Source organism: Desmodus rotundus, chromosome 3 (assembly GCF_022682495.2).
Source record: "Desmodus rotundus isolate HL8 chromosome 3, HLdesRot8A.1, whole genome shotgun sequence".
Lineage (NCBI taxonomy): Eukaryota > Metazoa > Chordata > Mammalia > Chiroptera > Phyllostomidae > Desmodus > Desmodus rotundus.
In genome coordinates this window covers 194,116,622-194,176,020 of record NC_071389.1, presented here as the reverse complement: position 1 = coordinate 194,176,020, position 59,399 = coordinate 194,116,622, and the positions used below count along the sequence as shown (strand labels likewise).

The 59,399-nt window shown below is 57.5% G+C and overlaps 1 protein-coding gene across 3 annotated transcripts; it reads right to left on the bottom strand.

The window, feature by feature from the left end:
• Nucleotides 1–26,504: 26,504 nt before the first annotated feature.
• CYTH4 (cytohesin 4) lies at nucleotides 26,505–58,393 on the bottom strand. 3 transcript variants are annotated; one of them, XM_024579421.4, is made up of 13 exons: nucleotides 58,205–58,393; nucleotides 49,511–49,593; nucleotides 47,515–47,579; nucleotides 46,306–46,372; nucleotides 44,699–44,817; nucleotides 43,116–43,196; nucleotides 41,710–41,822; nucleotides 39,741–39,889; nucleotides 33,951–34,062; nucleotides 32,223–32,299; nucleotides 31,820–31,891; nucleotides 31,338–31,492; nucleotides 26,505–30,184 (listed from the first exon to the last, which is right to left on the bottom strand). In XM_024579421.4, the coding sequence occupies exons 1-13, from the start codon at nucleotides 58,221–58,223 to the stop codon at nucleotides 30,112–30,114; spliced, it is 1,185 nt and encodes a 394-aa protein (XP_024435189.1). In that variant the 5' UTR covers nucleotides 58,224–58,393; the 3' UTR covers nucleotides 26,505–30,111. The 3 variants fall into 3 exon arrangements, with proteins under 3 accessions (XP_024435189.1, XP_053775504.1, XP_045043067.1); XM_053919529.2 differs by lacking the exon at nucleotides 58,205–58,393 and adding an exon at nucleotides 51,129–51,948; XM_045187132.3 differs by lacking the exon at nucleotides 58,205–58,393 and adding an exon at nucleotides 50,466–50,893.
• Nucleotides 58,394–59,399: the final 1,006 nt, after the last annotated feature.

Genomic DNA, 59,399 nt, shown 5'->3' with positions numbered 1-59,399 from the left:
TCATTACCCCCTCGCTCTGTTTCCCACCCTTCCAAACTCTGGCCATGCTGAAATGATCAGCTTTTCTATTCATTTGCATGTAGAAGACCGTGCAACAAGAGGGCTGTCTGCCAGGTTTCTGGCTGTGCCCCCAGGGTCCCAGCATGGACTTGGCACAGAGTAGGTACTTGATAATGATTCTTCCCTCAAGATTACTGGAGCCTGGACTGACAGGAGGACCCCTGGTCCTGGGTGGGTGCCACCAGCTGCGGGAATGTGTGTGCTGTGTGGGGCCCTAAGAGGCTGGATGCTGGGGTTATTTATTACCTGCGTGATTTAAAAATAATTACAAAAAGCAATTATTACAACAGAAAACTATTGAGCTGGGTGAGCCATCAGTGTCTTGGAGCCTTGCCAACATATAACACCTACAGGGTCTGAGGAACTGGACCCTTGAGCCTGGGGCTGGGCTCTCAGTTCCAGTCAGAGGCAGCCTCTGGGCTCCCTGGAGGAGGAAGAAGTGGGGCTGGGCTACCTAAGTGTCTGCTGGCCTGGTTGGCTGCCACCTCAGCATCAGGGAGTCCAGGGCCCGCCCGGGAGGAACAGGAACACTGCTTCCTGGGGCCAGGCAGTAGGGGTGCAAGGGTCTTCCAGGGGCTAGGACTCTGTGCACCTGGCCCAAGGTCATCTGTAGTAAAAACAAAAAATGAAATAAAAAATGAGGCCAGCCACCGGAGCAGATATGGAGTGAACCCACAGCAGCCTGAGGCTTTGGGTGGAAAACTGAACGGTTTGGAGGCTGCACAGGCCGAGCTGGAAGGGCTCTGAGGTGCAGCCTCATCTTGCAGACGGGCGAGCTGAGGCATGGAGAGCGACACTGGCCCAGACACAGGTCTCTCTTGGAACTGCCGAGCTGGTGCCCTCATCTTCCCAGTTTTGAATTCTGCTGATAGCCAGAGCTCAGGGGAAGAGATGGTGGAGCTCCAGGGTAGGGTGGAGGTATGGGGGGACTTGCTCCCATTCAGGGAAGCGAGTGGAGCCTGCAGGCCAGCGGGGAGGCAGAGTATCAGGGGGAGTAGGGTTCATCCCCAGCATCCAGGGAGAAGTGAGGGAGGAGACGAAGGGCAGGGCTGGGGCATTAGGATTCCAGGCAGCTCCAGACACCCGATTTTCCAGCTGGGTGCCCTAGCAGGCTCCCCGAGCATCCTTCCAGAGCTCTCTAATTGGCAGTGAGAGAGGAGGCTGCGGGGTGGGGGCAGGGGTGGAAGAAGAAAGGGAGAGGAAAGGGACAGAGAAGGAGAAGGAGAGAGAGGAGGGAGGAGGTGGGATTGAGAAGACAGGGAGGGGCCTGGGAGGAGAGAGGTGGCGGGATGAGGAAGAAAGGAAGCAGAGGGACCCCTGGGGCAGCAGGTGGACTCTGACCCCGGTGGGAGGAGGGCCTGCAGGATGATGCAGCTGGAAGAGAGGGGAGAAACCCGCCCCTGCCCCCGCCCCCCTCACTTTAAGAGAGGAGCCCAGGGAGAAGCACTTACCTGGAGTCGCCCAGCCCACAGGAGGCGGGGCAGGATGAGAGGAGCCAGTAGCTCAGGCTTATGGAGGGAAGGAGAGTCTGGATAAGAAGGAAAGGGGGCTTCTGGGGCGACTGGAGGTGGGGTAGCCCCAGGGTCGTGGGAAAGTGCTGCCTGCCTGCCTGCCACCCGCCTCCCCCGGGGCCCTCCCCCAGGGCCCTCCCCAAGTGCTGCTGAGCAGGGATAATTGGCACTTCTGAGGCTGTGGGTACCAGGCTGGTGTGGGAGCCAGAGCCGCACTCGTCTGCCCCACCTCCTCATGGTGCTGATTGGAGTAATTAGCGCTAATGGCAGAATTGGGGGCTCTGTTATCACACAGGGAAGCAGAGTATGCAGACCCCGATGGGGTGCCATCCCCGGGAGGGCGGGAGAGGCCTGAGTGGGAAGGAGGGAGGAAAGCAGGGAGGAGAGGGGAGGCCCAGCCCCCAAGCCACCCACGGGGACTTGGGTCTGCCTTACCGTGCTCCCCAGCAATGCTGAGTCAGTCGTGGGCATTCGTTTAGCCGGCTGAGCCTAGAATGTCCGCCATCCCCTCAGCCCCCAAGTGTCCCCTGCAGCCGCCCAGCACCTACATCTGCACACCGGGTGGCAGGAGGGACTTTTCTTCCGGCCACAAACTCAAGTAGAGTTTATAGGAACTAAACTTAATCTTTGTGGGCCCCCACCTCATTCCCGATTTTTACTGGTTGTGCTACTTGGCCTTTTCTAAACAAAGTCGGTGTATGGGGTTGGGGTGGGGGGGTTTCACCGCAGCATCAGGCCCTCCTCTGACCCACTCCTGGGGGCTCTGTCTGGGCCCGGGGGCTCTGGCTTGCAGATAAGCTATACAGTGTCCCCTGGGCAGGGTCAGGGGTCATGGAGTCAGTGCTGGCTGGTCCTCCCTGTCCCTGTGTCCTTCCCGAGGAAGCCCTCCTGGTCCACCCCGGTCTGCGCCCAGGGAAGGGCCCATACCAGGAGCCCCCACACCCTTGGGCAGAGCTGGGGGCTCCTCCTCACTCCCTGGGATCTGAGAGCCCACAAGGACTTCTGTCCTGGGCGGGAGCCCTGAAGCCACTGACCACACTCAACAGCCCTTCTTCTCCTCCCCAAGCTCCAGGTCATGGTGCCCACGGGTCAGGCCAGAAGCTCCTTCTGCTCCGTGCTGCTCCCTGACACACGGTGCAGATTTTTATTTAGAAACTCAAAAGCGGAGCCTTAACAACTTAACAACAGCTCAAAAGCCTCACCCCAAAGGAGGGGGCCTGGGATGTTCTGAGCTGGAGAAAGCCCACTGTGTAAGCTGGTTGTAGTGAGAGAGGGGTGTAGGCACAGTGTGGGCTGGCACCTGTGCCCTGCAGGGTCCCACAGGCGTTGGTGCCCCCAGATGCCCAATGATTCGCAGATGAGGAAGTGGGGGGGGGCTGAAGGGTCTGATGCACCCAGGAGGGAGGAAGGTCCACGAAGGGGGTGCCCATGTCAGGGGTCATCCTGTGCCAAGTTGGAAGGGGAGTGTGTGGGTCTGGGATGGAGCTGAGGCTGGAGGTGCGGAAGTGGGGGCGGGGTGGGCAGGGCCTCTAGGGGTTTCTTGGGAACCTCCAAGCATCCTTGAGCAGAAGTAGGCCGGTCTGCCAAACTGGGGCAGGCGCAGGGAATCTGGGCCGAGGGCCTGGCTGGTCCCCAGGGCTGGGACTCGTGGACTGGTGCCTCTCTGCTGGGGGAGCCCAGGGCAAGGCCACCTGCCCCCCACTGATCAGGCCCTGACCCTCACAGTGCCTGGCCCTTTGCAGGCCCAGCTCCACTGGGAGGGCACTGCGGCCCGAGGAGGCAGTGTAAACTCGTCTCCCACCCCAGGGTGGCTTGGGGGCGGGACTAGGATCTATACTCAGGCCTCCTTGGCTTAGGGTTTGGCCTTTTCCAGGCCATCACATGCTATGGGGGAGCCAGGGACCTAGGACCCCTTGATTTTCTGCTCACCCCTCCTCCATTCTCCAGTCTCTTGTCTCATGCAGCCAGCCCTTCATCCCTCTGCCCTCAACACAGGGCCCCATGTCTCTGACCCCCACCCCCTGTGCCTGTCCACTGAGCGTGGTGGGAAGCCCTGGTTAGGGCATGTGAAGGAGGCTGCCCCCTCTGTGCAGTGCCCTGGAGGTGTGCAAGGGTGGGCCCAGTGGCCAGAGGCAAGGACTTGCAAAGGGCATTTGGATAGCAGAGGGGTTGGACCAGATGGAATTGGAGGTCCCTTCTGGCCCCAGATCCCAGGAACTGGGGGGTCCTGCCTCAGAGTTTCAGGCATTACATCCTTCCCGGAGGAATCTGCATCTTCAGAGAAAAATCTTGAAAATCTTCCAGATGCAAAAAAATGCATTGATCGTGGCAGGTTGGAGGCCCGGGGTGGGGCTCACACGTGTGCATCTGAGTGTGCGTTTGTGCTCACTGCCAGCCACCAGCTGTGTGGCCTTGGGTGAGTCCCTCAGCCTCTCTGGGCTCAGTGTGCTCATCCTAACACGGAGCTGGCAGACCCAGGCCCAGCCTATGTGTCTCGGCGGCGGGGGTGAGGGGCCTCTGTGCGTGCTTTGGGTGTGACTTTGTCCAGTCAGGCAGGAGGGAGTTGTGAAGTGTAATGAACGGGGCGGTGGTGTCGAATTCTGAAGGCCTGCTGCTCTGGGCTGGAGCGGGCCTTTGGAGCGGGCCTGGAAGCCAATCCCTCTTAGACATAGTGACCGTGAGGTTGGCCCCAGAGTAGGGTGCATTGGGGTGGGGGGGTGGAGGCAGAGAGAGCTCGTGGTGGAGGTGTCCCTTCCTGGCACTGCTGAGGGGCTGCAGGTCCCTGAGGGGTGGGGGCTGTGTGTACAAGCGTACCTGTGCCCGCATGTACGTGAGTCAGTGTGTTGTGTGTACATGCGTGTGTGTGTGTGCATATGGCACGCACGTGTGTGTCAGAGCCTGTGCCTTCCTGTGCACCCCTGTTTTCTGCCAGCACAGAGAGAGATGCACACAGGCCCCACAGCCTCTGGCCAAGGGCAGCATTCTTTATCTCTATGGCCTTCCATGGTGATTAAGTCTCCAAACTTTTCCTTAACCATCATTTCTTCAAAATGAAAAACCAAATTGCATCTCCAAGCAACCTGAGAATCGATTTCTTTCAAAATGAACTTTTGAAGAAGCGATTCCAAACAGAAGAGGAGACAGGTGGGAGGGGAGTGGGGTGGGGTGGAGCTGTCAGGGAGGTGAGCAGGGGTGGGGCAGGGGTGCACAGTGGGCAGGGGCACAGGGCCCAAGGGCTCTCTGGGGCCCTGGCTGAGCTGGTCGCTGCTCCCCAACCTCAGCCAGGACAACCTCACCCCCCACCCCACCCCACAGGCCCTCAGTTAGGCCCATTCCCCAGGGGACTGGGGTGGGAGGCTCCGGGGAAGTGGCCCCCAGACAGACAGGCCCAACCTTTTCTGGGGCCAAAGTGGTCTCAGCAGTGCACCCGGGAGTAATGGCGGCCTCACAGGCTTTCATTTAGTTCTCGTGTCAATCCTGGGTTGATGCTGTCATCCTGTCTCATTGACGGGGAAGTCCTGGCCCAGAGAGGTTAGCGGGTTTTTTGAGGAAGTCAGGGAGAGGGTTTGGGTGGGCACAGACTGAGGTGCTTAGCAGTGCGCCCAGGGGTCCACAGACAAGGGGGTCCTCTGTGCCCCTGGAGAGTCACAGCCAAATCCAGAAAAACAGGGAGGACAGGATGGCACTTCACGGGCAGAAGCATGTGCTCCAGGGTTTGTTTAGCACCTATTGTGTGCCCGGACTCTGGCATTCATCAACCCATTTTCACACATAACTGGCACATTAGGTCCAGAGAGGTGGAGCAACATCCTGAGGCCACAAACAGGGAGAAAACCCATATCATCCCGGTTCAAAGCCTGTATACCAGTGAGGGTCATCATGCAGAGCAAGTGGGGAGGGCTCCCTGGAGGAGGTGGCTTATGATGGGGAGGGAGCAGCAGAGAGGGTATTCCTGGTAGAGGCAGGAGGATGAGGGCCAGGGGAGTCACGCAGCTGGTCTGGGGCCAGCGGTGGACTCTGAGGCATGTCCTCGCTCTGAGAGCCAGCGGTGCCAGGGGCTTTTGTGGTGGGCTTTGAGCTTCTGGCTCACTGGCGTGCGTGTGTGTAGGTTTGTGTGTGTGGTGTGTAGTGTGTGTGTGTGGTGGTGATGGGTGTCTACAAGGTACAGCCACTCCAGTGCAGGAGGGCGTCTGTCCCTCTGGGTGGGCCTGGTGACTGGCAGTGGGAGGGGTGGGAGCTGGGTGTGGCTCTCAGAGCCCCTGGTCCCATCAGGTGGCCGGGTGGGCAAAAGTGCTCGGACCTCCCCCTCCCCCTGCTCTGTCCCAGCCTCCATTGGACAGGCCTCAGGGGCCCAGAGCCATGAGGTCAGAAAGGGCCAGAGGAGACTAGGGGTGGCCAGGGAAGGAGGTTGGGAACACTGAGGGGCCGAAGGGGTCTGGGGCTGGGGGACCAGGTGGGGCCTAGGGAGCCAGAGGGGCCTGAGGGTGTGAACGGGGACTCTGGGTACAGGAGATGGGGACAGGGATGGCAGTCTTTGAGGGCCTGGAGGGGGCTGGAGGTTTGGAGGGGCCGAGTGGGGAGCGAGAGAGGGTGGGTGGCTGGCTGGAGTCACTGGAGGAGGCCATGGAGGTTCTGAGTCAAGATGACAAGTGCCAGCGAGGCTGCTCGCTGCCGCCGCTCCTCCCCGGCTGGCTGGCAGCTGGGGTTTTGATCATCTTCTTAGCACCGAGCTTCAGAGTATCACTGAGCAGTGGGAGCCCGGTGGGGGGGCCCACTCGGGTTAGCAGCAGTGCGGGAAGGGCGCCTAGGAGGGGGAGGAGTCGGCAGCAAGCACACAGTGAGCTGTGGTGCTGAGAGAGAGAGACAGACTCTCACCCTGGAAGCGGCCTCGGGTGGGGGGCAGTGGGTGGCAGGCACCTCCCTGGTGCCAGACCCTGGTCAGTGAGTCCTCACAGCAGACCAAGAAATGGGCTACCTCGGTGCCCGGTGCTCCAGAGGAAACTGAAGCTCAGGGCGGGCGGGTGGTCCCGCAGCCCTCCCAGTCTTTGTGGGAGGGGGAAGGGGGGGAGGGGCGTGTGCGTGGTCTGGACCTCAGGCTGGGGACTTCCACCTGCCTCGCCCTCACTTGTCTTCACGGATGGACAGAGGATGGAGGCTGGTCTGAGGGCAGGAGACCTCAGTCTAATCTCCATCCTGTGAAGCCTCGTGTGTGTCCTTTGCAAGTCACTGTCCCCTGGGGGCCTTCTCTCTCTGCCTGAGAAATGGAGGAAGCCTCGGACTAGACCATCGACCACATTTCTCTCAGCTTTTGTAGTGGAACTCTATGAAACCCACCTTGCCGGTATTAATGGGGTGCTGTGTGCGCACAGCTAAGTGCCCTATCTATGACTGTCCCCCCTTAGCTGCTGTGGGACCCTGGGTGACTCTCTTGAGCTCTCTGGGCCTCAGTTTCCCTCTGCTCCAAAGGAGCTTGAAATGGGCCTGGCAGCCCAGGCCTGGCACAGAGTCGCCATGTGAATGCAGCTCCCTTCTCCTCCCCTCCCCTCCCCTCCCCCCCTTCCCACCCCTTCCCTTCCTACAGCCAGCTCCCCAGCTCTCCCAGCCTCTGCAGGCTGGCTCTGATGAAAGGTTCGTTTTCCTTTCATTGTGCAGGTGACAAATTCTGCCGCCAATAATCACTTGTGAAAAATCAACAGTGAAGCCCAGAGGCTCTCAGGCCCCTGGAGAAATTTGAGTGGATTTCCGGAGGAGCAGGGTGGAAAAAAACCAGAGGCGGCTATGGGATCTGGGGGAAGGGCGGCTGGGGAGGGAGAGGCAGCCTTCCTGCAGGCTGGACCCTTCCTCCCCTAAGGAGATAGGGTGGCCCTCTAGGCAGGGGAATGGCCCCCCAAAAGGAGGGTGGAAGGGCAGGTTGGGGAGGCAGGCCTGGGTAGGGGAGGGGGGCAGAAGGAAGGGGTCTTCTGTCCTGAAGGCCATGAGAGCCTGGGTGGAGCTTGGCCCCTCGTGGGCAGTAAGGAGACACGGAAGGTTTTGGATAGATGGATATGAGGAAGGCTCTGTGCCACCTGTCTTCTCTTCAACTCCTTCAGGCAGGGGGACTTCAAAGGAAGACTTAGTCTCCAAGGATCCCAGCCTGCATCCGCTCCTGGGGAGGGTTGGGGGTTGCCTGGAGCAGAGGGGCAGAGGGGCAGAGGGGTGGAGGCGAGGGATGGCACCCACCGAACACAGATGGAGCACCACCCTCATGCCAGGCTATCTCAGGGATCCCCACAGGGTGACACAGGTGGCCCATGGCCAAACCTGGCTTTGAGGGCCCCAGCCAGAAGAGCATCACATCCAGGCTGCAGTCTGTCTGGGGGAGGAATTCCCCTAAATGGCCTCTTTTGCTCCTCTCCCTCCCTGGCCCATTTTACAAATGAGGAAACCAAGATTCAGAATTGTCGAGGGTGAGGGGCCAGAGGAAGCCAGTATTTCTGGCTTCCGGACCAGTGCTTGGCACACAGTAGGTGCTTAATAAGTAGCTGAGAGTCAGGATTTGAACCCCTGTTTGGACTCGGATAGTGCCAAAGAACTTTCTCTGAACGGGTGCTGGTATCAGGTATTGTGAATGCCCCAGAAACCAATCCATCTGGGAAATGTTTGTCCTCCTGGAAACACAGCTCAGAGAGGGACAGTGACTTGCCCGAGACCACACAGTGGCAGAGCAGGGACTGAGACCCAGGTTTTCAGACTCTCTTTGCAACTCTGGGCCCAGACTGGGGTCACTGGGGTCTCAGCCATGAGCTGGGTAGGAAGGGTGGGCACTGCCCAGTGGTGGTGAGTGTTCCCTGGCCCAGAATCTGGACAGGAAGGCCTAGGGTGGGCTGTGGGGAGGAGGGAGGGCAAGTGCCATGGCAACCAACCACAGTGTTGAAAAGTGGGCAGCCATGGAGGGGGGTGCTGAGCCCTCTTCAGCTCTTGGGAACACCCCCACCCCAACCAGCCACAGCCAGAGCCCTCAGAGGCAAGCCTGGCCCCCTCGGGCTCCACCTTCATCCTCTCCTGCAGCCACACCAATCCACTTCAGCACCTGGTTTCCATTTGTGTCGCTGCCCCGTGGCTGCTGGCAGGGGCAGCGGATTGCTGTCCTCATAATCCTTTTCTCTTGCTCTCTCCCTCTTTCCCTCCATTTCTCTCTGCCCCTCCTTTTCTCCTTTCCTCTCTCCATCTCTCTCTCTCTCCATCTGTCCTCTCTCTCTCTTTCTCAGACTTAAGCTTCGGACAGATGTAATTTCAAAGTCCCAGGCCAGGCATTTCTCAGCTGTGTCACCTTTGCCGAGCCATGTCCACGTGTCCACTGCCTTGCCGGTGGCCTTGCTTTACTCATCTGTACAATGGGGTCAATACCCAGGGTGCTGCCTTGCAAGCCTGCAGTGGCCCCTGGGCATTCGGCAGGTGCTCACTCAGGGGGCTGCCAGACGGGTGGGAATTTGTTGGAGAAACCACTGGACTCCAAGCACCTCCTGCCCGCCCACCTGCCCACCACCAGACACCACCCGCTCCCCGCTCCCTGCTCCCCACCAGGCAAGGGAGGCCCCAGGAGCTGGCCCTCCCTGCCAGCTCTCCTCCAGAGCCTCCCAGGGGGTTAACAGCAGTTTCTCATGGGGCCATTTGGCTTTTTTCTGAGTCTCCTCTACCCCTTTCTTCTCTGTGACGATTTCCTCAGGCTGGCCCCGTGGAGAAGGAAAGGAGCGGAGGCCCAAAGCATTTGCCCACTAAAGGGGACACTTAGGGATGAGAGGGGTGCCGCTCTGGGTGGGACTTGGACCAGGCAGTGCCTGTTTCCAAACTGGCTCCCAGGGGCTGGGCCGGGCTGGGTTTAAATGCAGCAGAAGAGGCTCTGGAGTGGGATTGAAAGCTCTTCCTACCCTAGCCCAGGGATGGTCTCTGAGCCTGTTGAGACCTTGGTCTCTTCTCCCAGAAAATAGGCCTGATGACCCCTGCCCTGCACCTGGAGGAAGGGACAGAGCACGTGATGTGCTGGGGGGTGGGTTTGGCTGGCAGAGACCCCAGCCCTCTCTGGCTCTTCCCAGGCCCTTTGGCTCTTCCTGCTCTCTGCCCAACCCTGAGCTCCAGGCCAGCTCCAGGCATCTCTGGGCAGCTCCATGCAGCTCCAGCAGCTCCAGGCCATCTCCGGGCCAGCTCTGGGCCTCCGCAGGGAGGCAGGCTTCGCAGCAGCCCTCCTACTACCCTGGCCCAATTCAGACCCTCAGCTCGGGCCCCCACAGCCTTCCCTGGTATGGAGCTGATCCCTCCCCTGTTTAAAATTGCAGTAAAATGTTATCTAACACACAACTTGCCATCTGAACCATTTTGAAGTGTGCACTTCTGTGGCACCGAGCTCACCCACACCGTTGCACAGCCATCGCCATCACCCACCTCCAGAACTCTGCATCCTCCAAACAGACTCCGACCCCACATCTGCACCTCCCCACTCCCTCCCCTTCCCCTCGGCCCCTGGAGAGCGACACTCTTCTCCCTGTCTCTGTGCATGTGCCTGTTCCAGGTGCCTCATGAGCGTGGGACTGGACAGTATTTGTCCTTTTGTGCCTGGCTTGTTGGGCTCAGCATAATCAGAGGATGTCTTTTAACAGGTGAAAAAACCGAGGCACAGAGAGACCATGGGGCTTGCTCACGCTTGCCCTGTGCCACGACCCCCACCTTCTCTTTCCTGCTCCCTCTGTCCCTGTGAGTGTCACAGCTCGCCTGTCACTCTCCATTTCCAGGAGGAAGAGAAAGCTATGAGCTCTGAGGCCCCAAGGGTGAGGGCGGGTGGAAGAGCCCTGGGTTCATTGACTCCGAGTGCAGGGCTCACACATTCAGGGCAGCCGCCCACCTCTGCTGGGCAGTGGCCAGGGGCGGGCCAGTCCCAGGGTTAGATGGGGAACATGCCAGGACTGCCAGGCCTTGAGCAGATCCAAGTGTCACTTTTCCAAGGCTGACCCAGGTGACCAGACCTTGCGGCTGCCTCGGGCTATGTTGACACCACCTCTCCCTGGGGTTCTCTGGGTAAGGAAGGGACAGGCTAGCCCAGCAACATGGCCTGAGGGGCCGCCCTGGGCAAAGCAGAGTCTGACAGGGCTGCGGCCTTCAGGTGACCCAGAGTCCCCTCCCCCGCTCCTCTCCGGCGAAGTGGTTGGAAACTGGGACTACCGTTTATTGTGATCTCACTGTGAGCTCGTGAGCTCGGGGGCATAAGCAGGCCAGGCATCTGGGGAGGGAAAGGGAGGTGGAAAGATTTCCGCCAGCAGTGTGAGGGAGTCCAGAGGGGCTGGTCTGAAGGGCCTTGAATGCCAGGCTGAGTAGTTAGTTTGACACGGTCCCCAAGGCTGTGGGAGTTACAATGGCTCTGGAGAGAGGGAGAGATCTGCTAAGACCCAGACCGGCGTCAGGGCCATTAAGACTCGCATTGCGGACAGTGGCCTGGAGGGAGTGAGGCTGAAGACAGCGAGACTGGTGAGGAGGGTCTTTCTAGGGGGTCCTGAGACCTAGTTCCCTTGGTTTCCAGCCAGGCCTCCCACCCAGACCAGCCTTCCGGGCCTGCCAGGACGACCCCCTTCTGCTGCCCTGGAGCCCTGGCAGATGCTGCTGCGGGGATTCTGAGAAGGGCCTCAGTTCCGGCCAGTCCCGCTGTGCCTTCCAGCTCTTCCTGGAGGTGACCCGGCTGAGCCCCAGACAGGCCCCGGTGGCTGAGTACTTGTTGCCATCCCCGGTTATGCTGTGGCCGGAGTATGAAGGGAAGAGCCAGAGGAGGCTGGGGAGGGGAGGGGAGGAGGAGCCTGTCAACGAGCAGAGAGACAGACAGGGTCCTGGTGATGCTGTCCCGGGCTGTGTGTGCACCCTGGGGTGTACGTCTTGAAAGGGGGTGCCCGGGGGATTCTAATGGTCCACTGGGGGCTGCACCCACTGATTTTACTATCCCCTCCCACCTTTTCATCACCTATGAAGTGTTAAATTGGGGCCCTGCAAGCTCCAAGTGAGGCGTTTCCCTGAATTCCATCTGGGAATCGCCTGCCAAGATAGGCCCTGGGGGCTGCTGAGAGGCAGAGCTGCCCCTATCCCTTCCCCTGGCTCCACAGTAGCTCCGATCCACCGTCACACGTTCTGGACACCCTCCCAGGGGAGAGGCTGGGGGGTGGGTGGCGAGGTGCCTAGCTCCAGGGAGGGGCTGCAGGAAGGAGGAGGAGGAGGAGGAGAGAGAGAGGAGCAGGGAGAAGGTGGGAGAGAAAAGGGGACAGAAATTGAGCGCAGGCGAGAGAGTCAGCAAGCCGCAGCGACGATCAAGACCTGAGGGTTGGCTGCGACTTGCGCGTGTCTGTCTGCCTCACACACATTACGTCGCTCAATCCTCAAAACAGCCCCAGGTACTAATATTTCTAAGGTTTAGTTTACGTTTGCCTTTTACTTAATCTGTTAGATGGAGTTGCTAATGCATTTATATGTTACAATATTCAAAAGATAAGTGTGAGCAATACCTGGTCTCCAGATCCCCGGGGATCAGGCTCCCCTCCCTGGAGGCAGCCAGCTCCGCCCTCACCATCACTTCCCCTCACCGTGTCTGAGCAGAGACAAGTAAACACACACTGGGAAAAGCTTTTTCACACTCAGGCTTCCCCCTTTTAACCCACTGAAGGCAGCATTCCATCACCTGGGTCTTCTGTCCCCCCCCCCCCCGCCCCCCGCCATGAATGTATTTTATACTGGAGGCCACTACTACAACTCAGAGAGGTTAAGACACTTGTCTAAGGTCGTTCAGCAGGACTGGGGTGGTGGGCAGTGACTGCGGTAAACCCATAGGGTGGGAAGGGGTTGGTGGGGCGAGGATCCATTTGGAGAAATAGAGGCTGGAGAAGGAGAGACACTCTACGAGGGTGGGGGTAGAGAGTGGAGCCGCGAGGCAGGGAAGGGGACAGTCCCCCGAGGGGGGCCTGAGCTGGGTGGCAGAGGAACACACATCAGAGGCGCTGGGGCAGGGGGGGCCCCCCCCATCTCTGCTCACTGCCTCCGGGGCGGTGGGTGCCCGTGGTGCAGCTGGGGGTGTCCTGGCTCTATCTTCCTATGCCCCCTTCCAAATTCTCCCCTGGGGGCCAGTCAGGTCCTTGCTCCCTCCCCTGACCCCCAATTCCCAGCCTGTCAGTCAGGTCTGGAAACTGCTCCTAGTCCGGCTCCTGTCATCGGACCTCGGACAAGCCACTTGTAAAATGGGCGTGTGGTGAGGGGTCGGGAGAAGCGAGGGGCCTTTCCCCTCGGAGGTTCTGAGCTACTCTGTGTTGTCACTGTGCCACCCCTATTTGGTGGCACACACACATACACCACCCTGAATTTGCATTCCTTCCCCCCACTCCCTTGGCTTGGAGAGTGCCCTTAGAGAGGGGGACCCTATCAGCGTGCACCCGCATCCCCTTCCCAGCTGTTCTAAGGCCTTCGCGCTGTGCCTGAAATGGGTAGATGCTCTGCACATGTCTGCCAGGATGTTGGTGGTGACGATGATGGTGGTGGTGATGATAACCACCATGCCAGCTGGCCTGGCTGGAGGTTCTGGAGCCAGCGTGGACCTGGGAGAGGTCCCCAGCCCCCTCCACAATCCGGGGTGGCGGAATAATTTGCTCAAGGCCTGCGACCAGCGCTGGGGAGGGGTGTAGCTCCCAGGTGGGAACTGGAGCGTTCTCCTCTCTGGGCTGCTCAGCTCAGCAACCACTTAACTTGAAATAAAAGGCCGAAGTGAGAGGCAACAAGCATTTACTTGAGATTTTAGAAAATGGAAGAAGAAAGAAAGAACAGCTACTCAGGATGCACCAATTCAGGCAGAAGCCCAAACAGTGTTCAGGTTAGGCAACCGCGGGAGGGTGTTCACGGGAGGTGGGGGACAGCTCCAGCCGCGGAAGGACAGTGCTTCTCCGGGTGCAGGGGACACTACACGGTGAGGCTGACTCTAAGTAATGTTTTTAATTTCCAGTCCGGTCGTCATCGCATCTGCTTTCTCCTTCTCCTTGCCAATAGTGCTTCGGTTCACACTGTTGCGTGGGCCCAGGCCACACATTACTTGCCCTGTTTTAAACCTTCCAAAGGTTGGAGGGAGGCTTTATACGGATGAGGCAGCCCCTCTGGGATGGCAGCCTGGCTCCATTTTAAAGTAGCTCCGTTCATGGTATTTTTCACAAGTCCTTCCACCCCCACAGGCGGGTGCCACACCTAAGTACCACCCCCCTCATCCCTTCTTTGAAGTATCTGAGTCAGAAAGGCTATCATGTCCCCTGGCCTAGCCCTCTGGCTTGCTGTGGGACCCTGAGCTAGACAGCGCCCTCCCTGGGCCCACATCCTAGCTGTCAGTTAAGGGACAGACACTAGCCTGGCGGTCCCAACCCCCTTCCCCTCCCCCGTCCCACTTAGAGGCATTTGGAGAGTTTTTTAAAAGTGTTAGCTCCTGGTGCCCTCCCTTTTCAGAGCTGGTGAGCCAGCACCCCCAGGATCCAAGTTGGGGATCTGCAGCCCCCAGACCTGCGCCTGGCGGGGGGTGCAGACCAAAGGGCCTTCTGGCTCTTGACTCTAAGCTGCTCTCCAGCAGCCTCCTGAGACCCAGAGAAGGGAGGTCATCTGGCCCCTCCCAGTCTCCTCCCTCACTGGGCTCCTGCCCAGCCTTCTGCCCATTCTCTTGGGCTGAGATGAAGCATCTGAGGACCAGGCTTCCCTGTGGGTGTCAGGGGAGCAGGCAGCTTTGCCTCTGCCTGGAGCTGGCTGTCTTTGAGCCCTCGTCACCCGGTTCTGACCCCCAGGCGGCGGGCCCTGTCTCAGTCTGCTGAGCCCGCAACTGTAGGAGTCTGCTGGGTGCTCCTTGGACACAAGTGCCCACAGGGCCCCCTCCCCAGGCGGGGGGAGGACCTGGGCAGGATAGGAGTGGGGGTGGTGCCGGAGGGGAAAGACCGGAAAGGCTGGCATGCAGGAAGTAGGCACATCTGTCTGTGGCCTGGCCCTGGCTCCTCTTAGGAGAGATGCTTTGGGGGAGGGGCTGATTGAGATGCACTTTTCATTTTGGGGAAATTAAAGTCCTCAATTTGAGAGTATGGCAGCAATTAGTATCTAATCACGGGAGGGCACAGCACAGGAAAGCTTTCCCAGGCTTGGGAGGGTGGGCTGATGACCCCGGGGGAGGGGCAAAGCTCGTGCCTCCCCTTCCCAGGACAGATTAGAGGTGTAACTTAATGAATCGGTTTGTGTTCTAGAGGAGGGAGGAAGGAAGCGGAAACATGCTAATAGCTGAACTCCAGACGTTCCATCCAGTGCTATGGGAGCCCTCAGGAAAGGGGCAGGGAGAGCGGCAGATCTAACAGAGGAGGCCCTGGGGTCTTCCTTCAGGTACTGTGCCCACATAATGGCCTTTGAAGTCCTGCAGGCCGGCGCTCAAATCCCGGTTCTGGCCTTTATTGACTGTGTGACTTGGAGAAATCCACTTACCTTCTCTGTGCCTCCATCTGCTCATTCTCCTCATCTCTAAGAGGGGGCGGCCGAGGAGGGTGGCTGGGCTAACAGTGGTAACTGTACCTCACGCAGTGTCTGGCACATAGTAGGTGCTCAGTGAAGGTGGGGAGAGAGAGAGAGAGAGAGCGTGCGCTCTTGCACTGGGTTGGAGGTCTGTTGTGCAGGGGGAGGAGGAAGCTGGAACCCAGTTGGAGGGGCTGACAATGGACCCCTGCAGAGCTGCACTTGGGGTGCTGGGCCAGGCGGTTCTCTGCACAGTGGCCTATGCGTCCCAGGAGACAGGGCACAATGAGAGGAATTTCTAGGCAAGGGCAAAACTCTAAACAGTGGCCAGAGCAGGGGCAGCTGCGTAGGGCCCAGACTGCAGCTGAAAAGTGAAGAGAAACTCTTCCTTCCTCCCAGAAGTCTCCCCATGGCCCTAAACGGCTCCTTGACTCCCGCTCGGCAGCACCGACGGGGCTGTGGCGTGGTGGGTGTTAGCGTGCCAGGCAGATGGCGGGCGCTCAGTCAGTGTCGGGCACTGTGGTGGACCGGGCAGCAGCGGTGCAGGGCGGCCAGGACAGCCAGGGCTGCAGCAGAGAGGGCTCGGTCTCCACCAGCCAGACCCGGGTTTTGATCGGTCTCTCGCTCGCTGCGGTAGGCGAGTTGCTGCGAGCCTCTAGCTCTCCTCTGTGATCGACACTTTCCTGGGCTGGTTATTAATAACGGCAGCGTTTGCCTTCTGCCTCCTCCCAGCCAGGGTGCCCTACGGGAGCCTTAGCTCAGTTCCCAGGGCCAGTTTTGGTCACTGAGAAGGGACAATGGGGGTGGAGAGAGGGGCCTCTCCACTTACTGAGGCCCTGTGCTCAGGTCTCCACACCTTGCTGGACTCTGCCACTCCTCTGTAAGGCAGGAAGACTTGTCCCCATTTTCCAAACAGAGAAACAGGCTCAGAGAGGTTACCTGGCTTGCGCAGGCTCATCGGCGAGGGGTGGCCTGACTTGGAGCTCTCTGACTCAGAGTCTGGCCTCTGTCCAACACGCCTGGCACTGCGGGAGAATGGGGGCCAGGGCTGGAGGCTGAAGCCAGGCAGGAGTGGGTGGGCAGGTGGGTGGGCAGGCCCACTGATCTTGGCTAACGGCCCCTGGTAGGCCTGGCACTAATGGGCACTGAAAGTGTCAGGGGCGGATGTAGTGGGAAGGCGATGCCAGCTGTAGCAGGGCCAAGGACACCTCTCCTGATCTTCGGGCTAGGAAGGAGGGGTGGGACGTGGGGGCTCAGGGAGTGGGTATACGCCCAGATTCCCGTGGCTCTCCAGCTGGGTTCAGTGTCCTCTTTTAGCTGGTGGGCTAATAAGCCCCACCTCTCAGGTCTGTTCTGAGTAACGAGGACAGTGATGTATGGGGAAGAACCTTGAAAAATTCAGGTGGCCACCTGGAGTGGGTTGCTATTCGCTCCCCCCCCAAATGCTCTCTCTTTGGGGGTCCCAGAATCTTGAGGATGCAGCAGGTACACCCCGATTATGCTAGGGTGCCACTCGTCTGCTCCAGAGCAGTCCTACATGAGGGACCTATAGAGTGGCCTGAGTGGGTGGGTGGGTGGTGCCGCCTCAGCCAAGAAGTGCCTGTCTCTGACTGGAGGGCTGGTTTCCATGGCAACCAATTGATCGTTGGAGCTGCAGAGACTTAAGGGGAATGAGCAATGGGCCTTTCTCCCAAGCTGGACAGCTCTGGTTTGGGCTGAGAGGTTTGGGCTGGGGAGACACCTACGCCTCTCACGGGGAACAGCTCACTGTTGGGCGCCTGCTCTGTGTTTCCTGAGCAACCCATTGGGTGGGAAGAGGGGGAGACCTAGCGTTTATGAGGCACCTACCATACAGAAATGAAGATACTGGGACCTGAACCTGGCCCAGCAGAGTCCTAAGCTTATGGGCTTAACCATTAGGCTACAAAGCTTCCTCATGATGTTTGTGAAAACTAAGCACATTTATGGGGGCCCAGTATGTACCCTTGACCACAAGAATGTTACCCTGGTAGCATGAAGCCCAGGGAGAGAGAGAGGCTGTCTTTGCTGAGGGCTGTGAGTGCAGAAGTGGGGGGTGGGGGGAGGCGGAAGAGTCAGGGAGCACCAGCTGGGGACAGGTCGAGGTTGGGAGGGTAAGTGTTTGGAGTGGGGAAGTAAGGCATCGCTGGTGGAGGCACTGGTTTGGGCAAAGGCACGGAGATGGGATGACCAGGGCACGTGGTAGGGGTCGGACTCTCCTTCTGTGATGTGGGTCTGTCGGGTTGTCAGCCCTAGAAGTCTGTGCTGGCCATACCCAGCCCCCATCTCATCCCGTCCCACTCCTCCCCTCCCTCCTGCCTCCCCTCTGGGTCTGGGGATAGTCTGGTCCAGACTCTGCCCCCACCCCACCCCTTTGCCGGGCCGGGAAGTCCCCGGCCCCCTCTGGCCGCACCAGTCCCACCTGCCAAAGGAGGAGGCTGTCACAGGCAGGGGGCCCCCAGGACTGGGGCATCAGTGACTCCTACCTCACTCTGTTCCCTGCTCACGTGCGCCTCTGGAATTTCTTCTTTCTCTCCAACTCCTCCAACTGCTTCCTTTTCTCCCCTGGCCTGGGACGACCCTAACTCTCTCAGCTTCTTTTCCTGCCCCCTCGGGGTGATTTTACCCTGGCCCCACCCCAGCCCCATCTCCATCCTAAACCCAACCCCTGCTCCAGCCGTTAGGTATGGTTCCTGCCCCAGCCCCGCCCCATCCCAGCCTCCATCCTTTGCTGTCCCCACTCTGCCCTGCTTTGCCCCTCTCCTATCCAGCCCCTGCCCCAAGTTCATGCAGAACTCCCACCACAGACACAGCCCCTCTCCTTCCCCTGCCTCAGTCCTGCCAGCCCCTGTCCCTATCCAGCACTGTCTCCATTCTGAGCCCCTGTCCCAGCCTCAGCTTCCCATATGGGCTCACTTAGGTCCTGGTCTCATTGCCATTCTGTCCACGGCAGCATCAGTCGCTGGCTGCAGGCGCAGTCTGGGTGGCGGGGGAAGGAGAGAGGTGGGGAGCTCTAGGTCTGCTCCCTGAGCCTGGTTTCTGGGCAGGAGGGCTCTGGCCAGGGCTGGATATGGCTGCTCTTTATCGAGCACCTCCTGTGTGCCAGAAACTTTAGACAACAGTGCCCCCAACCTCCCAACAGCCCTACGTGGCAGGCGTTAGTCTCCATTTTACTGCAAGAGGTGCAGCCGCGTCCCCGTCACAGGCTTTGGAAGGGTTCACCCCAGATGCAGGTCGTCCTACTCAGAGCCCCAGTTCACTGTTGCGGTGGGACTTGGGGATGGGGACTGTAGTTGGCCCTCGGGTCTCTGAAGCCCTGCGGGTCTCCAAGGATGGTCAGGGCGCCCACAGGCACAAATGCAGGTGAGTGATGAGGATGCACAAGGAGGGGAGCTGCTTGAGCAAATGCTTGGAGGCTGGGGCTGCTTAGGGACAACAGCGTGGGGAATGCAGTTTGAGACGAGACTGGGAAGTGGAGCGGAGCGGAGCCACTTCATACAGGCCTTGAAGACCAGGCTGGGTGGCTGGCTTTTATGGAGGAGAACTGGGGAGCCACTGAAAGTTCTTGAGCGAGGGAGGAACAGGATCTCATCTGTATTAATTCCGTCCTTCTTTCACTGATCCATTTATACAAAAATTTACTAAGTTCCTTCTCTGGGCCATGCCTTTGCTGGGACTGGTGATGCAGAAATACCGTCACACTCTTTGCCTTCACAGGGCTCTCAGGCTCACCTGGATAATTATGCATTTATATTCATGAATATTCATAATGGCCCTGATATACCAGGATAGCTTTGTGTACTGGGGGCAGTGGAGATGGGTGAGAGACCTGGAAAGATCTCTTGGAGCCAGGGCCTGCACTGAGTCTTTCGGGGGTCAAGGAGAGGGTGCCAGGCCCACGGGAAGATAAGAAGATTCTAGGCAGAGGGGACAGCTTGAGCAAATGCCTGGAGGCCTGATCCAGTGACTTGGGTTCAGGGCTTGGTGTTTGGTAAGATCGAAGAAGGGCACTGGATCAGCTCCTTGTGTCCTGCGCAGGGGAGCATGGCCTGAACAGAGAGGACAGAGGTGAGCCAGCGGGGAGGGGTGACAGACATTTCCCTGTCTGCAGGCTGGGAAATGAAACAGAAAGAGCTTGAGGGGGGACAGGGAGAGCTGGCAGGAGATGACTAAGGTCAGAGCAGAGGGAAAGACAGCAAAGTAGCCCCACCCATCCATCCATCTAAAAAATGTTAGCTGAGCACCTACTGTGTGCTAGGGACTGTGCTGGGCTCAAGGTCGAACCAGCCAGGCTTGGTGAGGGGGCTGGGGAATCACGTGGTGAGCATGGAATGAGGACAAGCAGGATTAGGGGTGGGTGGTAGGCACTTTGAGTTCAAGGTGACTTCGTCCAGGTGGCTGAGATTGCAATAGGTTTTGGGAGGCAGCCAGGGCCGGGCTAGGAGAAAAGAGAGGTGGGGAGAAGGGAGCTAGCTAACTGTGTGGGGCTTTGCTGCTTTATTTTCGTTCAGTCCTCAGTCAGTATTATTCCCGTTTGTTCAGATGAGGAAACTGAGGCTCCCAGACGTCAGCGCCTCTCCCTTTGGTGCAGGGGTGGACAGACATTTCCTAGAAGGGGCCAGGTAGTAAACATTTCCGGCTTTGGGGGCCGTACCTCTGGGTCGGGACTAAGCAACTCCTCTACTGTAGTAGAAAAGTAGCCCTATCCAGGACCAACAATTAATGGGCAATGTTGTGTTCTAATAAAACTAATGTGTCTGCATGAACATTGAAATTTGCATTTCATATAATGTTCACATGTCAGGAAGTATTCTTCTTTTTCTGATTTTTTTTAATATTCAAAAATGTAAAAACCGTGCTCGATTTCGGTTGTGCCCAAACAAGTGGTGGGCAGGCGCCGGGCGGACGGCTGTAGTTTACCCAGCCCTGGTGGAGGTAGAGCTGGGTTTGAACTCCATTTCACAGACTCTGGACTTCCAGGCCAGACCAGCTCCAAGTGCTGCGCACAACCTTGGCCTCCCTCCCAGCCTGTCCTCCCATCTGCTCCCTGCTGTGGGATCATCTCCACACGCACAGTGCACCCGGAGACAGTGGCCTGTCTTGGGGAGGAGTTTGAGGAGGAGGCTGTGGGCTCTGGATCAGCCACCCTAGAAGGGGGTCCTTCCCAGCCAAAACACCACCGGGAAGACCCGAGATATCTCTGGTCTATCCCCATCCGTAAGGTGAGGCGTGAGAATGTGCCTCCTCCCTGGCTGCCTCAGTTTCCCTCCTCTGCTCCTTGCCTCTGAGCCTGGTCTAGACTAGACTCGAAAAGCTGCCTCTCACAGCTGCACCCCCCTTACCCCCACTCCCGCCAGCCTTAAAGCCAAGACCAACGTCCTGGGCATCTCCCAGCTGTGATGGTTTCTAAAAAGCTTTTAAAAATGAGGCCCCCTCCAGGGCGGTGGGAGCGGTGGGGAGGTGGCAATGTGCGTGGGAGCTTCCCTGGTGGGCAGCGGGCACTCAAGGCCCTTTCGGGAGATCTATGGCTGATTATTATGGAAATCAGGCCCAGCAGAGCGCCTGCTGGCCAGGGAGGGTGGCAGGGCTTGTCTGCAATGGCTTCGCGCCTGACGCAACTGGCTCTGTGGCCTGGGAGGAGGCAGGGGTGGGTGTCACAGCCCCCTGGACTCTCGTGGCATCAGTGGAGCCTGGAGGTGCTGTTCCTGCACTAGCTAATGGGCCGCGAGGCTTTGAGGTGCTGAGGTTCGTTCCTGAGTCCTGGGACTGGGGGCCTTGCTGCAAATTCAGGCCAGAGCTAAAGCTGTGGGGCTCAGGCCCCGCCTGGATAGTACAACTGGGCACGGAGACAAGTCCCATTCATCGAGCGAGCGCTTTGCATCCAGCACAGTGCTGAGCGCACTGTGGCTGTCGATCTATTTCAACCCTGCTGTTGACGTGGGCATTTTATCATTCCCATTTTAGAGATGAGAAAATAGAGACTCAGAGAGGCAGAGCTCACAGGGTCAGGGTCAAGCACCAGGGGACAGACCTGAGCCCCAGGCTGTCGGCCATAGGTGGGCAGGGGTGCTTTGTTCTTTTAAAGATTTTATTTATTTTTTAGAGAGGGGAAGGGAGGGAGAATGAGAGGAGAGAAACATCAATATGTGCTTGCCTCTTGCGTGCCCCCTATTGGGGACCTGACCTGGTCCCAACCCAGGCATGTGCCCTGCCTGGGAATCAAACCAGTGACCCTTTGATTCTCCCAGCACTCAACCACTGAGCCACACCAGCCAGGGCACGTGGGCGGCACGTGGGCAGTTCATACATCTTTAGTCATCCCGTCTCCAGCTGGAGGGTGGACCATGGGAGTTCCAGTGGCCCCACCCAACTCTGAACTGCTGGGTGCCTATCTGGAGGCGCCTCTGCAGCTGGGCAGACGGACGACCTGCGACGTCTGGGGCAGAACTGGGGCACGGGTGGTGGGAAGGGCTGAGAGGCGTGCACGCCTGACTGTGCCTTGTACCATGCGCAGGGGGTCTGAGGTGGGCCAGCAGGGCACTGTCCCCCCGCTGCCTGCCCCCCGCCCCCAACTGTGGAGCTGCATGAAATCCCATCATCCAAAATCCAATTCCTTTATATTTTTCACATTCTGGAGCAGGGAGACAATCTAAGCTTAAAAGTGATAGAGGAAATAAAAATGAGAAAGTCAGACGCATCTCCCACTCTGTAAGCCAGAAAAATGACCTCCGGAGCCAGGCAAGCAGCAACCTTGAAAGGTTTTGTAGCAAATGGGGTCTGTCCTCTTTGCTCTCTAATGAGCTCAGACAGACCATGAGGACACACAGAGACCTGCAGGCACCGGCAAAGAGCAGGAGCAGACAGTTCCCACTAAGAAGGAAAATCAAATGCTTCACCACCCCGTGGAAAAAAATTCATTCCCACTCAGAGACATAAGGGACATGAGAACTTTAATAAATGCAACTCCATTCAAATTAACAAATATTTTTAAAACCTGGAGGTATTTAATCCACCACTGAATGAATAGAGTGTCTGTAACTAAGCCCGCTGACACACCCTTCAGAGAGGGACGTGTCGGCTGCGTCCCTCCTCACCGTGGCTCCAGTTCAAGGTAAGGAAATTGAGTGGCCGGGTGTTTAACCACCAGGCCGGTGGCTCTCAGAGTGTGGCCCCAGACCAGGACCCAACATTCCCCGGGCAGTTGTTAGACAGGCAAATATTAGGCCTCCCCTCAGGCCTGCTGCACCAGCAGCTCTGGGGCTGGGGCCCAGCAGTCCTGTTTAACCAGCCGTCCTGGTGATTCTGATGCTGGGGTTTGGGGACTACTGCTCTGGGCCTCGGAGTGGTCAGAGGTGGGCGCCTGCTTGTGCTGGGCAAGGCGAGGAAGGCGGGTCTAGCCCTTCTTTTTTTTAAGATTTTATTTATGTATTTTTAGAGAGGGGGAGGGAGAGAAACATCAATGTGTGGTTGCCTCTTGTGTGCCCCCTCCTGGGGACCTGGCCTGCAACCCAGGCATGTGCCCGGACTGGGAATGAATCCGTGACCCTTTGGTTTGTAGGCCGGCACTCAGTCCACTGAGTCACACCAGCCAGGGCTGCCCTTCTGAACTATGAATGGACAGCAGGTACCCTGAGTCTGGAGGGTGAGCAGGAATTGCATTTCCGAGAGGACAGATGGACAAAGTTTTAGTTGTGAAGATATTTAAGGCAGAGTATTTATAAACATGTAAGACTGGGAACAATCGAAGTCTCCAAAAGTTGGGGATTTGGGAGAAAAACTGATTCCCTGAGTTTGTGAAGAGTATATGTTACGATCCAGTGAGGATAAATGATGTGTCGTCGTGCATTCTAGGACACCTGTCTGTCCAGACAAATGAGTCACCCTAGATCTAATTGGTAGGTGGTAGGATGGCAGGATGGTTCTTCCCTGCCCCCTTGAAGTTAGGTGGCCATGTGACTTGCTTTGGCCAATGAAATGTCAGCAGAAGCAATGTGTGAAGTCAACAGAGTGCTCTTGGTGGTCTGTGTCAGAGTGCCACCTCCTCAGCCTAGGTCCCCTGGCGACTGTGATAAGCAGAGACCCCTGCCCCACCCCTTACTGACTGCAGTGAGACCAGGATGTAAGTCTTGTGTGTGAAGCCACTGAGATTTGGGGCTTTTTTGTTACCACAGTATAACCTAGCCTGTCCTGACTGGTACACAGGGGAAACATGGATTCCACGGTGTTAAGGATGTGACGCAAACCTGCCCTTGGAGTTGCAGGGCAGAGATGTAACACAGAAAGCTGGCAGGTGTGCTGGAAATAATCTGAAATGTGTATTATATCAGGTTGAAGGAGTTTTGATCTACATTTTTCCTTCCTGATCATGGCATTCTCCAATGAGTGTGATTTATTATTTTTTAAATAGGGGATATTTTATTCAAAATTTAATTTCTTTGGGTCACACCTGGGTCCTTCCCGGGCTCTTAGTTATGAAATGCAAATCCCTTGGAGGGGGGAGCAAGAGAAGAGAGTTCAGCTTGAGCTTCAAAGGATCAAAGGGATGGAAAGGTCAGGAGCTAACCCCCCACCTCTGCTGAGGATGGCCATGCTCTCTGGGTCCTCTGGCTTCAACAGCTCCATGGAATCCAGTTGCTTGGCTGCCATTCCCCAGCCCTGCCCGTGTGGCTCTGGGCCTCCACGTTCTGCTCTGTTAGATGGGAATAATCCCAGTCCTGGCTGCCTCGCGGGCCATTGGGAGGATCAGGTGAGATGAAGGATACTCAATACATGCTTCCGCCTCTGTGTTGGGTGACCTCGAACATGCCCCCTAGCTTCTGTGAGCCTCAGTTTCCTTATAAAGAAGGAGAAGGATGATTTTACAGGCTAAGACAGGGCTAGAGGACACTGTGCAGAAGCAGAGAGAGGGGCCTGGGGTGGTGAGGGAGGACTTCCTGTAGGAGGAGGACTTCAGCTGGTCCTGGGAGGATGGGATGCAGAGTCCCTGGTCCATGTGGTGGTTCTGTGCAGACCGCTGCTCTCAGCCCCGCAATGGAGACTCTAGCAAAAATATGGTAGCGCACTAACATCTGCAGCAGGCGGGCGGAGGACCAGGCTCACTGCTCACGTGACCAGCCCACACGGCACCCCTTTGGGGCAGGACCCAGAAGGACTGATAAAGGGGAGTGTTCGCTGAAAGTGGATGATGGTAGAGGCCTGGAGCCCAGCCTGCTCTGGACAAAACAGCTGCCCTTTGCTTCTCTAGGACAAAGAAGCCACGGGTCACATCCCTTCCAGCCCATAGGGCCACCTAGGATGCCCCACTTCCTTGCTGGACTCTCGTAGACATGTCCAATCTCTAGGCTGACTGCACGCCTTGGGGTGTCCGGGGCTCCCCTTGTCCCGGCATCCTCTCTAAGCCGGCACTCTCGCTCTCAGAGTCCCATTGGATGGTGATTGTGTGGACCCCTGAATCTGTGTAGGTCTCCAGGCAGATGGCCATGGTTCTGAGCTGGCTCAGGCCCCTCTAGCTGGGCCATGGGCCCCGTGGGCTTCAGAGTCCTTGTCTGTGAAGTGGGGGTAACAGTGCCCCCTCTGGAGAGTGGTGGGAGGTTGGCAGGCGGCATGTTGGCAGAGGCCTAGGCCCTAGTTAGTGCCCCTTGACTGGTGGCCTTGGCCACGACATATTGCTGCTGGGCATTCTGGGAGGGGCAGGGGTGTTCGGGTGAAATCCGGGGCTCTGGGTCTTTGTGGCTTGTTTTGAGGGTCACTTGCTGCTAAGAACCCACAGGAGGGTATAAAGGGAAACCTCCATCAATATCTCCTGTGTCGGCTTGGGAGGGGCAGGGACTTCTGCCCCTTCTCTGGGGCAGGCCTGAGGTTTGAGTGGCCCCCTTGGCTCCTGGGGTGAGCTGCCATCCAGCCTGTGCCATCCAGAGGGGCCTGGGTCTTCTTGGGTTTTCTTACAGACTCCTCTCCTTTGCTCCTCCCAGCCCCTGCTACCCTCCAGGCCCCCTTCCCACACCAGGACTGCAGCCCCCAGCACCTTGTCCCATGAGGAGGTCATGTTTGCCACCTCTGGCCGCCCTGTCTTGGCCACAGACTCTGACTCATCCCTGTTTCTCCTGGGGGCCCAGCGCCAGCCTGGAACTCTGTGCCGGAAGAACGAATTCTCCCCGCGAGGCCCTGCAGGAGCTGGCTTTTCTCCTGGAGGGAAGCTGTCGGGTGTTGGGCAGAGGAGGCTGCATTCACGGCTGTCTGGAAGATGCTGAATGGGGTGGGGATGGCATTGCCAGGCAGGGAGGGGGAGGTAGAGCCCTGGCTCGGTGGGGAGCTCTCCTCTCCAGTGCACGTGGGTCCAAAAAGGGCCAGCCACTTGTCCAGGATCACACAGCAATTTGGGGCAAGGCCAGGACTTCAACCCAGATGCGTCTCACTAGGATGCTTTGCTCTTCAGCTATTCTGGGGAGGTCTGGAGAGAGTGGGGGGGAGGAGGTGGGTCTCTGCTGCCCCTTGGACGCCAGGCCCTCAACACACTCAATGGGTGGTCCTCCCTTCACCGGGAAGGAGGGTTCAAGGCTAGCAGAGCCCTGGTTGGGGGAGGCCTGTCTTTGCCTCTTTGATGCTCCGCTTTGTGGACCCCCAGGGGAGTGCCTGAGTCATCGCTGAGCCGGCAAACATATTTAGCTCCTTTCATTGTCCCTAATAAATCAATTTCTGTAGGTCTCACACCTGCCGCTTGACTGCTGGCTGCCCCCCCAACCCTTGCCCCTCCTTTCCCCTCTCCTGCTCCCTGGCAATCAGGTACAGGGCCCCATTGCCCACTCTGGGTTACCCAGTCCTCTCCCACTCCTCAGGCGCTGGCAGGGGGTGGGGGGCCCACTTGCCTTCCCAGAGCCCCCTTGCCCTCTGCTACTCCATCCCTGGCATCTTGTACCAAACTTTCTCTTCCCCATTCAGCGATGGCCTCTGTCCAGCAGCTGAGTTACCAGACCTCCAGTCAGAGCTTCATGACAAGGGGCACGGTGGCCTTGGAGACACAAGGGATCACAGCTCTGTGCACCCAGCCTGGCTCTTTCTGGCACCCAGCCCTCCTCAAATTTGTATCCTTTTGGCCCACTGAGGCTTGTTTCTGGAGTCCAGGGGAGTCCAAGAAGTACCTTGCCTTGTTATGCATCCTTGTCTTGTTCCTCCTGGTCCCACTGGCTGAAAGAGCTAAGCTTCCACTTTGCTCATCTTTAATGGGCACCTCCTCCAAGAAGCCTTCCCAGATCTTCACCCCATCCCCATGAATCTTTCCTCCTCCAGTGGCCTCAGCCTGTTCTGTATCTCCATGAAGACATGTACACATTCTGCCTTGTAATAACAACAACAATAGTAAATGATACCATTTAACATAAGCTTGAATAGGTGCTCAACACTGTTCTAAGTATTTTTGCATATATTTAATTATTCCCACATTATAGATGGAAAGTCTGAGGCTCACAGAGCTTAGGGAATTTGCTTAAGACACAGGTAGAGCTGGGCCTTGAACGCAGGCCCTCTGGGTGGCTCTCGGGACCTCCCCATGGCTTTCGCACTTTGTGGCTCCTCCTCACTGGCCACCTCTCTCCCACATCTGTGTCAGCCCTTCCCGGGCAGGGGCTGTTATACTCAGTCTGAGACACCCCTGCACACGGAGGTCCCCGTTAAAGGTCTGTGTGATGGAAGTCGCCTGGCCCAACCCTTCAGGGAGGAAGCTCACATCTAGAGAGGGTGGGTAACCACTGGTTCCGGGGCCCACAGCCAGGTGTGAGATTGCTGGGTATCCTGACTCCCGGGCTGAGCTGAGCTGGACTGTGTGTGAGGGGGAGGCCTGTGCTTCTCTAGGCCGTGGGTGTCTATTGGGCTGCTCAAGCCTGCTGGTCCTAGCAGACAAGGTGTCTCCCCTCCAGCCTGCCCAGGCCAAAGCTCATCCCTGATAGAGGCAGGCGTTCTGGGCCCCAGTCTGGCTGCTTGAAGGAGGGACCTCTCATCCGCGAGGGGTGGGAGCCCCCTGCCGCCCAGAGTGAGGAGTGGTGGAATGGTGGGAGGCGGGCAGAGGCTGCCTAGGGGAGGAGCAAGGGGGCTGGGCCAGCCAGGCAGAGGCTCCCTGGTCCTGGAAGGTGATGGGCCCTGTCCCCCTTTCCTGCCACTCCCTCTACCCCCAGCAGCGCCACCCCTTCCCACAGCTCCCTAAGCCTCCAGACGTTTGTACCTGCTCCTGCTGGCTTTTCAGTTGACTTCAGTCTAACCAATAATTATTTTGTTCCTACTGTGTCCCAGGAACAGTCTGGCCTGCGAGGAGTCAGTGTAGGGAGGGGCGGGGGGGGGCAGTGAGTGTTGGGGAACAGACAGAAGGTGAGCTCACTGCATTCTTAGGTATGTGTCCTTTCTCCCACCTGGCTGCCACCCCTCAAGCACAGCTCCTCAGAGAAGCCTTCCCAGACTGTCCCTCAGCCCAGCCCAGCCTCCACTGGCCCCTGTGCCTGCTCTGTAACAGCACGGGTTGGCCCGGACTGTTGCTGCTCGTTTGCCCTTGTCTCCCCCACCTGGTCTGAGTTCCCTTTGAGGACGAGGGCTTTGGATCCCTGGCTCTGTGTGTGGAGCCTGGTGCACGGTAGGCACGCAGTAAGCAGGGCCGAGTGAATGAATATATGGACAAGTTGATTGGTCCAGGGCCTTAAGGTCTTCGAGAACGACTCACTGGTGGAATGTCAGAAGGGGCTGGGTTAGGGTGTGGGAGCCACCTGGAAGCCCGACATCTGCCTACCCTGTTAGCACTCAGTCAGACCCACTAGAACGTAGGCCCCATGCAGGCAGGGATTCTGCCTTGTTCCCCAGCACCTGACACGGTGCCTGGAATACTGGAGGTATTTAGTAACTCTTGTGGAAAGCACAAGTAAAGGAAGGTTACTGAATTCAAGCCCCTCTATAACACCCCAAATGATCATTAAGAGTCAGCCTGTGCTTGCATCCCTCCATAGACAGGGAGCTCACTCCCTATGTCCCAAGGCAGCCTCTCTTTCTCTTTAGATAGCACTGCCTGCTAGGAAGTTCTTTTGCTTTCCCCGCCCCCTGGACTTGGCAGAACAAGCTCATCCAATGCCTGCTCTGAGGGAGCCCCTGTGGCAAATCCAGCCCACGGGGACATCTGTCCAGTGTAGCAGCCTCAAGTGTCCTGGGGATGAGGGTCCAGGGCCCTCTGAGGGCTCACTCTTCCCTCTCTGGCCCTCCTGCCCTCAGCTGGGAAGGTGATGAAGGGGAAGGGCCAGGGTGGGGTCAAAGATGATAGCTGTGGTCCCAGAGAGAGAAGACAGGGCCCCACGACTTTTATTCTCTCTTCTGAGTGATTCATGCCACTCATGCCCAGAAATTGATCCCCCCTCAGTGAGAGGGGAAGAGCAGAGGACCAGAGAGGGGACAGGAGTGGACTAGACCCACAGCCAGTGTATGCCAGGGGCAGGAGAGGGCCTCAGACTCTGTGACCCGCAGGCCGGTGTTCCTCCCATGACCCCTGGCTGCCCCTTCACGGGCCAGTGAGGTGGCTGAGGTGGCACTCAGCTCCCAGGCTGACACAGGGTCTGTGGAAGTCCTAAAACGTTCTGTGAGACCCCCTCCTGCAGCCACCCAACCCAGACCCTCCTCAGAGAGACATCGTCACCAGGCCCTTGCCCACTCCCGGAGACAGGGGTCCCAGTTCACAAGGTGGCTGCTTCCTCCTGACCCTGTGGAAGGTGTGCATGTGGGGTGGGGGTGGAGGGAGGGGAGGTTGCCTCCCCTCTCCGGGGAACCCAACCAGCTCCCACGCGCCTGCTCAGGCTGGCAGAGGCAGCTCATATCCTGCTTTCCATGGGAACTTCCCCCTGGGGACTCCCCCAGGGCCCGAGTGAGAGGGTGAGAAGTGCTTCTGAAAACCCTCCTCCAGGCTGGGGCCTCCTTGGAGACAGAGCTGCATGCCATGTGCTGGAAGCCAGCTCGGCTCTGCACAACGCTGCCACTGCTGCTACCGCCGCAGAGGGTCTCAGGATGCGGGGACCCAGCTGGGCCGCCCCTCACCACCACGGGAATCCCACTCAGGAGTCTCGCTGGGAAGTCTTGGCTGAGACTCCGCCATGAGCTCAGTGTCACTCGTGGACTTGGCTGCTGCCTCCGGGCAGCCCTCCTGGCCACCACACTCATACAAGCTCTCTCTTCTTGGCTTCTTGGAAAGAGCCCGAGTGGAGTCAGCAGACCTGCTTGCTGGTCCTGCTTGAGTATGTCTGTGTGGATGCTCTGTCCATTTTCTGGAGGGGTTCCACTGCCTCTCCCCTGAAATGGACATCCTGAGGGTGGAGCCTACTCTGCTCTCAGCTTCCCAGTGGCTCTCAGTCCAGAGTCCCCTCCGGCTAGTGAACAAGTGCAGCCATCTCCAGCTGGAAGCTCCTTAGGGAGACCTGGTGCAATCCTGTCTTCTGCCTGGAGGAAGCAGTTCAAGAGGTGGGAGGCAGCCAGCTCATTGACTGCTGGGACCTGCACTGGGGTTGTGGCTACCATCACCAGGTGGAGAGGGTCCAAGACATTTCTATCCAAACATTGCGGTTTTCCAAGAATCAGAGGGGAGACTTGGACAGAGGACACGCAGCACGCCGGAGGTGGAGCTTCGGAACCCACAGCCCCTCCTACTGCGGAGACTGTAGTTGTTTCAAAGTGCAAGGAGACAGTCCCAGAAGGAAACTGAGGCTCAGGGGAAGGACAGGGGGCCAAGTATCTTGGGCTGATTTCTGTTCAACTGCTTTCCTCAGGCCTCTTCTGCAGCAGCTGGGTGCGAGGGGCCTCATCACTGGCTCAGGGCCCTCAGCTGCTCCCACCCACCCTCCTGAGCTCTGCCCCACCCCCTCCTGTCAGCTTGAAGTAATGGGGGGAGGGAGAGGATGCCTGCCGGCCAGGAAAGCATGCCCTGGACTGGGAGTTGTGGGGTTCCTGGGACCCCTGGCCCCAGCACCCCCAGCATCATCTCCCACGAAGCTCACTGCTTGTTGGCAATCTTCTTCTTCCGAGCAGAGACTAGGTCGTAGAAGGGCACGCGGGTGATGCTGGCTCTGGAAGGAGGGTAGGTGAAAAGGTTTCAGGGCTGAGCAGGCCATAAGGGGGTCTCCTCTCCCAGGGCTTTTTATAGGGGCGTGGGTTTCCCTGAGGGTTGGCCTGCCCCACTGCAGGGTCCAAGCCAGGGGAAGTCCAGCCTTGCTGGCCTAACCCAGAGTCCCACCGGCAGGGCCAGAAAGGGTGAGACTTAGAGCCCAAAGCCTTGGGAATTCTGCCCCCGAATGTCCCTGGGCCCCTGTTCAGGCTCTCAGAAGGAGGTGGAAGGAGCCTGAATGGAGTCAGCAGACTTGCTTGCCGGGTCCAACTCTGTCCCTCACTGGCTGTGTGACCCTGGGCAAGTCCTTCCCTTCTCTGGGCCTCAGTCCCCCCCCCCGCCGCAAGTCTCCAGGACACGGCCCAGGTCCAGAGACTAACTCTGTGTCTGCCTCCGGCCTACAGGTTGTGCCCTGGCCGGCATCCCCCACGGGGTCAGAGTCAGGGCTGGCTCCCTGCCCCAAGCCTGGCCCTCCTCTGCCCTGACACTGTACCGCCCCTTCTCTGTTTACCAGTCTGTGCCTGTCCAGTGCCCCCAAGAAAACCAAGCTTGTTGCCATGGCGACCAAGGCCTTGCCATCCTCTGCAGCCTCATCTCCCACAGCTCAGCCCCCACAGCGCATGGTCCCTGCACAGTCAGGCCCCACACTGCCCCGGACCAGCCACCCAGGACCCTGGCGTGCTGTCCCGGCAGGCCACACACTGACTGGGGGCTCTCTGGTCTTTGCCCGCACTGGTTCTTCCCCCTGGAAAACCCTTCCCTCCACCTCCCCCAGGGCTTTCCAGGGTCACTTCGGATCCTGATGCTGACTACAGCACCATTCCTGAGCGCTCACCCAGTGTCAGGTGAACGTCAAAAACCTTTACCTGCGACGTCTCACCTGCTCCTCCCACCTGCTGCGGGAAGTTGGTGCCTCACTCCTCTGGGTCCTAGAGCCTGGCATGGTGCCAGCATAGAGGGGGCACTCACAGGGTATAGGTGGGAGGGATTTGCGGCCAGAAACAGGAGGGAGATTCTGGAGTTGTCCTTTGCAGACAAGGAAACAAGGCCCAAGAGAAGCAGGGGCTTCTGGGAAGTGCCAAGAGGCCCATCCCTAGCAGCTGGCCATGCCTTACCGTATGGCCTCGATCCACCGGTCCCGCTCCTCAGCGCTGGAGGCCGAGATCCGGTAAGACTCGTGCTTGCCCTCCACCACCTTGCCGTCTCCGTCTGTCTTGCAGGCTTTGATCCTCTGGCCCCGGCAGCTGGGGTTGTAGAGCTCCAGGCAGAACTGCAGGGAAGGGCCTGGTGAGGGTAGGGCAGGGCAGGGATGGGAGGGGAGGGTGGCTGGGCTGGGCTCTCCGGGAGCCTCAGAGGACTAGACACTCTGGCAACACCAGAGCTCAGACAAGCAGCACCACCCACCCTGCCCCAGGCCTGTTTCCTGGGGCAGGTGAAGGGACAGGTGAAGGGTCCACAGCCCTGAGACCCCCAAAGGTGTGCTGGGCCTGGCCTGGCCTCCTGGAGAACCCAGCCCAGCCCAGCCATCCTCTCCTTCCACCCTGCTTCAGAAATATTCCCACCCATTCTGGCCTCAGGCCCCCACTCCAACACCTACTGGCTTCTTGGGGTCGTCCACCTTCTGTACTGAGAGGTTCTCAAGGGGTATGATTCCCCGTGGCTCCTTGTCCTACAGGGAGCAGGAGGGAAGGTCAAGGTCAGCACCTGGAGCTTTGAGGCCGTGGGTAGGAAGCGGGCTTGTGGGGCTCCCCAAACCCAAGAGGAGTGTCTCTATCTTCCTGAGGTGGGGTGATGGCAGCAACATAGGAAGAGCCTATGGCTGGGAGCTGGAGATCCAACTTTAATCCCTGGCTCTGCCACCCTGTAGCTCCGTTTTCCCTTCTGTAAAATGGGTGTGGCGGTGGACTGTGTGATCTCAAAGGAGCCCAGCTCTGGGAGGTGACTGTTTAGCGAAGTTCAGAAGAGGGCAGGGGCAGGGGCAGGGGCAGGCGCAGGCTCACCGTGGTGAACTCAAAGTAGTAGAGGCAGCTGTCAGTCAGGATGAACCAGCGCCGTTTCCACGTCTTCACGCGGCCCCCTGCAAGAGGCCCACAGCGGAGTTGGTCTCCCTCTTCTCTGGCCCCAACACTCCCGCCATCCAAGGCAGGACCTTGGATGCTTCCTGACCTCCATTCTCCCACTCCTACCTGCCACACTTCCCCCAGATCTAGCCCCTCCTTACTCAAAAATCTTAGCTGCTCCCATAGCCCCAGGCTTCCCCTGAGCTGCTTCACCCAGCATTCCAGGCTCCTCCCCAGTCAGCCTGAGACAGTGGCTGGTTGCTCCCTGGGCTTTCCTGTCACCGCCACTCCCTCACTCCCCGACCCCTGGTCCATCTCTTGGCCTGCTCCTGCCTGGCACTGCGCTAAGCATTTCATCTTTAAGCATTTCATCTTTCATTTGCTGGGCAACAATCTAGAGGGTTTAAAAAATATATTCACTTAAGCCCTTGCCAGGTAGCTCAGTGGGTTAGGGCATCGTCCCAATACCCCAAGGTTGCGGGTTTGATCCCCAGTCAGGACACATACAAGAAGCAACCAGTGAAAGCATAAATTAGTGGAACAACAAATCTATGTCTCTCTCTCTCTCTCTTTAAAAATCCATAAATAAAAAAATTAAAAAACTACTCACTTATGAATCCCTAGAAGCACCTATGAGGAGGAGGTCATTGTTAACCCCGTTTTATAGGTGAGGAGACCGAGTCATCTGCTCAGGGTCCTGCAGCAGAACTGAGATTAACCCCCCAGTGTCCCAGCTCCAGGGGCAAGTGCGTGGCTCTTTTGTGATGCATTTGACCCTGTCACCGGACTATGCATTCTCCCCATTTCACAGCTGTGGAAGCTGAGGCTGAGCAACTGGGTCACCAGCCCACGGGGGGGGGGGGAGCTGGGATGTGCAGACTCGGGCCTCCCTGGGGCTGAGGACAGTTGGCTGGGCAGGAAAGGAGGCCATGTGGGCTGTAGAAGGGCAGACTGGGACGTGGGCATAGAGAGAGGCAGGGCCGGCATGAGCCCCCCGGGGCCCAGGTCCCTGCTCCAGCACGAGGAGGCCACTGTGCCTAGCCAAGCTGTCCCTGCTGGGAGGCGTCCAGGAGTGGAGTGGGGGCGGGGGCAGATAGCTGGGCCCTGTGCTTCCCTACCAGACTTTGCAGCTGCCGCCCTCACCACCGCAGCACCCACTCACAGCTCCCACCCACAGCTCTTCTCAGCAGGCCTGAGGACCTCACCAGGTTGAGGGGAAGCTCCCCTGAGCCACATCCTGTCCTTCTCCCCTCCCACCTGCCGTCCTTCAGGGACGTCCAAACTTCTGCCCACCAAAATCTGCCATTTGCTGGTTGTGTGGCCTGGGGCAGGCGCCCTGACTTAACTGACCCTCCGCTTCCCCAGCAGTCCTCGGGGGAGAGAGACAGAACTGCAGTTAAGGGTTTGTCTGTGGACTTGTTGCCATTCATCCCCGCTCCTGCTTGTCCTTCCCCTCCCCCACTGTCCCCTTCATTCCCAGGACAGACAGGCAGAGAGATGGGGCAGGCAGAGGGCTGCACAGGGAGGCAGGAGACTGGGCCCTCTCAACTCCACCCTGAGGCTCCATGTCAACTTGTATGTGTGTGTGTGTGTGTCTGTGTCTGTGTGGGCCCGAGGGTGGCGTGAGAGCAGATGTCCGCCGCGTGCCCGAGTGCGCGTGCCTCTCACCCAGCTTGAGCAGCCAGCCCTCACGGTCAGGGTTGAAGAAGGTGTGCGTGAGGTCGTTGCCGTCGTCCTCGGGGATGGAGAAGGGCTCACTCTTGATGCTGTCGAAGAGGTTCTGGCCAGAGAAAGAAGGGAGGGAAAGACAGGCGGTGAAGTTCACTGCAGTCGGGGCCAGGCCTGGGGGGGCTGGACCTGTGTGGCCTCTGGCCTGGTGCTGGGCCTTCGGGCAAACTCTTCTTGTTAGCTCATTGGTCCCTGGCCTTCTTGGCAAAACTCTCCCTGGCGCCCCCAGACCCACTGGGGCTCCCCCAGCCCCTTCCCCATGCCACGGCTCCCCCTGTGCCGAGGGAGTGAAGGTCACCCCAAAGAGACTGCCGATTGCCTCACCCACGGCCCCCACGCTGTCAGTATGTCAGTATTTCAAGTTCACTTTGCTTGCTGGTGTTGACCTCCCCAAATGGGGGCGCTCTTCCAGGGAAGGCCCGGGTGTCACAACCCCCAGGCTTCCCCCAGGGCCTGGCCTAAAGCAGGCTGGCAACTGTTTGCTGACTGAATGGATGCTGTCCCCCCTCATCCCCCGAAATCCAGCCAGCGGCGTGAAAATGCACTGTGGGACGAGAGCACTGACTTTGGGGTCAGGCCGTCCAGGTTAAAATCCCAGCCCGGTCACTGAGGGGCTGTCCCTCAGCCTCTCTGATTGCCGTGTCCTTACCCGATAAATGGAGAGGACGAGTGTGATTGGCCAGGGCTCTGGGGGGAGTAAGGAGACTACACAGGGCCCAGAGCCCCTTCTCCAGGTCAAGGGAAGGTGACGAGGCAGAAGTACAGCCCCCACCTGCGCCCTGACTGCTACACACGCTGCTCTTATGGGTCAGTTGCAGACTGTCACCCCTGTGTCTGAGGGTGTTGGAGACCAGGACACTCAGCTGGGACCCGTACACCCCCACACCCGTTTGCCTATATGCGCATGTATGTGTCCACACATACAAACACAGACACGTAGGTGCATGCTCTGGGCCCCAGCAGCCAAGGTCAAGGCCTCCTGGGGCCACGCCCTCTGCTTCGTGGCAGTAGCAGAGACTTCCAGGTGCACCCTGGGTGGGGGGACACAGAGGAGTTACTGGGGGATTGGGACTGGTTGCCTGTGTTGAGAGGCCCAGCTGAAGGGCAGACTCAAGGTGAAATGCTGACCTTGGCTCTCAAAGGCAATGACCTATTCTGGGTGGGCTCTGATTGTGGGTTGGGGGGAGTTCCCAGAAAGCAGATTTTACTTCTCCATGGAGGGCTTTCTAGCAGTTAAAGCTGCTGAAATATGGAAGGAGCAGTCTTGTTGGGTAATGAGTGCCTCGTCACTGGGAGGTATGCGAGCCAGGGCCAAAACCTTCCTTCGGGCAGGTTGAGGATGCTGGCGATGGATCGTTCCCGTGTGTTGAACCCTCCGGGCACTTCGTTTCATGAACAACCTACCCAGGCTTCCAAGCGTTTGGAAAAACATTCTAGGCTGTCTATTCCTGTTTGTTAAAGCCAGACACAATGCTGATTCTCCATCTCTCAGATAATTAAATCATTGCCTTCTGTTGCATTTGTGTGCGCTGCTGTTGAGATGGTTTCCTCAAAATTTTAAATGAAAAATTTCACAAGTACTGCTTGATTCCCCCAAAGATTTAGCAGTGGCGTTTACTTTTTAAAGGCCTTTTCTGACCTGAGAGCTGGGGGTTGGAGGCAGGCTGGGGGCAGGTTTTCCTGGGTTTGGTGGAGGTGTCTCCCTGCCACAGACTCCAGAGTCCCTGGGCTCAGCCTGGCTGTGCTGGGTGGGCGTGGGGAAGAGCAGGGGCCACGGCTCTTTTTGGAGGCCCGGAAGCTGCGTTGCTCCTCCTGCCCAGGCCCAGCCTGGCCCTGGGAATTCCCAAGCGGCACAGGCTGGTTAAACAAGGGCCTGCGGCAGAAAGGCCTTGTCAGCAAAGCTATCAGCACAGACAAATATTTGGGAGGCTGGAGGAGGCGGGCACGGGAGCCTCCCCGACCCCCACTGGGGGGCCCTGGCAGCTTCAGTGGGTACCTTATCAGTCTGTGCATGCTGCCCCCACAAGGAAACCAGCTCAGCTCACCCACATTTCCTGTGCCTTGTAAATACCAACCCCCTTCCCTTGTAAGAAAACTCCCTCACACCTGCCACCACCAAATCGCTGGGCCAGGCTGTCTTTTGCTGCTGGGTGCACTTGATCAGACAGACAATGGCCATCTGCGGGTGGCTCTGCTGGTTTTGCATCTGTCCCTTTCCACCCCCTTAGCTATCCTCTGGGGACTCACCCCCCACCCCAAACACTTTCTGTCCAGGTTGCTCAGGGAGGTTGAAACCTACTGTCCCCACTCTAGGCTCTAGGCCCCAGGGTGTGAATGATTCCCTTCAGGCTACTCAGAGCATTTTATCCTGCTGGTCACAGTGACAGGTTCTGGTAGGGAGGTGACCTAAGCCAGCCAGCTAGCCTGAATTTAAACTAAAGTCTGGGACTTTAGTTTAAACACCAAGACTAAATGGATGTCTGGCGCTACCTTGGCCCTCTCTGCCCCGACTAGGGGAAGGCCTGTTGGGGAGGAGAGCTGACACGGAGGAGAGAGTTTCTGACAGCTGGAGAGATTAGACTGAGTCTGACCTTACTGAGCACCTGGATCAAGCCAAGCCTGAAGCCAACAGACTCATCTGAAAACAGATCAATCCCATATCTTTTCTGTTACATGAGTTGAGATTCCTCTAGCCAGCAAGCAACTGTCAGCAGGGACACACAGCTAAGTCCTCTGTCCATAAATCGTGCTTCTGGTCTCTGCAGAGGGGAGGGCTCTGGAGTCAGACAGATGTGGGCTCGAATATAAACTGCTCACAAACTATGAAACCCCTCCCTGACCAACCACCCTTCTTGGAGCCCAGTATCCTTCACTATAAACTGGGGGTGGTACCTCCTGCCTAAGGTTGTCAGGAGAATTTAATGAGGACATGAAATACCTAGAACTGGGCTTGGACATGCTCAGTTCTGATGGAGCCAACTTGGACTCCACAGCAGAAGACATCCTGAACTGGGGGACTGTCCTCTGACCAGGCCTCAGTTTCTCCACCTGTAACCCTCCTTTTTCTCCTCCTCCACCCTCCCTCCCCCTCTGGGCAGCTCTCTCGAGGTAAGTGATTCCTATCTCATTTCTCCTGCACCTGCCAAGTAGCAGGCACTTGAAGTGCGTCATATCTGCTCCTGGGAGAACGATGTAAGCTCGGTGTCATCAGCCCACTTTGCAGATGAAGAAACTGAGGCTCAGACTCAAGGTCACACAACCATAAAGGTGTGGCTGGGATTTGATCTCCCAACCTCTGAGTCCACACCCTGTTCCCTTGCCCTGAGTCCCTTAGGCACTCTGTCCCATCCCATCACGAGGGCCAGAGCCATACCTGCTCAGCCCATTGCCCCTCACCCACAAGTGCACTTCCCCGAAGCCTTTCCCAGCCGCGCACCTTCATGGTCTGCAAGCCTTGGGGTGACTTCTCTTTAGGTGATGGACCTGCATCGGTTTAGTTTCATAAACCAGGCCATTTAAAAGGGCTGTGCATCCTCAGCAGGGGCCAGGCTGGAATAGCTCCATGAGGACCCCTTCTTAAAGCGCTCACTTCGAATATCTGAAGGTGCTTAAACCTGAGTCCTTGCTTTACGTCTGGGGAAGATGAGGCCCAGAGAGAGGGGGGAAGACCCTACCCCAACCATGGCAGCTCCCATGAAAGCCCCGAAGAGCCAGGACCAGGCCTGTGTGGGTCTCTCTGATGCATCTGCACTAATTAGTCCCCCCAATTATACCTGGCACATTGCTAAATCCCTCACCTTTCTATACCAATCCCATGAGCTGGCAGCTCAGAAAGGTCAAGCCGCGTACCTAATGTCACACAGCCAGAAAGTGGGGGAGCCAGGACCTGGATGCGGCTGTGACTCCAACACTCTGTTCTCTTCCCTGCTGGGCCCCTGCCTCTCTTGGCTGCCAGGGAGCATAATGAACCCTTCCCCAGACCTCCCAGGCAGAGTTTGAAGCTAAATTGAGCTAATAGACCAGAAAGCCCTAGGAGTTGAAAGTTACAAGCTCTATACAAATGCGGTGCATTGTTATCAACAAAAGGCTGAAGTTGGGAAAATATCCAGGGAGGGAGATGCGGTTAAAGGCTCACTGGGGGCTGCAGCTGGAACGTGGCATCTGGGAGAGCTGGCAGGGCTGAGCTGGCCCACCATTAACTCATTAACTGCCAGACGAGGTGCGCTCAGCTTCGCCACAATGAGATGAGTCAACAATTCTGAAAGGCCTTTTATGTTTCAGGCATTTTACTAAGTGCCAGGGAGTTAAAATTATTATTAATTATTCTGAATGGTGGCATAAGCCACCATTTAGGGCCTGTGTTATGTCCCTGGCATGGGCTATGCCCTTTACATTAAAAAAAAAAAATTACTGCTCCTAGCAGCTCCCTGACACAGGCATCATTATCCCCATTCTCCTGTCTTGTGGGGGAGGGTGGCTTGCAGAGGGTGAGTCATTACCCAAGGTCACTCAGCAGGCCAACGGGGGAGGTGAGATTCGACCGGAGCTCCCCACCATGATACAATTTCTCTGCTGGGACAAGGAGGGGTGGTGGGCCGAGGGCCCTTCTCACGCAAGGAGGGGATCAGCATTATTCCAGACCCAGCCCACCCCCACCCCAACTTCTGCAGGAGGTACCTGCAGTGTGAATCTGGGAGGCGGGGCTCACACTCTCCCGCACCCCTGCCGGGCTTTGGTCTGCAGAGGGGCACCTCTAGTCCTAGAAATGAACTGTCAGTCCATTTTTGCAGATCCAGGCTCCCAGTCTCACTCCAGGGTTTACAGACTGCTCCTGGCTCCCTGTGGCCCATAGGAAACTGTCATTGGACACGCTGGCCCCACCTCACAGCCCATCACTGTCCATATGCACCCATACCCCAGCCAGCCACTCTGGACTCCCCACCCTTTTCCAATCAGGCCAGGCCTGGGTTCTGGCCACTTCCTCTTTCTGAAGTGTCCTTTCCGCAATTCTCCTCTGGGGAGTCTCCTATTTAACCTTCCAAGCCTAGTTCAAAAGTCACCTCCTCCGTGGAGTCTTCTAGGATGACACCTTTCCCTTGCCCCCAGGAGAGAGATGTAGTGCCCCCTGTGTCTCCACGGCTGTGTCGCTGTAGTTAGCAGAGCATGAATCACCCAGGGTTGTAATTCACATGTATCCTCCCACCAGACCCCGGAGCTGGTCTGGCAGGGCCTGTGGTTGCTTCCTCTCTGGGTGCCCCGTCGGGACACAGGGCCTGGTGCACTGTAGCAGGGGTGGGGGCTGTTTGTGGAGAGATGGGAGGCCTGGGTTCTGCTGGGCTCTCGAGCTGGCATGTGACCTGCTGGAAGACCTGTTTCCTCCTTTCTGCGGGAGGGAGGAGTTCGGGCACAGAGCGTGTGGGTTTTCAGCTCTGGCACACTCAGAATCTAAGAACCTGGGATTCCAAGAAATAGGCTTGGGCTGTGTGAGGCACCCTTTCTGGAAATGTGAATGAGGGCGCAGAGTCCCTCAAAGCTGGAAGTGTGGCAGCACCTGCTGGGTGGTCTCTCTCTGGACATCCTTCTTGAGGTGGGGGCCGCCTGGGAAGGGCCATCTCAGGACCAACCTCTTTCGTGGTGGTCCATTTGGAGCAGCTCCCCGGGGCTGTCCATCTAAGACAGGCCCCGCCCAGATGTTGGGGCACTGGGCTGGGTGGGGTGGCGCCCCCTTACCCGCAGCTGCTCCTCTGGCAGGTCGCTGCCATTGTTGATGCCGCGGTTCATGGACACGAAGCGCTCAAAGGGCGGCCTGTCCCGGACATTGGGGTTGTGGAGGCTGGTGTTGAGCATGATGATGGAGAAGGACAGGACGTAGCAGGTGTCTGTGGGATGGGACAGCGGGTCAGTCTCGGCCCTGGTCGCTCTCCCCTCCTCTGCCCCGACCCCTTCTAGGGATCAAGGATCAGCCATCTAGAGGCCTGAAAGTCCACCCTGTCCTCCTAGCTTGGCCTTTGAGGCCCGGCCTCACTTCCACTCCCTTACTGGGCTCCCTGCTCCAAGGAAACTCCAGCTGCTGTGTTCACGAGGCCCCCTGTGCCTTCCCACCCCTGCACTTTTGCTCCTGCTGGGCCCCCTGCCAGGCACACCCTCCCCTTCCCTTTCCTATCCACTCAACCTCCTTCTCCTTCAGCTCCAGCCCTCCTCCCTGCCGAGCCCTTCCAGCCCCCCGCCCACTCTGTTCTCTGCCCGCTGGGATCTTGGATGGCACCACGCTTTGGGATTTAGTCACGTGCTGCTCGGTAATCTGGTGGGCATGGAGGGGCTTCTGGGGCCAGAGCTCCTGTTCTCTGCAAGGCATTGAGGCTGCACAGCTGGGCGGAGCACTTGGGGGGCAGAGCACTTGGGAGGGAGGTGACTGTTGCTCTGTGCTGTGCGTCCGGAGCCAGGAAGTCCAGCGTGCCCGCAACCCTCTCTGGCTGACCTTGGGAAAATCCCTGACCTCCCTGAGCCTCAGCTTCCTCATCTGCGACCATCAGAGTTCTGACTCTGAAGTCGTTTCATGTTCTAGAACATGGGTGATTCTACCTCCGATAACAGCGGCACCTGATGTTGATGGTGCGTGCCATGTGCTAAGCCTTCCCATCCCCATGACGACCCTATGGGGCAGGTCTTGTCACCAGCCCCATTTTACAGATGAGGAAACTGAGGCACGAGGAGGTTAAGTTTCTTGCCCAAGAATTAAGAAGCATTTGGACTGTGATTCAAATTTGGTGCTTTAAAATTCTTCCTTCCTACAAATATTTATTGAGTACCTACTAAGTGCGGTGGGCTGGGGATTCACTAGTGAGTGACTGATATGGTCCCACTCTTGTGGGACATTGAGACTTGCAGAGCGGACAGATCGTAAAAGCAGCCAACAGTAAAATTGTGTGCAGATGCCACAGGGCGACGTCCACAGACACGCAGCCCAGACGTGGTGTCGGCAGACAAGCCTCCACCTCTGGGAGTCCGTGTTCTGCGCAGGGATGAGAATACCGCAGGCCTCATAGACCCACTGTGGGATTACATGGCTTCGTTCGGGTACAGCACTTAGCACATGGGGAGTACTCAAAACACCAAACTGGTTGTTGTTGTTATGGTAACCTCAGATTCTGAGAAGAGGCCAGGACAAGTCTGCTGTGATGTCTTCTCATCCACCCCGTGTTGGGGCGTGTGGAGGGCTGACCCTTGTTGATATCCTTTTATGCTCCTTTTCCCCCTAAGTCCTGCCCTGGCTGTTTCATGCTTCTGGGCCTTTGCTTGAACTAGAACTCCTGCCCAAAGGCCTTTTCTTCCCTTGACCTCCTGGAGAACTCTTACTCATCCTTCAAAACTCCATTTAGACCCACTGCCTCTGGGAAGCCATCCTGGACACACTGACTCCCCCATCACTGCCCTCAGACAGTCATGCGACTGTGCCATCATTTCCTGCCTCTTCTCCCAAGGAGTATGCCCCGAGGCAGCTCTGCCCAACAAACACCCCACAGAGGGCCCAACCCAGAGTTGGCATTCAGTGAGAGCTTGGAATGACCTGGGTTCCCAGGGTGTGGGTGCTGGGGGAAACCAGAGGGGGTGGGGAAGCCATGGTGCTTTGGGAGGCAGCCCTGTGCCTGGTGATGCTGAAGGGGCTCCGGAGGTCCCAGGTCCCACCCCACACTGGCACCTGTGGACTGGAAGACGCCTGGGTTGCAGAGGCAGTACCGGGTGGCAAAGGTCTCCATCATCCGGTCAATCTTCTGGGCCTCGCCCGGCAGCCGGAAGCTCCACAGGAACTGCCTGGGGGAGGAACAGAGCCGTGGGCAGCAGGGTGGGTGGGGAACCTGGACAAGCCACTCTGCCTCTCCCAGGCTTGTCTCTCTATCCTGTAAGTGGGCGAATCTGAACCTGTCATCCAAGCTCTACAGGGATTTGTGCTGGTAAGCACTGGGCACACAGGTTTCCCACAAATACCTTTTTTTCTTCTTCAGAATACAGAGCTGAGTTTGTGCTCCCCTCTGTCCAGCTGAGTTCTCGTACCTTTTGTGGCCCAGCCAATGAGGGAGCCTCTGACGACTCTGGGCTCTGCAGCGCCCCTGCCTGGCCTTTCCCTGAAGGTGGGAGGGGTCCCTTTCTTGGAACCTAAGCTTCCAGCTCTGGAAGCCAATGATTTCCACAACTTTAAATTCCACACCTTGAGGGCGAGGGCTGTGCCCATTCCTGTCACATCTCTCACCGGACCTCACATAGGACCAGGCGCCCAGGAACTGCTCTATAGCCACTCTGCCTCTTCATGAGTGAATGAATATTGGAAACTACCCCTCTCCCTCCACGAGCCTGGCAGTTGGAGGGAAGGCCACATTGCCTGGATAGTGGCAGTTTCTTTCTTCTCTGCCTTGAAAACTCCTATTCATCCTACAAAACCCAGCTCAAATGTCCCCTTTGAGGAGTCAATTTCCCAAGACTTCCTAAACACTTACTGTGGGCCCAATGCTAAGCACTTTCTCATTTAGTCCTTGCCACTGTGTGAGGTTGGTGCTATTATTATCCCCATTTGACAGACAAAGAGACTGAGGTACAGAGAGGTTTTTGCGACTCATCCAAGGCCACGCAGGGGGTGAGTGGCAGAGCTGGGATACGAACTGGGCAGTCTGGCTCCACAGTTCATGCCCCTAACTATTGTACTATAATGCTTCCCGCAGTTGTAAAACTAGCAGTAGGAATGATAATAACATAATTAGAAAATAAAAGTAATAATAAGGCAACACATGCTAAGCTGTATTAATGAAATAAAACAAGCACTATCCTGAAAAGTAGTGGGCACGGCGGTAATAATAGTAATAATGATTACAATGATTGAATATTATTATAGCAACGTTGTAACGGAATAATGCTGGTAGTAGGAGTGGTAATGACCGGGGGGGCGCTGTTTTAGGTAGTTCACGCCAGTCACCCCACCACCCTCAGCTGCATGAGGCGGGCACAACCATTCATTCATTCCCACTCCTGACACTTTGTGCTATTGGGTCCGTGATGGTCCCAACACCCCTACCCGGGCTGTGCCCCCCCAGGGCCGGGCCCAGGACCACTCACCTGAGGGCCTGGACGAGGTTGAGGTTGGCGAACTCGTGGCAATCCACGAAGGCCTGTAGGACCTGCAGGTTGATGGGGTCCCTGGGGGGGCAGAAGGGAGGGTAGGATGCACTGGGGAACTTTCTGGTCCCTGCCTCCTGGAGGGGATTGAGGTGGGCAAGGGACAAGAGGGGATAGGGGTCCTCCTTCTGGATCCAGCCACTCTCTGGTCTGCTCACACCTGTCTGCCCCCCCACGTGCACACCATGCCTCCCCCACGGCTCACCAGAGCTGCTCTCACCTGGTGTAGGGGTGGCTCTTTCCCTGAGTCAAAGCCTTCCTCTGTCACTGCCTGCCTGGGTGACACTTCTCAAGCCACTTGACCTCCCCCAAAATTTCAAGCATGCTAGAAAATTATATGCTCTTTGGAATACAAATAAAGTGGGGAAGGGAGGTGAGAGGGGCTGGGACCACAGACCAGGGGCTGTGACGTCAGCATGGACAGGAACAGTCTCACAGAGAGGGTATGTTTCACTGGACTTTGAAGAAAGAGGGCAGGGTAGATTTCTAGGGGAAGAGCATTCTAGGCAGAGGGAACAGCATGTGCAGAGGCCTCAGGACTGAAGCATGCTCAAGGAGCAGCAGGCTGGTGAGACTGGGAGAGAGCAAGGGAAGGGGGCAGGAAGTAGTTGGTGACAAGGCAGGGACCCGCGGAGGGTTCTGGGCACAGGTGTGATGCTCTGTGAAATGGGGACTCCCTGCCAAGCCATGTTCTTCCCTCTTCCTGGGACTTGGATCAGGAAGTACTGCCCTTCTTGCCATCTGTGTTCCCCACTTGCTCAGGAGAAGAAATGTGTCCCCCGGGGAGCCTGGGAATAGGGTGGCAGGCTTGCTGGCTCAGCTCCGCCCTGGTCCCTTACAGTCCAAACTCCACAACCCTGCAGCCAGAGGGGTCCTCTCAGACCACGCCTCTGCCCAGAACCCACCGTGGGTCCCTGCCTTGGCACCGACTACTTCCTGCCCCCCTCCCTTGCTCTCTCCCAGTCTCACCAGTCTGCTGCTGCTTGAGCATGCTTCAGTCCTGAGGCCTTCGCACATGCTGTTCCGTCTGCCTGGAATGCTCTTCCCCTAGAAGTCTACCCTGCTCTCTCCACAAGACTGTTCCTGTCCATGCTGACATCACAGCCCTTAGTCTGTGGTCCCCAGTCCCTCTCATTTCCCTTCGCCATTTTATTTGTGTTCCAAAGAGTTTATATATAATTTTCTAGCATGTTTGAAATATTTGAGAATCTGTCTTCCCCACTGGTATGCACCTCTCTGAAGGCAGGGCTTTCGTCTGTCTGGATCACTGGTGTAAATTCAGGGCGTACAACAGTGCCTGGCACACCGCAGACAGTAACAAATGTCTACTTGTAGGATAAAGGAAGGAAGGAAGGAAGGAAGGAAGGCGGGCTTTGGGTCGGAATCTGGAGGGGAGTGACAGATGGCCTCCTCAAGCTCCAGGTGCTGACTTTCCTGACATAATGCACTTTCTTACTCACCTGCTAACCTGTGCACACCCGTACGCCCTCATTCCCTGCCTCCCTCAGGCCCCGCCCCCGTACCTCTCTCCCAAGTAGGTGCCGATGGCTGTCTTGTTGAGTCCCTCACCCTTGTACAGGAACTGGGCGATGTCCTGGGCATCGGAGGTGAGCAGCTTGTGTTCAATGAGATACTGGATGCCCTGCAAGTGGTACAGAGACATGAGCAGCCAGCGGGCGGGGGTGGGGGTGAGGGTGGAGGACGGGAGGGTGGCCAGAGCCCTATGGCATTGACACACTGTTCTGGGGAGTTGTGTCCCTCCTTAACAGAAGATGCCTTTGTAAGGCAGTGAGTTCCCCGTCACAGGGAAGGCGTGCAAAGAGAGATACGGTTTCTGCAATGAGCCACGTTCATGCCAGGTGCTCCCCAGGGTTCCCTTCAGTCTGACACTCTTTGGTTGTTTGCGTCAATGATTCCATTATTTACAGTTTTAAGATTCAATGATTCAGCCACTTCTTTTGTCCCTTAAAGTTCACATTATTTAAAATAGTGTTTCATTTTTTTTTCTTGCAGGTAGTCTATGTCCATTGCATAAACATTAGAGAAAACAGCAAAATCAAGAGACCTTGCCCAAGGCCTGCCACTCAGGGCAGGTGGGGGGCGGGGGGAGTTCCCTTGGCCATGGCTTTCAGTTCCTTTCTTGACGAAGGTGGAAGTGTGCCATGCCTTCCACCTTGAGACCTGCTTTCTGACGTGATAGTGTCGCGGCCATCTCTCCCCATGACCCAAGCACTTGGGAATGTGTCAGTCCGATTTAGGGATTTGAGGGGTTGGCCTCAGGTTGTCTGTGACGGTTCCTTCACTTCATGCCTCTGCTCCTTTCGGAGGAAGAGAAGCTTCTGGAAGATGAGGGGCAGTTTGAGGAAGGCCCTGAATGACAGGCACAGGGCCCTGAGGATTCCTCGGTGGCCCTTGCCGGGGGCTCCAGTGGGGACAGTGAGCCAGTGGGTGTGTATGTTCCCTGTGGATGGTTCAGGGGGCTGATTTCTGTGACTGTGGGGGCGGATGGGTGTGTGATGTCGTGGGCCCGAGACAGGGAAGGCGGGCAGCCTTTGCATTTCCAGGGCCCCCTGGCTGCCCTCCTCCCTTCCCCCCTCTGTGTGTCAGCTCCGTGGCTTCCTCCTGCCTGTGTTCCTGCAGGAAAGCAGCCTGCAGCCCCCTTGAAGAGCGAGGGGTGGGGAGGGGGGCGCGTGTTGGGGCGGGGAGAGCAGCAGCTGAGCCCTGAGTGCCCTGGGCCTGCACCCCAGCTGTGTCTCCCCCAAGCCGAGTGGCTGGGAGACACGTCTGGAGATCGAGCCCCAGAATGTAAGTGCCACCCTGTCCCATGCCTCACTCCCAGAGGAGGAAACGGAGGCCTAGTGCCAAGGGACTCCAAGTCCGTGGACATCATAGACTCCGCATCGCCCTCCCCACCCACTTCCTGGTGCCCACCTCACGCCTGGGGCTGCTGTGCCATGGGTGACCGAGCCCCCACCCATGAATGGACAAGCCGCTGAGCCCTGCTGCCTCTAGGTTCCCTCATCTGTAGGGCGGGTTATTGTGTTGGTTGAGGGAAACAAGAGAACATTATGAAGGCGCCCAGCACGCAGTGACCCCGACCCCATGACCTGAGCCCCCCGCAACTGCCTACCTTCATGGGGTCCATGTTGAACTTCTTGCGCCCAATGCATAGCTCCTTCTCCTTTTGGGCCATCCGGCTGTGGACATGTGGGTGTTAGTGTGGGCTGTCCTAGGACCCCAGGGCACCGCCCCCAACCTCCAAGGACTCTCAGACACCTGGAGGACTCCCCTTAGCTACAGCCAATATTCCCTAGGGCCCTCCTGGAGCTCCCACACCGGATTCTTCCAACTGGCCCAGCACCGTGGCCTGGAGAGCGCAGAGCTGCTCCCAGAGGAGCAGTTATGGTCCCTGTGCTGGGGGCGTGGGCGTGGTAATGGAGAGGCTGGGGTGAGGGCTCAGGCTCTGGAGCCAGCCTCCTGGCTCGCATCCCGTCCCACCCCTTGCCTCCACAGCCACGCAGGGACAGGCACCCCATCTCAGTCCCCTCATCTGTAAAGGGGGTGACATGGCTGCCTGCCTCCCAGCACTGCCGGGAGGTTAAAGCACTGGAAACAGGTGGCAGTAGGTGCTCTGGAAAGGCTCTGATGGGCGAGTCTGGAGACAGGCCCGTGAGCACGGCTGTGCGGGGGGCGGGACAGGTGGGCAGCAGAGGCAGCAGAGGACTAAGGGCACAGGGGCAGGGTGGGGCCCTGGATAGAAGAGTCGATGCCCTGGGGCCCTAGGGGATTATGCAGGGACCAACATTCTCATCTCGAAAGAGGGGAAACTGAGGCCCAGAGAGGGGAGGAGATTAGCCCAGGTCACATCCCAGGTCACAGAGCCCATGGGAGCCTCCCCGTAGAAGGGGAGGGTGAGTGACACCCTGGGGGCGGGGTGAAGGAAACCAGCCTCCGTCCTGCCCCTGCCTGGCTTCCCTGTCCTCGTCCTCAACCTTGGGGCTGAGTTTTCCTTCTCCCAAGCCCCTCCCACGATGCTCCTGGGTGGCAATTAGTCAAGGGCTGGGCCAGGGTGGGTTGGTAGAGCCTTTGGGTGCTGAGGCTGGGGGGATGGGGCTGTCTCTCTCTGGAGGGGCTGTCTGGAAACAATGCCCAGACCAGCGGGATGCAGGCTCGAGCCTCCCTGTTTCTATCCCACTGCCACTGCCTCCTGCTCCGGGGACCTGACCCCTGACTTCACCAGGGCCCCAGACCAGGCGTGGCTCCTGCTCATTCAGCACGTGTGACATCCCTAGGAAGCCACCAGGGCAGCTTCCCGGGGTCCCCTAGCCAGGCCCCTCACCTCTCCTCCGCCATCTCGAAGCAGTCGATTTGGGCAAACACATCTGAGATCTCGTCCTTCAGCTTCTGTGGGGTGGCAGTGGAGGGGAGGGGCAGAGAGAGTCAGGGAGCAGAAGCTGGAGTAGACGGGGTTCACGACCTTCCACCATACCCACTCCCGCCCCTGGGCATGACCCCAAATTCTCTTTCCTGAGAGATCCCCACCCCAGATTCTCATATCCTCAAAGTCCCAGACCGAACTATTGCTGTTGTCTGTACCTTTCTTCCACCATCTCCTCACTTGGGGAGGCAGTGCCTGTGTCCCCCCTCTCCCCGCCTTTGCCCCACTCTATTTTCAGCCTTCCCATCTCTCCCCTCTGCAGGTGTGCAGTCTCCTGCCCTCTAGTCATGCCCACCAACAAGCCCATCTCTACCCAGCTGCCCTCTTGCTGAAGCACACTTGGCGCCTGCCCCGCCCCTGTGTAGACTCCTTCTACGGCTCCCCCTGCCCACCCTGCCCCCAGAAAGGAGGCACAGAGGCCTGCCCTGTGTGAGAGGCCTGCCCTGCAGCTTCCCTCCATCGATCTGTTTACTCTGACACTTGTCCCGGGCCCGCCCTGTGCCAGGTACTGTGGTGCACCAGGTACTAGGAAACGCTGGGACTTTGCAGTCCCTGTGGAATTTGCGGAAGAGGACATTGAGGCATAGAGAGGCAAAGGGACATGTCTAAGGTCTGACTTCAAGCCTCTGAGTACAGTCAAGCCTCAAGTCTGTCTCCCGGTGACCCTGCACGGGGTGTCCAGTGGCAGAGGACAACTCCTATCTCTGTCAACTGCCATCGCTGAGCAGACAGGACAAAGTGGCGTCGTAACCACCGTCCCCCTGCAGGGCAGCAGCACGAGCCCCCAGAAGGCACCCAGTCCTCCCCTTCCTCCCCTGGGACCTAGGGACAGCATAGGGCCTGGATCCCGTATCTGTGCCCAGGCAGCCCCTGTTCACATGACCTCGGCCGGATCACTGAGTGGCTTTCCCGCAGTGACTCTTCCCCACATGTCCTGAAGAACCCAGGGGCTCATTCTGAAGTACTAATTGAGCACTTACTGCACTCTGACTATTGGGCTGCAAATACAGACCGAGGCACGCAGTCTAGGGGGGCTGGGATCATGGTGGTCACAGGCAAGTGAAAGGACTGTGCAGAGAGTGAGCATAGTAATGGTGTAGGGAACCCCTGGCACGTGGGAGGAGCTGCATCAGGTCCTTGCTGAGTGAATGCTTCTGTACCGCCATTCTTCCCTGCCCTGGAGGCCAGCCTGTGTCAGGGTGAGGCGGGGTCCCAGCAACTGTAGTCAGGGAGTCAGGGCAGCCTCTAAGAGGAGGCAGCACGTGAGCGAGAGTGAAATAATGAGGAGGAGCCAGGACCAGCTCTCGGGAGAGTCTCAGGCAGAGGGAACGGTGAGTGCAAAGGCCCAGGGGCGGACTGAGCTCAGCGTGTTACTGGAGCAGAGTCAGGGCCTGTGTCAGAAGGCTCTTGAGAGTCAGATGTGCAAACATCTGAAAAACTGGTGAATCGGCTGGGGCTGGGCCCATATTGGCGCTGTGTTGACCTAATGACCCCCATTTTGGGGTCAGCTCAGCATGCGGGAGAGTGAAGTGAAGCTGCTCAGGTGGGAGTGGAACTCGCCATTAGAGGGCGTGTGTAGAGCCCCAGGCAGGCTCCGCCCACAGGAGGGGCTTACTGTCCCTCCCTGCTCCTCTGGCTCTCTCTCTGGGCAGCTCAGTCGGTCAGTGAGGGGAGTCCCCTGGGGATTCTGTGCTTCCCCTCTCCTGGGGGCTGGGACTGAGGCTGGGTGTGGCTGGAATCCCGCCTCCTCTGTGCCCAGGCTGGGTCAGGCGTGAGTGGGAGGGGTGCGAGCGTGCATGAGTGTTTGTGGGCGTGTGTAGTGTGGGGGTATATCAGCCCGAGCGTGTGTGGGGACATGTGTTTGTCAGTGTGAGTGTGTGTGTGAGGGTGCACTCGCCTGGATGTCCTCCAGAAGCTGCTGCCGGTGCCATTTGATCCGCTGCAGCTCCTCGGTTTCCCCACTGCTCAGCTCCGCTGGGTCTGCAGAAAGAAGGACCTGTGGCCCCTGGCTCACTCACTGGCCTCCCCTCCATCACCCAGCTCCGGCCACACCGGTGGGCTCTCAGGCCCCTCTTTCCTCCAGAAACCCATGACTTGCCAGCCCTTTTCACTCAAGCTTGGGCTCAGGTGTCACCACTTCCAAGAGGCCTTCCCTGAGCACTCTGAGTCTGCCTCTCCCCGACCCTCCCCTCCTGCCCAGCTTTCTGTTTCTTCTACCCCGGACGGATGCCCTGAAATTATCTCGTGTACCTGTGTCTTTTCTAGTGCACTCATTATCCTCTCAGCTCCATGAAAGCAAGCACTTCAACTATTTCGTTCACTGCTGCATCCTGAGCAGCGAGAAAGAGCCTGACACATAGCAGGTACTCAACAAAATACCTGCTGAAGGCATTCATCCTTCCCCGTAACTTTAGTTTATTCCTTTGTTGGATCATGTGTTTATCATTTATTCACTTATTTAGTTGCACAACCAGGAAATGGTGTATCATTTTGTCTCACACCCCATTGGCCACATGTAGTCACATTTCAACACCTAGCTGCAAGGGAGGCTGGGAAATGAGCCCGTAGTAGAGTGGTAGGGTGATATCCTTACTATGTGAGATGGGGAAACTGGATTTGGGAGGGACATAGGCAGTTTCTGCTCCAGACACTGAGGCTCAGAGAGGTGAGGTGACCTGGCTAAGGTCCCACACCTAAGGGACAAGTTGCTGAACCAGGCTGACCTTGGATCAGCCTGACTACAAAGCTCTTTCCACTTCACCTGAAAATGAACTAAAGGAGGTAAGTGTGTGTTGGTCAGAATTCTGTACAAAGTGCTATGACAATGCCCACACCCAGGTCAGCTGACTTACCTCTACCCCCCATTGCGCTTCCTGTTCCATCCACAACACTGTCCTGGTCAAAATCTCCATGAACTCGCCATTACTTCTAGGAAAAAGTCCTCACGCTGGTCCTGCACGGCCTCGCTGGCCTCTCCAGCCAGCCTTTCCCCACCGTTCTCACCGAGAGCCGGCCAGTCCAGGCTGTCAGCTCCCCACTGCCTCCAAATTGCCTAACTCTCCATCTTACCCCCGCCTTTGCCTTCAGTTCCTCCACCTGCACACCTTCTCCCGCCCGCCTACCCAAATCCTCCTTGACTTTCCGGCCCTGTCTTTGGGAAGTGCCTGGTGTGCTGCTCACAGCTTTTACAAGGCTGAAGACTACCTCTCCTGAGCAAATGCAGAGAGACCATCAGGTCCTCCAGGTCCCTACTTCTCCCTCCTGCTGACTGAGCGGCTGTCTTGGACTTTGAGACGGAAGCTGAGTATTGAGGTGGCAGGGCAGCAAGCTGGAAGGAGCCTGGGCCCTGCGCAATGGTGTGGAGAAGTCATCATATTTGCCCCGACCAGCAGCGACCCACTTGGACTTCTCAAGGAGAGAGGAGTGAGTCTTAGTCACTGTTATTCCGAGTCTCTTTGTGACAGCGGGCCAACCTGAAACCTAACCAGCAGAGCATCCTTCTCCGAGAAGCTTACCTAGAGCGCGGTGGTCGGGACTAAGAGGGCTGAATTTTGTGGGACACCCAGCAAGTGTCCGACACGTGGTAACGGTCCAACACGTGTACAACGGCTGCCATGTAGTGCCATGTAGTTCCATGCAGTGCCATGCAGCTCTCCTCCCCAGAACCAAGGTGCCCGTTCCCTCAGCTGCGGGGCGTGGGGGTAGCCTGCTGACGGCTTACAGCTGAGTCTCTCCCCGGGCAATTACCTCAGCCAAACGGAGCTGCCCCTCCTAAGGACCGGTCCCCCCCTGAAGGGCAGCTATAGCACAAAAAGTCAAGACCTCCGGCCTCATGTCTGGGCCTGAACCAGCTTTCAGACCCCAAATCTATCAAGTGCAGAAGACGCTGTGTCCCCAGAGGGAAGGGTCCTCACCGCAGTGGCAAGTGTACATGGTGATGATTCCTTTGGCCAAGTAGCCAAGATGGGTCTGTCTGACCCATCAAGTCACAAAGTCAGGTGAGCCCAATGGCAAGCCTTTGTAAGTTGTTGCCCTAGGAACAAGCGTGAGCAGAACCAGAAGACCCCAGTGAGCTCCACGGACAGGTGGCCCAGACCCCCATTATCCACTGCGAGTGCACCAAGACCTGCCCCTCGGCTCATACCATGTCTGCATGGGAAGGTCCCTTGTGACCTTCAGACAAAGGAGGAAGACACCTGGGTTTGGCTCCCGGATGGGTGGCTCGGTGTTTGGGTGACAGTAAAAACTGGACAGTTGTTGAACTATAGCCCTGTTTGAAGGTGTTCCGGAAAGAGGGTGGTGAGAAGACCTCCCAAAGGGCAGCGCCCTGGGCAGGGCACCTGGCCACCCATTTCATGGGAAGCAGGAACACACAGGCGTTGGTGGGCAGTGGTGGGCGGCTTGGTCAGAGGCTGAAACGAAGAAAGATTAGAAGAGTAGGAACAGAGAGGCCTGGGGGAGTGGCAAGTGGATGGCCCTGTGGGAGTGGATATGGAGTGGGAGGATTTTTGTAAAGCACACTTATGTTCCCCAGCAAGCATCCATCTCAGGAGAGGCACTAAACTGCCAAGCAGACAGAATGACTCAGCCAGGGGACAACGGCCAGTCTCTGATTGGCCAGCTTGGGGCGGTACAGTGGCTCATGAATCAAGTAGACATGCGGCCTGGGTGGAGGCCACGCCTAGACCCACTCACCCAGGCTCCCCCAGCTACTGCCACCGCTGGGTCCCTGACTTGCCAGTGACAGAGACCCATTGCTTCTTGAGAAAACCAACCAGCAACTGGGTAGCAAATTGATGGCATTGGCTGCCTTCTATTCTGCAGAGGCCAGCAATTCATCTTGACTGGCATCCACTCTCGTCCTGCACATGCAGTGGCCTTTCCTGCCCGCAGAGCCTCGGCCAGCCTCGGTATCCAGGGCTTCCAGAGGGTGTGATCCACGGATGCAGGACGCTGTGTGACATCACCACCTTAGACCGAGGGGCCCTCTTTACAGTAAAGGAGGTTCGGGAGAGCGTGTGGCCATGGGTCCCGCTGGCCCTCTGAACATTTCGTCACCAGAAGACTCTGGCCTGGTGGGTGCTGGCCTGCTGGAGTGGCAGAGCAGCCTCCTGAAGGTGCAGCTGAGGTGTCCGCTTGGAGACGATGGCCTGCGTGGAGGGGCACCGTCCTCTGCCCCCTAAATCAATGACCATTAGATGGTGCTTTGTCCCCGGCAGGTAATCTACACGGGCCCAGGGACACGGAGGGGGAGGGGCTCCACTGCCGTCCTCCTAGTGACTCACGTGGGAGTTTGCCTTTCTGTTCTGCAACTCTGAGTCTGCGAGTCTAGAGTTCCTGGTTTCCAGGGGCTGGGGGAGGCGGCTGTCATACCAGCGGACAAGCAACACTTCCATTACGCTGTAAGCTCAAAAACACCTACTCCATGCCAGCAGCTTCATATAAATTAGGTCATTTAATCCTCACCACTCTGTAAAGTGGGTCTTTTTCAGTTTAAGACACTGAGGTTCAGAGAGGTGAAGTGATTTGCCCTAAGTCACACAGCCAAGAAATGGCAATGCTGGGATCAGACCCCTGGTTTGCTGGTACCCGAGAAAGATCACATCGCAGGATTCTGCAGCCATGGGGTCATATGGGGATGGAAGGCGTGAAGGGCCATCCACGTGGAGACAGGAGCAGGGGCCTGGCAGGGGAGGCCACACTACAGGCTGGAAGTCCTCTGTCAGGAGCTGGAGGGAAGCTGAGTCCGTCGTGGAAAAAGCCAGTCACCTCTAGTTGACTTTGGGGTGAAAGATCAGACTTTTTTGTTCAGTTCCTTTACTTCCCACTGTCTTCCTGTTGGCTGAGGCTTGTGTCCTGAGGGGGCTTCCTGGCCGGGGCACACCTCCTGGTGGGGGCCATGTGGACTCCACAGGGGCTGCTTGTTGGAGAGAAGCCAGGCTGGTTTCAGCGTTTCTACGGACAATCCCCAGTGTAGGTGGTCGAGGGCTGAGCCCTGGGCTCCCGTGGCCTGGACCTGGGTCATTCTCCTCTCCCCACTGCTCTCCTTATTTCCCTCATCCTCTCTGGGGCCAAGGGGCTGCATGCCACCCTCGGCTGCAACCCCTCCGAGTTTCAGACCCTGCCACGCCCCTGGGCACTGGTCGTCATCATGTCATTTTGACCAAAACAGAAGTCCTAGAATTTCCCCTCGGTTCTTCCTGAGCTCCCAGGCTCTGGGATGGTCCCTGAGATACCCCTGCTGGGGCCCCAGGAGACACCTGGCCTCTCTCTCAGACTCACGTCTCCTCCCTCACTGAGCCCCGTCCGTCTGTCCAGCTTCTTTCTGTCCGCATGGCCCCACCCTCACCCTGGCCCCTGGCTCCTGTCTCTGGGTGATTGATGCGGGGCCTCTCTGTGTCTCCTTGGCCCCCACTCTGCCCTTCCAATCCCACGGCATCCCATTGTCCTGGGGATAACCATCCCAGACTCCACCGGGCCTGGCAGAACTGCCGGCGCTCCCCCATCCGCATCACACACTGTGCCCGTCCTCCCCACCCGGCCCTCCACTGGAGGCCTCGCTGGCCACCCTTCCTTTGCTCCCACGGGCCTTTCCTTCTGCAGGCCTGTGCACGTGCCGTTCCCCCTTGTCTAGGGTAGCCCCTCTTCTCCTCTCGGGGCCTCTGTTGCTCCTTCTGGGCCTCGCCCTCTTCCTCACCTCCTTCCCTCCCTCTCACTGCGGCAGGCCCAGGGCCACGTGGCTCAACAAACAACCTAAGCCGTTGGTTAAGGAAAGGCATGCTAGTTGAACACCTACTATATGCCGGGCCCTGTGTGCTCTAGGTTCTTCCTGCCCACTATCTCATTTGACCCAGGCGACAGTTCTGGAAGAAGGGAGGCCTTTCTGATCTCATCTGTCAACGAGACACCCAAGGCGCAGAGGGGTTAAGTGACCTGCCCTCGGTGACACAGCTGGAAGGTGGGGGAGCTGAGGTTCACACTCAGGCCCCTCTGGGGTTCTGAGGCCTCAGTGCTGACGTTACTCCGTGAAGCCAGATACCGGCCTACGAACATCAACACCCCATCAGACGGGAACCCTGGATGTTCTGACATCTGGGCCCGCCGACCGTGGCCACGTGTTTGGGAGTGAAGACAGGGCGCAGAATGTCACCTGCAATCTGAGCCCTGTTCCCTGTGTGAGGTCAGTAATGAAACAAAGCAGCCTCACAGAGCTGGGGACACTGAGGCACAGGTGTGGCTGGAAACAGCACTCCCAGGAGAGTGAGACAGGGTGCGGGGGTGGGGGGAGCGCTGTTCCCATTTCCCTTCGTACAGCTCCTTTTGTGGTGTGACAGGTAGATCACAGGTACTCTCAGGCCACCGTCCCCTCTGTCGGCAACGGCCAAGTGCATAGGAACCGCAGGACAGGGCCGACAGCCCCCAGACTGCTGCACCCCCCGTGGCTCACAGGGGCCTTCTGACCCTTCACCTACTTGTTAAAAAGTGGGTCTTTCTTCCCATTTCAGAGCCGAGGACACTGAGGTTCAGCAAAGGTGAGAAGGACCCAGCCTGAGAGTGTTCGCTTCTGATCCCAACCCAAGCCTGCTTCAGGCACTGGGGGGGCTCACAGGAGGTCGATTTTCAATAATAATAATTATAATAGTCATGGTAATAAAACACAAAATATAACAACATGGTAAAAACAACCATCACCCCCACAAAGCTCTGTTTACTCCCCACTGGGCTGTGTGCTCTTCACACCTCCCAGGGGCCACCTTTAGACCCTGACCGCACCCAAGCCCGGGCTGGGCTGCCCTCTTCCCCCTGCCCAGGCCCACTGAGTGCAGCCCGGTGCCCGCCGACCATCTCCCCCACCACCCTGCACTTCCCCTTTGTCCTTCCTCTTTCCCGTTGTATTTTTAGAAATCACTCTGCTCGCAGCCCTGCTTCCAGGGCAGCTGGCCTGGCTTCCCCTTTTCCAGGGCAGGAGGAGGGTGCTCTCCTGGGGGCCCCAGGGCACAGGCTCCTCAGAGTCTGGTGGGGTGGCGCCTGGGGCAGGAGGGCGTCTGGGGGGGCTGCTCCCCGCCCCAGCCTGCTCTGTGGGTGCATCGTGTGGCTTCCTACCCACAGCTGAGCCGCCTCTGTGCTATTTTTAAGAGTGCTCATCCTTCCTGCACCAACCCGGTACTGTCAGTGGCCCTGTTAGGGCTCTGTTGCCTGGTCCTCTCACCTTCCTGGCAGGCCCTGGGGGAGGGACTGACCAGTTCCTGGTTGTCACACACCCGTGGCTAGAGGAGGGGAGGTGGGCCTGGGGAGACTTTTGCCGCTGTCCTGTCCATTGCACGGGCGGGGAAAATGAGGCCCATTGTGACCACTGGCAGGCTGGTGCAGAGCTGGGAACTGAGCCAAGTCTGGCTGGCTGCATATGCTTGTTCATCGTTTAGGTCAGGCCGGGATGATGGCATCGGGACTTCTAGTTGACAAATCTGATCTCAAAGAGGGGTGGTCACCAGCTGTGGAGGTGCTTTGATTAAGATCCAGTCTGGGTAACAGAGGAGTGATCTTCCCTTTCTCCTTCTACTTCCTTCAGGAAGTCTTCCCAGATTTCCCCTGCTTATGTGGAAAGAGTGGCTTCCTCCTGCTCCAGGTCTGTGCCCATTTGCACATTTGTCCTGGGTCATGACCCTGCAGATATGCCCCCCTCCACCACATTGCAGGCCAGCATCACCCCGGGGCTGGGCCCGTGCCTGGGCCACTGCGGTCCTCCGCAGGGCACAACGACAGGGCCTGCACACCAGGTGTCTCTTTATGGAATGAACAAGTGAATAGAAGAACCAATCAATGGAGACCTCAACCTTCCAACAGACTGCCTTTGTTGACCGCACTAAATCCATTTGTTTCCAGGGTCAGCCTGAAGCAAAGCAGTGAGTCCTTTCCAGCCTCCCTGGGTGCCCCTCCCTCTTACAGCCCAAGGTAGCCTGGGCTCTCTCTCCTCTCGGCTGGTCCCCTGTTCTGACATTTACTGGCCGCCTGCTTTTGGGCCAGTTTGTGCTCTCCTCCAGTTTATTGTGCTGAGCCTCAGTTTCCTCATTCGCATCTTGGGGACAACCATCCCTGTTCTTCAGGACCCTCGCAGGTGGAGACCCCAAAGGTGGAGAGACAGGAATGTGAGGGGATTACTTCATGGTCTCATCTGCCCGTTGTATCTGCCGGCCGACCCTGAGCTGGGCACTGGCCCTTGCTGCGTCTCTTCTTGCCTAAGATGTATTCCCTGAGCCCACGGTGCCTGTGAGCCCTGCACCCCAAAGCCCACAGGAGAAGCCAGGGGCTCAGGGACAGAGCACCGGGCAGGGAGTCCGGAGGTGGGAGTTGTCTGCCTCCGCAGGACGGCTTCCCACTCTGGGCCTCCTTCGTTCCATCTGAAATTGGGGGTGCTGAAATGGATCTGGGTTCTCTCACTGGGAGGGTGAGGGCCCCCCAGGGGCAGGCTCAGGCTGCTCGGGGTTAGGTTTTGTCTGAAGAAAGCATTCTGGTGCTAACAGATTGGCGCTGTCTGGACCTGGGGAACCGGACGGCTCCCTGCAGCCGTTGTCTTCAGGACTTCCAGACAATGCCGGAACATTCTGAGAGGCAAGGCGCGGAGACTAGGCCGCTCATCTCTCCGTCTCAGAGAGACGCAGCGCCACTGTCGGTACTCTCCCATCCCAATTACACAGCCTCCCTTCCTCTTTCCCTCCAGGCACGCGGTCCTGCTTCCCGGGGAGGGTCTCAGCCACGGTTCCCTCCAGGGGCCCCAGGGGTTTCCTCTGCCTTCCCATAGGCCATCCTCACTCCTCAAAGGCCAAACAGGGGCTTCAGGGACTTTGTGTCACCCAGACAGGCATCACCGTGACCAACATTGTCACCTTCAACACGAGCAACCTTTCTCAGGGCCGCCTTTGCACAGTCTGCTCTGCCCTCCTGGAATACTCCTTTCCCAGAAACCCACGAGGATGACTCCCGCCCCTCCTTCAGATCTCTGCTCTATTTTTTGTAATCCTCCCCCAAGGAAATGTTTATTGATTTTAAAGAGATAGGAAGGTGGAGAGAAAGGGACAGAAACACTGATGTGAGAGAGACACATTGATGGGTTGCCTCCCCTACGCTCCCAACCAGGGATCGAACCTGCAGCCTAGGTACGGGCCCCAACCAGGAATCAAACCCGCAGCCTTTCAGTGCACGGGACAACGCTCCAACCAACGGAGCCACCTGGCCAGGGCAGGTCTCTGCTCTGAGGCCTCCTCCACTGCCCTCTCCCATTCTCCTTCTCCTACTTTCCTGTTGTCATTCTGCTTGTCACCATCTGATGTGGGACCTTAATGTGTTTACTGTCTGCCTGTCCCCTGAAGCCAGGGACAGGGCCTGCTGGACTCGTTGCATTCCCAGCCCCCGGGGCACAGCCTGGCAGCTAGCCTGAGCCCACGAGCACTTGTTCACGCTTCTGCATTTCCCACCCGTGTTATAACTGTTTACACACCACGTCCGTCCTCCAGGATCCCAGGAGACAGGCACTGTTATCCCCATTCCACAGAAGAGGAAACTGAGCCCGGACAGGTAGGCCCCAGGTGCTTACCTGGGTGGCACAAGTTCATCCCGAAGCCTCCAGGGAAGAGTGGTCAGTGCTCCCGTGAACTGCTGACCCAGCTGCCACTCACGCTGGCCAGGCCGAGATGTGTCACCTCGGCTATAACAGGCCCCTTTCCGTTGGCCCCGCCCCGCCCCGTGTGAGGAGGAAGTCCTGTGCTGCCGGGGTCTGTGTGTATGCTCTTCACATAGTAGCACTTCCTAAAAAAAAAAAGAACAAAACAAAACAAAACAAAAAATCCCCCCAACAACAACAACAACAAAACAGTGGAGTTTTGAGTAGCAGGCTCTCTTTACGTTTTGGGTGTGAGCAAGGGAGGGATGGAAGCTAAAAAGACCGAGAGACAGAAGGAGGGGTGGAGATGAAAAGAGAAAGTAAGACACGCGCACACACAGAAGAAGACTTTGAAAGACAGAACCATCTCCAGGAAGCAATGGACATTCACTCAGCAACCTTCTCACGTATAAAATGAAGGGTCTCTCAACTCAGCGTCTAAGCTGAGCCCCAGGTTCTACCCTGAGAAAAGAAAAATGAATTCAGTGCTAGGGAGGGCTTTGCTTTCCCTCAGTGACATGCCTGGTTTTTTTCCTCGCTCGTGACCGATTGGGCAATATGTTCAGTTTCCCTTTTCCCCTAGGCTGCTAGGAAACTCACAGTGAAATCTAAAGCTCCTTGACAGCTGTTCTCTTGTAGCATATGGACTTCGGGGTCGAACCTAGCTGTGTGGCTTCCAGCTCTGCCACTCAGCCCTGTGTGAACTCAGGCAAGTCATTTATCTGCAGTGAAGCCTCAGGTTGCTTATCTCTAGAAGGGTCTCGGAAAAGTTGGGGGAGAGAATATGTGTAAGGTGCCGGCACACTGGGTACTCAGTGAACACTGTCTTCTTTCCCCTTCTGATTCTGATTTTCTTCTGTGGTTAAAATTCACCATTTTATTGCTTGTTCCTTGTCTGGCAGGTTGCAGAAAAAAATACGGGATAAAGAAATATCTATAAAATAAATGTTCTTTCCTTATAACTTTGTGGCACGTATTAGTTTATTCATCTGTTTCCCCAGCAGTCTGTGTCTGGCAAATGCCGGGGACGTAAAGGGTGTTCAAGTGGGAAAAAGAAAAAAGAAGAAATGACTGACACGAGCATAAGAAAATGGTGTGGCTAATGAAAAGTTAGCTGTAAGTTAAAAGT

Bases quoted from the DNA above. Each gene is read 5' to 3' on its own strand.
- CYTH4 (XM_053919529.2), bottom strand. From the start codon at position 51,249: ATGGAACTACATGGCACTACATGGCAGCCGTTGTACACGTGTTGGACC. The intron at 43,197-44,698 runs GTACGGGGGCGG...CTGCCCCCCCAG, and splicing joins GGCACCTACTTGGGAGAGAG to GGACCCCATCAACCTGCAGG. The intron at 31,493-31,819 runs GTAGGTGTTGGA...CCTTCCCTGCAG, and splicing joins TGGACGACCCCAAGAAGCCA to TTCTGCCTGGAGCTCTACAA.